Below are 71,512 nucleotides of genomic sequence, written 5' to 3'. Positions count from 1 at the left end.
ATTATGAAATGTGATAAATTATCAGTGCATGATTTACGGATGAACCTATAAATCACGGATAAAATCCGTTGAACATTTTAAGTTTTTGTACACCCCCACTAGTCTGCCTTCCCAAAAATGGCTAGCCAGTAGCTACATACGGTGCCGTGCTCATTAACTTTCCCTTCCATTATACCACTTAACTATCTCACCGTTAGATTTTGATGGGAGATGATTATTTTTCAGCCGCTAGATGTCGTAACCCTAGAAATATCTAATCTGAACACCTCATTGGAACCTCCTTCCATCTTTCTGTCTCGCATCTCTTTCTCTTATTCCTTTTTTTATTCTTCCCTCATCTTTTTCAGTATTATCAACGATGTAATTCTCTTCGTCTTCTCAAGTTAGTGGAATATCTCTTCTCTGGATGTAAAAAATAACATCCCTAAATATGAATATAATTCTTATCAATAACTTTACATTTCTGATTGAATCTTAGCTCTAACAGATATTTCATCTTTTTTTTTTTGGTCGTATAGGTCGAGGATAACATCTCCAACATGCAACATCCCCAAGAAGGTTCAACTCCATTAGTGTTAGTTTTAATGATTCTCATGAATATATTTTGTTTTAATTTTGATCAATTTGTTCTTTTGTAGAAATAAAACTTAGGGGTTTTCATGAGTATATGGAGGAACTTAGTGGTGCAACGCTTACAGGTATCGATTCTTTACTTTCTATTGTGAGTTTACTGATTTGATTTTGTTTTAGTTTTGATCGATTTGTTCTTTCAAGGAAATTCAATTTGGGGGATTTCATGATAAATGAGACCCTTGGTTTTTAGATTGAGGTTTTCTTAATGGGTTATTTTGTTTTTGGTACTTAGGTTTTGTCCAGCTTTCGAGTTTGGTCTAACATTTGTCCATCTTGGTGTTTGGTACTTGAAAATAACGTTGACTCACGTTGACCAGGTTAAATCTTGATTTCTGTTTATAAATTATTAATAATATATATATATATATAATTAAATTGTGAAATCATATTACAATTATACCCATCACTTTATTAACATTTCTATTACATCAAACTCATCTTCTCTTCTTTCTCTAAACACATCACCGCCGCAGCCACCGTCGAGCATCATCTTCTGTAACAGCACCTCTCCAACTCTAATAGCAGCAACATCACCTCAATCAAACCCTTCATTAATCTCTTCCATTTATCACTTCAATCGACAGTAACAACAATTCTTCTCACCTCAATCAAATCCCATCTCTAAGTTAATTCTACCAAATCCAAGCCCTATTCAGTACCGACCACAACACCTTTGCCAGATAACCAAGCACCTTTGCTGCATAATCACAAAACAGCCAATACCCGTACCATGTGAATCCCTTACTGCTATGTTTGTTTCTCAGTCGAGAAACTCCATCTATACTTAATTCCCAGATCGAGCAAACAATCCCAAACACCTCAGATCGAGCCCATTCCGTTCTTCACCATCAGAAAAACAAACACCAGCATCTGCATACAGCCATCACTGCTTTTATGTTTTCTTCCATCATAACTGTCGATATCTTGAATCAACAGTATCGTCTAGAACTTACGCACAGATTCGAGAAGAATAACTTAACTCCACCGAAATATTGTTGATGAATCAACATCTATTGCTTAATTAACACTACATCATACCCCCAGAAATCCCAGAAATCAATCTATCTCTATCTCGAAATCAAATTTTTTTCCTTCCCTTGTTGCGGCTCCACTTATCACACGAAAACCTTTCCTGTATTTCTTCTCTAGGCTTTGACACAACCCAATCTGTTACGACAACATCTCTCACCATTCTGCTTCACAAAGCCTCACATTGAAGCATTGTAGCTCCATATTTCACTCTTAATTTCATCAGAAGAAGCTTTATCACGCCCTAAATTCCTCTTACTCAAACCCTAGTTTCACTGTTGCTATCAGAGATATGAAATCGATCTCAAATCAAGCCTGAACCTATAAAATTCCATAAATTATTCAAGAAAATGACATCAAACTCAAAACCCCTCTTTTAACATCTCGAATTACATCTTAATCAACCGCCACTATCTCCTTTCATCAATAACAGCAGAAGCAGAAATCACCGTCTCCACTTTACCCCATGAAGATCTTCCCTGTTAGTTTTTCCTTTGAGATTTATGGAAGATCTTAAGATTCTTAAAAATTTCAATATCTTGGCTCACGATTTTAGTGAAGGGTTTAATCTTTCATCCATGGGAGTTTTATCAGTGGGAAGCGGAATAAGAAAAGAGAAGAGAAGAAAAGAAAGAGTTAGGAAATAGGTTTATCAAATCCGTTGGATCTAATGGAAATATTAGGAAAGTGAAGGCTATGATAGTAAACTCTTGTAATAATTACCATTTTTCCATTTTTTTAAAAATTATTTATTAATTCCTTTACAGAAGTCAAAATATAACTGAGTCAACGCTGGTCAACGTCTTTTCCAAGTACCAAACGCCAAGCTGGAAAAATGTTAGACCAAACTCAAAAGTTGGACAAAACCTGAGTACCAAAAACAAAATAACCCTTTCTTAATTTAGAGATTTTCATTATATAGTGAAACCCTAGGTTTTGTGTTCTTTAGGTTCTGAATAGGGATAACAAGGGCCCTCCTGTTGATGAGAATGTGTATGGAGGTGGTGATTCTGTTTTATAAGAATAAGATGTCAGGATGTGAAGGCTACTGGAGCAAAAACAGAAGTAGCATATTTGATGTTAAGGTCTACAGACTCTAACTTCTCTAAGGTTTACTAACTACCTTATAAAATTGGCAATCAATTTTGCGTAATACATGTAACTGATTTAGTATTTGTGATTTGGCTGCTTTTCTATCTGCCAAAACTTCTTTTGAACGTTTTGATATTAGTGTTATAGAAATGATGCTTGATGAGTGCTAAAAAGTGCATATTTCTATATATTTTCTTGGCATTTAACTCATCTTTTGTGCATTAATTCTCCATTTTAACCCATATTCTGTATTTTCGTTGTTTTCAAGAATAAATACTTTTCTTAATTAATTTTGCATTTTTAGGTACTAAATAAAGCATGGTTAACTCACGGAGCGAAAAAGAGCAAAGAAACGGCAAAGACTCCCGCTAGGAGGAAGCGAAGAATGATGTTTGCAAGAGCCGGATCAACGAGAACTGGGCTTAAAGAGGAAGAATTGTTCTTAAAGAAGATATGGGCTTGGCATACCCAAGGCCCAAAACCCTTACCCAAATCCATTTCCATTATCCATACCCATTTCCATGAGAGCCGTCAGATTGGATCCATCTTGTCATCCAACGGTCATCTCATCATTGTGCATCAAAATCCCAAGCTCCTGTCAAACACCATAGTACCTAACTCCATCTGAAACCGTCATCTTCGTTGTATCACTTAATCCAACGGTCGCTCAGAGCCTTCTTCTATCTTGCCGTTAGATTCAATCTGAAGTTGATAATCCAACGCCTTCCACTCGTTGTTCATCAAACTCCGCTGCACCTGACCAACACCTAAGCATCAAACCCATCGACCCAAAACAAACACCCACCTTCTTCTTCCCCAAAATTCCATTCCCCCAAAAACCTCTTCCTCCCCCGACAGTTGCAGACATCACCTCCCCAGCCGACCATCATCAGAACAACCATACCCTAGTTACTCTCCTTCTTGTTCTTAGCACCCACCACTCTTAGGTGCTACATCCAAGACAGAGATGGAACTAGGGTTTCACAGTGGAGAGAAGAAGGAAATTGGAGCAGCGTTCGAGTAGCAGAAGCAAGTTGAAGCATGGGTCAGCGCTCAATTGCAGAGGGGACAGCAAATTCAGAGGGTATGGTGAGTTTTCCCCAAATTCCTATAAACCCTAATTTTGTTAAATTTGGGGTTTTTTTTTGTAAAAACCCTAATTGGGTGTTCTGATTATAAATAGGAAATGAGGGTGTAATGTTTTGAGCATGTCTGGGTTAGCCAGCTTCACCCTTCAGAGGACTGGACTAGCCAGTGCCCTCAACTGTTAGTGTTTTGTGTAAAACCGATTTTAAGTTCATGTTCAGTTTCAATTTAATCTCATGTTTAGTTTAATTCCATGTTTATCTGTATCTTCATGTTAAGTATGTTCCAAACACTCATGCTAAGTCTTAGATGAAACCTTATTACACTGTTAGGTGGTGAAGTCTTAGTTAATACTCTTGTAGGTTTAACTTAATTAGGGAAGTTAGTTAACTTAGTGATCAAAGGCACCTGTGATTGAGTGTGCTGTAAGAAGACACTCAATGCTAGGGGTGAATTAGAGAACTTAGGGGATTAACCTTCCACCAAGTGATGAATTTAGTAAGCAACATTACTTGTGATTGAGTGTGCCTTAACCAGACACTCAATGCTAGGGGTGATTTATCTAACTAACTCATTACACACCCTCAAATGCATACCCTGGACTAAGGAAGGCATGAACCTCCCCATTTTTCCATTAGGGACAAGAATATGAACTAGAATTGCTACTATCTAGCTAGGTATAAGATGGATTCAAGACCTTAGTGTTTTACTTCTTTGTCACTGTTTTACTTAGAGAACTCACTGCTCATTGCTCACTGTTATTCATTGCCTTTGCTTCTTTGGCTCACTGCCACTGTCACTTACTGTCACTGCTTAGCTTAGATAATTAGCTTAGGAAATATTCAATCACACACCCTAGTCCCTGTGGATTCGACCCGTTCTTGCACAAACTACAACCGACACCGTGCACTTGCGGTATAACAATGTAGGCTTTCTTTTGCTCTTATTTTCTACATCTTTAAATGCCTACCAAGTTTTTGGCGCCGCTGCCGGGGACTTGGCTGCTGTTTTGTTGAAGTTTTTCTTGTATCTTAGTTTGCTGTTTTTGCATAACTTGCTGTGCATCTTACTGTTTTGCATTGCATCTTAGGTTAACTGCATCTTAGTGTAACTTGCATTAGCATATTGCATATTTCATATTAGTTTGCATCTTAGTTTGCATATCACTGCTGTATTGATCCCTCATTGCTTCTTTTTCAAGAGAAACTTACTTCTCTCTTTGAGCCAACAGGTGTTGCTGCTGCTGCTGCTTCCTGTTGCTGCTGCCAGCCTCTGCAGCTGTGCTGCTGCTGCTGGGCTTGCCACTTGCTGCTGCTGGTGCTCTTGTGCTGCTGTGGTGCTCCTGCTGGTGCCGGGCCAAGACTCCTGTGAGCTGCTGGGCTTGTTGCTGTGCTGCTAAGGCTGAAACCTGCTGAACCAAAGCTGCAGCTAGAAAGAACCCAAGCCCTGAACTGGTGAAGCTGCTGAGCCTTGATTGCTGCTGGTCTGCTCCTGCTGCTGAGCCTTGATTGCTGCTGTTGGTGCCAGAACTGCTGCCTGAAGCCTACCTGTGTTGCCTGGTGCTGCTGCTGTTTCTTGCCAGGCCAAGCCTGTTGATGTTGCTGAGTTGATCTGGTGTTGTTGTCTGCTGCTGCTGCTGTAGCTAGACCAAAACACAACTGGGCTACACAAGCCAAAGAAAATTGAACCAAGCCCAACTGGGCCTTGAGTGTTGAAGCCAAAGCTTAGGATGATCCAAAGCCCAACTGGGCTTTTGCAACCAAACTGAGCAGCTGGGCTGTGCTTAAGCAAGTAAGCCTAAACCCATTAAGAGAACCCAACCTGTGGGCTTCCATTTTCTTGTGGGCTTGTAATATTAAACCCAACATTTGGGCTTATATTTTCTTTGGGTTTGTAATCTTAATTACTTGTGGGCTTGTTTGTTTAATTGCTTGTGGGCTTGTGGTGTTAGATTGATTTGGGCCTGTAGTTGTAAATTAGAAAAACTGAACTTTTAAAAGCCCAACTGGGCCTCAGAACAAACAAGCAACAGTTGGGCTATTTCAAAAGCTACATTGGGCTTCAGTTTGCATACACATTGTGGGCTTAGTTCACCTTCCCTTGGCAAAGCAATTTCTCCCACCAATGTGGGCTTGCTCCCAACACTAAAACCAAAATTCTTGCTCCCAATACTAAAACCAAAAATTTTGCTCCCAATTAAAAACTAAATTTTTCTACCTTTTTAAAACCAAATTTGCTCCCATCAAAACCAAAAGCTCCCAAATGGGCTTTGTCTTCAAAGTCTAAAACCAAAGTTTTCAAAACCCAATAAACCAAAGTGTTTTCTTTTCCCATTAGGTCCAAATTTTCTAAAACCCATTAAAAACCAAATTTCTTTTCAAACCCGACAAAAACCAAATGTTACCCATAAACCAAATTTTTCCCAGAAATCCAAACCCATTAAAAACCAAATTTTGGGCTTTGTAACATAGTTACTTAACTTTTGAGCCCAATCATGTCTAGATCTTGGTCAACAGTTGGGGAATACAACAAATCCCTTAGAGAACTTGCGTGTGGACATACTTCACGTTATGAACCTCCCATAGACCATGATGTCAATAGTCATAGGAATTATTATGGACATTTTCAAAGTCCCGAGCCTCAATACATGAACCCTAATGACTATTCACACATGCATCATTCGCCACAACGTGAAAATGAACATTTTGCTAATACCTCCCTCACACAATCATCACTGATCGATCAATTAGAAGCTCGAATCGCAGCTTTAGAAATGCAATCACATGAGGAATCTGTCACATCTAATTTTCTTAGGCAACCTGAAATCTATGCATGTCCTGCATGTGGTAGTTTAGACCACCCTGTTGAGAACTGTCATATTTTGCATAATTTTAGGCAATCTAGAGAAAATCCAAGGTATGAAATGCCCATAAATTGTGAGAATGGTAGTCATTGGGACCATAATCAATCCTTTGAGGGTTGCGATCAATATTTTGTAAACCCTAATGACCATGCACACATGTACCATTCACCACAATTTGAACATGAAGAATTTTGTACTCCCATGAATTTAGACTCCACCACAGAAGCTTTAAGACTCAGTAAGCAAAACTTTGATAGATCTACATCACGAATTCATGCATATTTAGATCAGATTTTGCTTCACCTACAAAAGGAGGAAATTCATGAGGAAATGTATGTTGTCCCTAATGAAGTGTCTAGTCCCATTCATGTAAATGATGTTGAATATGAACCTAATTTAGAGGAACATGAATCGACTAAGGACACCACCACTGTTAATGAGGACCAATATGCATGCTACCATGATGATGATTATGATGATTATGATGATATGTTAGAAGAACATGAAAATATTGTGGAACCTGTTGGTTCAATAACATATGGCTTCTCGCCCTCGACCTTCATGAATGTTGTTTTTTCTAATACTCATTGTAATTCATATGATTTTGATATTGACATGGGATTCGTACAATTATTCTGTGAAGATGAGCATGACATAGGAATAGTTGAATCTTCTGTAGACACTAATGCTAATATGCATGAAAATATATTTGATGTGTCTGATTCTCTACCTAGGTCACATTGTGATATTTCTCCTGATTTTCCGATGCATGAGAATAAATTTGTTGATGATGTTGATGACTCTGATTGTGATCTTGCCAATTTGTTTGATGATTGTGAGCATGTTGTGACACGTGTAGAAGACTTAGGAGATGTTGACGTGATTAGTAATGATGTGCCTATCGTCCTACATAAGTCACAATCTAATGGCCTTCCACCCAACCTAGATTTGGTTTGTACCCATATTGTCAAACCAACTTTTCTGAGAGTCCCTAATCTAGGTTTGGAACTGTGTGCTTCCCAAGTCCTTTTGGACTATTTTGCATCTAAGTATAATACATTTGAGGAACCACAGTTGGAATTAGCATGTTTGCCCGTCCCTAGCACAGTTCACTTTGAGTTAGACCTTGTACATGATGAACCCCCAAAACTGCGAGATTTTGTTTCCAAAATTTTATCCGTTGAAAAATCCAGGTTTGGGGGTAGCTCATTTTGTTTCACAGCTTCACTTTCATGCCTATCATATTATTATTGTGTGAAGTTGTTGAAACCGCTACACTTTGTCTTTTGGGTTGATCCTCAACTCTTTAGACTTTTGGTGTATGGTGAATTTTTTGTATATAATCCAGTAGATAAAATTTCTTAAAACCCTTTTGTTCCTTTTGTATATATTTTTCTAATCCAATATGATCTCGGCTGACATATGTTGGATTCTTGCCTTGAATAACGGAGTTCTAATATTGCTTTCGCCGAAATCGGGTATTCTCTTTCCTTTTTCTCTACTCAACATGATCCTCTTCATATGTTGTATTATAATTTTGTTCATATTTTGAAACATTGAGGACAATGTTTAGTTTAGGTTTGGGGGTGAAAAGTAGATACTTTGATAATATGCCATAATTGAAAACAAGAACTCCTCCTTCTTTTTGAAAAAAATGAAAAAAAAATCAAAATAAAAAATTAAAATTGAAAAAAAACATAAAAATGGAGCTCATTTACCTTGAAATGTTGACTCTTGTGCAAATATGTAATTTTAGGAGTCTTAGTCTAGATATTTAGGCACCCTGATTCTAGCACAATTCACATAGTGATAAGAAATTTGCACGCGCACGATCTACCAATACATGTATAGCCTCATCCTTGAGGTGTTTATAGTTTCCAATCACTTTAGAATACTGAACGAAACTTGACTAGCTTGTTCTTTGGTTGGTTGGGATAGAAGGTGGAGGTTACATTAAGAAAACAACCATCGAATTTAACTGGGTGCATCAAAAAGGGCTACCTCTTGCAAAGTGTCATGTAATTTTTGTTTCCTTTTGTTATGTATCAAAAGTGTCCTTTAAAAAAAAATCAAAAAAAAAAAAAAAAAAAAAAAAAAAAAAAAATCAAGTATTTTTCAATTCCATCCTCTCTTGTTCCAAAAATAAAAGAGAGTAGTCAATGTAAATAAGAGTCATGTAAAGAGTCATTTTGTTGTTTTTTTTGTAATAAGCAAGGAAGGGTGTATGCCATTGATGTACAACGCGAGTAATTGTGAAATACCTCCTACTCATTCACAATTCTCGTAAAGTCCGGACAGCTAGCTAGATTTCGACCTCGGTTCTTAGCCTGAGAAACTATCTCTTGGTGATTAGTAGTCATAACATCCGATCTTTCTTTACACATGTGTAGATACACTTTACACTCTTATCACATGTCTTTATTTGTTATCAGTGCTAGGATTGTGCCTTTGATAGATAGATTGACATCTCCATTTTGCTGTGGGCTTCTACTGTCTTGCACATGTCACATTTGATGGAATCTGAGCTTATATTTTGACCTAGAACTTTGTAGGTACGTTCTAAGAAAACCTTCACGAGACTTCACTCGTCCACTAGGGACACTTAGTGGTTTAAAAGGCTTAGTGCATACACTAAATGCATTCGAGAGACCAGCGACAGTGGTATATGTAGGATTTCCTTAGTTTTGTTTTACTTGAGGACAAGTAAAATTCAGGTTTGGGGGTATTTGATGAGTGCTAAAAAGTGCATATTTCTATATATTTTTCTTGGAATTTAACTCATCTTTTGTGCATTAATTCTCCATTTTAACCCATATTCTGTATTTTCGTTGTTTTCAAGAATAAATACTTTTCTTAATTAATTTTGCATTTTTAGGTACTAAATAAAGCCTGGTTAACTCACGGAGCGAAAAAGAGCAAAGAAACAGCAAAGACTCCCGCTAGGAGGAAGCGAAGAATGATGTTTGCAAGAGCCAGATCAACGAGAACTGGGCTTGAAGAGGAAGAATTGTTCTTAAAGAAGATATGGGCTTGGCATACCCAAGGCCCAAAACCCTTACCCAAATCCATTTCCATTATCCATACCCATTTCCATGAGAGCCGTCAGATTGGATCCATCTTGTCATCCAACGGTCATCTCATCATTGTGCATCAAAATCCCAAGCTCCTGTCAAACACCATAGTACCTAACTCCATCTGGAACCGTCAGCTTCGTTGTATCACTTAATCCAACGGTCGCTCAGAGCCTTCTTCTATCTTGCCGTTAGATTCAATCTGAAGTTGATGATACAACGCCTTCCACTCGTTGTTCATCAAACTCCGCTGCACCTGACCAACACCTAAGCATCAAACCCATCGACCCAAAACAAACACCCACCTTCTTCTTCCCCAAAATTCCATTCCCCCAAAAACCTCTTCCTCCGCCGACAGTTGCAGACATCACCTCCCCAGCCGACCATCATCAGAACAACCATACCCTAGTTACTCTCCTTCTTGTTCTTAGCACCCACCACTCTTAGGTGCTACATCCAAGACAGAGATGGAACTAGGGTTTCACAGTGGAGAGAAGAAGGAAATTGGAGCAGCGTTCGAGTAGCAGAAGCAAGTTGAAGCATGGGTCAGCGCTCAATTGCAGAGGGGACAGCAAATTCAGAGGGTATGGTGAGTTTTCCCCAAATTCCTATAAACCCTAATTTTGTTAAATTTGGGGTTTTTTTTTGTAAAAACCCTAATTGGGTGTTCTGATTATAAATAGGAAATGAGGGTGTAATGTTTTGAGCATGTCTGGGTTAGCCAGCTTCACCCTTCAGAGGACTGGACTAGCCAGTGCCCTCAACTGTTAGTGTTTTGTGTAAAACCGATTTTAAGTTCATGTTCAGTTTCAATTTAATCTCATGTTTAGTTTAATTCCATGTTTATCTGTATCTTCATGTTAAGTATGTTCTAAACACTCATGCTAAGTCTTAGATGAAACCTTATTACACTGTTAGGTGGTGAAGTCTTAGTTAATACTCTTGTAGGTTTAACTTAATTAGGGAAGTTAGTTAGCTTAGTGATCAAAGGCACCTGTGATTGAGTGTGCTGTAAGAAGACACTCAATGCTAGGGGTGAATTAGAGAACTTAGGGGATTAACCTTCCACCAAGTGATGAATTTAGTAAGCAACATTACTTGTGATTGAGTGTGCCTTAACCAGACACTCAATGCTAGGGGTGATTTATCTAACTAACTCATTACACACCCTCAAATGCATACCCTGGACTAAGGAAGGCATGAACCTCCTCATTTTTCCATTAGGGACAAGAATATGAACTAGAATTGCTACTATCTAGCTAGGTATAAGATGGATTCAAGACCTTAGTGTTTTACTTCTTTGTCACTGTTTTACTTAGAGAACTCACTGATCATTGCTCACTGTTATTCATTGCCTTTGCTTCTTTGGCTCACTGCCACTGTCACTTACTGTCACTGCTTAGCTTAGATAATTAGCTTAGGAAATCTTCAATCACACACCCTAGTCCCTGTGGATTCGACCCGTTCTTGCACAAACTACAACCGACACCGTGCACTTACGGTATAACAATGTAGGCTTTCTTTTGCTCTTATTTTCTACATCTTTAAAAGCCTACCAATGCTTTTATAAGTAAATCAACTGATTTTTTGATATTAGTTAGACAAGCACTCCATCTCTGTCACACCTTTAGATGGACCAGAATAAACACTATTTTGATTTTAGGAGTACTAGTACTAAAAGTAAATCAACTGATTTTCACATTTTCTGCATATATTTTTTGTCTCCCTCTGACGTGATTTCGTAATAGTTCAATTCATCTTGAGTCGATGAATCAGATATTTGATTGGTTGGTCAAATTGAGGATTATTTCTCATTCTTGAAAGGATCAACTTAGTCAATTTATTTTCATGTCGTAATGAATGATTGACTGAAAATTGTTTTCCCATGCTTGTTGTCTACTTGAAACTTTAGCTCTTACGAAAATAAGAATGAAGTTTGCTTTAATATTCTGTTCTTACAGGGATGTGCTAAAAGGCTTGTGAAAGCTGCGCTGCAGGTAGCAGCAAACAAGAGGGAGCAATGAGATATTCGGATGTCATTCTGATGGGAGCACCAGGTGGTCGTACTAGTTTCCCTTGATACAAACCTCGTGAGCAGGGCCAGCTTGATAAAGGGTCTACTATATCCGTTATAGATGCGGGGCTACTATACTTCAAACACTCTTTCTCCTTGTGCCATACCCTGAACTGTGATATCTAAATGGAAGGATGTGCACTTGGGTTTCTAAGCGACAGAAATAAGGAAAATGAAGCCTGCTGGAAATATAGATAGAGAGCTTCAAGCTGATAAAGCTCGAATTACATGAGAACAGTTTCATACCACTTATTCAATTTTATTTTCTTGTTTCTTTTTGAGGTCCTTTATCATTTGTAGATTATTTTTAAATTTGTATTCAGAGATTCTATGTTATTATTTTATTGGATGATATTTTGGGTGATTAGTAAAAATATAATTTCGACCGATTTTAGGATTTTATTTAATTTTCATATTTTGTTTGAAATAAATTTTGCTTTCACTTCCCGATTCAGTTGAACAAAACGACCAAATCTGAATACCAAAGTCTGAATCAGTAGCCATGGAATATTCTAATTGGAATTATTATTTATTTTTATTTAAATTAGTATTTTTATTTTTATTAAAATCCTATTTTTATAGCAGAGATCAACCGTTATTGTATTTACCATTCAATAACCGTGTTACTAAATAACAAATTCTATTTGTGATTTAAAGTCACAAATTTTATTTGTCATACTTAATGACGTTTGTTATTCGTCATTTATAAAGAGTCACACAAAATAAATAACGATTCGAATAACAGATGAAAACCATGATAAATCATGTTTTATAACAGACATCATACGTCATTTATAGCCCCTTCTGGACTAGTGGATGGCCATCCGCGGCACGATCTTGAACGCGAAAGTGTCCATGGTCTCTGACTCGGGGCGCATAAGCCATCCGAGATCAGAAGGGTAAGGAAGCACGGGAGGATTTAAAAGGCGAGAGATTAAGATATCATCCAGAGGGAAAACGCGTTTACCTTCACGGAGTTCTCTTAACCTCAGGGCGCGTTTTAAGGCAGGGCCGCTTGTGAACTTAACAATAGTATACAACCTGGCGTCTGCTAAGGCGGGTAGGACGATCTCATCCTGATCAGAATACTCGGCTTCCTCGGAGCCCTCATTCCTAGGTTGCTCAGATTCGCTAGACTCCTCGGACGAAGAATTGTTGTAAGAGCTACTAGACATAGCGAGTGTATGGGTGCGTCTGGAAGAAGGAAAGAAGAAGAAAAGTTGAAAGGAAAATGAATTGACAACTCTATATATAGAAAGCCCTAAAGATAGAACGTGGCAGTTATGCACGGGAGAAAAGTAATCGTCAGAAAACCAGAAAGAGAAGCGGTTTTGCACGACGAGGAGTCGAAACGTCTCCCACAACCGTAAGTTCAGCAAAGGGAAAAGACCCACCTTGTTAATGTACTATAAAGGAGGTCGCTCAAAGAGGGTTCTTTGACTATTGGGTCATTAAACAATTGACCCAATATTCAGGGGACTAATGTTGATACATGAAAAATAAACCCCTTAATGGGTTTAGGGTGTTCCTGAAGAAGTAGCTAAACTAGGTAAAAGCATGGGGACTAAGCCCAAGTCCAACAAGAAAGTATCCACTAAAAGGGTAGGACAAGGAAGGGATTACTAAATAAGAAGAAGGTTATCTTAAGGAACGACATTAGGAGTAATTAAGGAGGTCTATTACACATGGAATGATGTCATAAAAGAAGGGGCTTTTTGGAAAGCTTATATAATAAAGGACAAGGTACAATGGAAAGATAACTCTCTCTCTTACTATTCTTAGCAAAGTGAGGTCATTTGGTTAGCTAGGACGGGTAGAACCTCAAACCTAAATTCACCCCTCAACAATCACCAAATGTATCCATACTATGGTTGCAACACGAGCACACACTATTCTCAGAAAAAAGAGGCACGCCAAGACGATATTGGATTACATCCCTAAACTGTTTTGGTCCAATAGTTTGATTGAGCCCAGCAATAGTAATCGCCTTTAAAAAATCCATCGCATGAGCCATCTTGTTGCTCTTCCAAAGAACTGCGTCTCTTGCAGACATTGCAAACCTGGTAGGTAATTCTCCCTTAAAAACATCAAAGTAACGAACTGCCAATGATCTCATGGGGTGTGGGGCAATGTCTTTGATACTGAAAGTAGAAGAAGTAAGGCGACAAGATTGCATATACATGTTGAGGGCTGACGTAAACTGATGGCTGGGAGCAGAAATGTCTGTAGAGTGTAAGATAGTACCTTGTAAGCTCTGAGTTTGCATACAAGACGCGAGATAGCAATACTGACTTGTATATGTCATGGTGTAAGCTCCCAACCCGCCATCCTTAATGGGTAGTGTAGCTAGTCGTCGCCATCCTTTTTATTATTATTATTTTTTTGTTATTTTTTTTTAGAAAAATTCTTACAAGAATATTAAAAACACAAAAACAGTTTTTACATCGAGGGTGTTGGTAGCCTAGCAACAATCTGTGCACCAACTCTCTTTTGAATAATAATACCTATTCTATGAAAAAGAGACCCTCTTACTTTATAATTGGCATCTTGACTAACGAGATAGTTCCTCAACCTTCTCAAAAAACACAAGTATCATCACCTAACTCACCAAATGTTGTAAAAGCCAACACAACGAACTCATATCCATATGCTAGGCTAGCAAGAGTATTATACTATTATTATTATTATAAAAAAGATGTTGCAAAGGATTTCATTAGAAAAACATCATAACAAGAAGTTGGTGGGCTTCCTAGCAACAAGCTGGGCGCCAACTCCTTTTTGAATGACAATGCCTAATCGGTGAAAGAGGGAACCACCTATCTTATGATTCATATCATTCCTAACCATGCAAATCCTCAATCTCTTTAGAAATGAAATCATATCTTCACCTAAAACACCTAAAGTAGAAAACGCCAATACACTAAACCCGTGACCATGTGCAATGCATTTCTCAAGATATTTATTGCATTTACGCACAACCGCAGCGTTAATGGCGTGACTAGGAGTGATATTGCGAGTTCTATCACTAGTAAATGGCGAGACCCCCGTGACATCAAAGCACACATCTTTTCCGTCTTCCCAATTGTAAATAAGGATATCGGCAGGCTTTAAGGCCTTATCATTAGAAAGGAACCCCAAGGAAGCCTCTTTACGTGCCGCAACATCAGATTTATAACATATATCAGCAAGGATATCCCTAACCAAATCGTGCCGGAATTTGGGGCCAACATCTTTAGAGCAATGTAAGGCGTGATCACCAAATATGTCCATGTCTCGATGACAGCTAGAACACAAACTTCCCGGCTCGAAAAAAGGGATACCAAAACGATACTGGAGGATGGATCGAAATTGCCTTGGCCCAACAGTTTGGTTCAACCCATTGATGGGAATAGCTTTAAGAAAGTTCATAGCATGCACACACCTATTGAACTGCCATAAGATAGAATCACGCTCAGAAAATTTGAAGCTAGTGGGTATTTTCTCCTTGAAAACACCAAAGTAAATGACTACCAATGACTTCATGAACTGGGGGGAAGCGTCGTTGATGTTGAAGTTGGAAGAAGATAGACCACATGCTTGTGTGGAGGACTGCAAAGCATGTTGATAGTTGTAGCTTGAACCAGGTGATGGATGTAGCTGTAGGATGATGTCCTGGAGGTGCTTTGTTTGGGTGTATGATGCTAAGTAACAGTATTGGTCGGTGTCTGCCATTGTATGAACCCCCATCCCCCCATACTTAATTGGTAAAGTAACTAGACGATGTTGTAAAAAACCAAACCTAACGCCATCTCCCACCACAATCTGACGAAGATATTGTAGCAGATGTTTATCAATCAAGGAAGTAGCAGCCTGCAATGCAGTGGGTATAGTGGTACGGAGTGTAAAGTAAAGCCTAGAAACACCTATGCAATTCCGCAGAAGAAGTAACTCATACTTTGGGTCGTTGAGCTTCTGAATTTTGCTCATAAGTTGAATGGATTTGTCCACTCTCCCCTAGACCAAATCACTGCAGAACTATGTATCTAAGCTGACAGGACCGCCGAGCATCTTGACCCCCACTTGAGGTTTACCAATGTTAACAGAGAAAGCCTCAAATCTTCTAGGATCGAATAAGGGCCAGAATATCTCAGTCTTCATAATATTCAGGTGCAATCCCCTACATGGCCCATCATCTTGTATAATCTGTAAGGCTTTGGCCACTTCCATGGTTTCACCTGCGATAGTACCGTCATCCAAATACCACGCGTGTAGGTCTAATGTGCAGGACGCAGCAATCTTAGTCACCAGGGGGCGTAGAGTTAATCCAAACAGAAGGGGACCAAGTGGGTCTCCCTGTTGCACACCCTGCGCAGATGAGAATATAGCGTCATTGTAACACAAAATTCGACCCATCTATAAATGCTAGGGCAATGTGTTCTAACCTCTTTAATCAATGTAGACCTGTCTGATAAATTAAAGGCGTTGGAAAAGTCTACTAGCAGCATAGTGTGAGTATTATAGCTCCCTTTCAGTTCCAACAACCTGTTAGCTGCGTGAAAAATCCCTTCACCACCACACAGAACTCTAACACGAACTGATGAGTGCCTAAGTATGATGCAACTTCCTTACAAGCAACAATAGCAGCACGTTTGGAGCACAACCTCCACCAAATGGTTCCTACTACGATGGGCCTCAAACCACCACCCGGTTTGAGGAGCGGTGTTATCGGGGAACTAGAAATATATTATCCAAGGACTGAAGGGCATCTTCCAGCCAACCAAAGATTCATGCCACCAACCATTGAAAGTAAAACCTCATCAGAAACTGCGGATGCTGCACCACTAAACGAATCCAATAGATGTTGTGCTCGAAGGCCATCTCTCCCACAAGATGTGCCTTTGGGAAAGCTTTTTATAGCAGATATTTTTGCCTTAGAATCTACAGATATAGCAGGAGTTAAGACAATATATGTAGGAATAAATCATGGTGGTGCAGTGGGGTGTTTAAGTTGTAGTTCGTGCAGCGTATATGGAGTGGAAGGTGCAATTCCATTAGAGGACAAGACGCGTATTGCTTCTGTGTAATGTCCATAGCTGAGCTTCTTCCTGCATGCTACCAGGTTGGAATCTCATTTCTTCTTCTTGCTTGGTGGCTTAAGTCTAGCATTCACCTTCGAGAGATTAAGCAGTTTCTATGTCAGATTGAAGCACCCATTTGGCTCTTTCCAGTCTACCAATGCTTGAATGATTGCGGCAATCTGAAGCTTCTTTATTGTACTTGAGAGTTCTTCAGTAGTACACTTTGGTACATAAAGATTCAAAGTGCAAACAGGCAACAATATAAGTTTTATCCAAGCCGCCAAGTATCTAGGTTTAGCCAGCACAATATCTAATGCAGCTTTTTGGGTTCGAGAAAAGAGCAGTCTACATGGTGGGGGATAATTACAACTGTAGTAATGTGGCGCTGGAAAACTGTGTTGAGTATCTCCACTGTAAGACCACAATCATCAACACCTTCTAAATTGTTGATCCCAGTATTGACATCTGCGCTTGGAGTATTAGCAAGAGGCTTCACCACCCCATGAATCAAAAAAATCAGCCCCAACACCATTGAATGGGCCAGCTATAATATCACCAGGATGTGGACATAGCTTTCTCCATGCATGATAGCGCAGACATTTATTATTATTATTGGATAAAGAGTATTACATTAACTAGTTGGAAGCCTAATAAGATAAGCTCCAACAACATACTACTACATTAATTGAACAGGTTGTTAACCTACCAACGAGCCTCATGGGTAACCTAGCCAAGAGAGTCGAAGCTGATGGGGGGGGGGGGCTGAAATTGTGTCACAACGGGGGCAAGATAACTCTACCTTCCATGTTAATTCCTGCAATATTACGTCATTGAGGGATCAAACCTGGGACCTCCTGGAGCGCATGAAACCTGTGACATCCTGTTTTATTATTTTTATTTAATAATAATATTGTTTTTATTTTGTTTTTCTCTATTTTTTTGAAGGCGCCGCAAAGGCTTTTATTAACAAAAGAATCAAATACAAGGTACAATGTTGATAGAAGGAAACCTAGCAACAAGTTGAGCCCTTACACTGTCGATAGAAGGCTTTTATTATTATTATTATTATTATTATTATTATTATTATTATCAACAAGGAACCATATGTTAAATCAACAAATCTCAGAAGAAAGGAAATCACAAAACCCCCAAAATCAATTTCTACACCCTTAATTTGTTAAGCCAGACACAAAGCACAAAACCCTGAATTGAATTTGAATACCAACACCCCTAATTCAAAAACATCAACCAGTCACAGAATAACCCAAATCTCAAAAACCCTAATTCGAATTTCAACACTTCAAAAGAAAAATTGGTACATCAAACACTTTCACAGATTAAAGAAATCACTTACAGAAAAACAATAGTTGATGCGACTTCTTAAAAACCCACAACAGCACCCGTTTCCTCAAACGCTGAAATCTCCCACGAAGAAACTTCAGAAACTTCAGAAAGGATACAGAACGCAAACACAAAACAAAGAAATTTTCTCTACAAACTGTGAAAAACGTGATTTCAGAACCCTAATTGAATCACCAACCAAGCGGAGAGTCAAATAAAACTGACATAAGATATGTTATTGCAATCACAGAAGAGAGAACTGAAGTTTGAACGAAAAAAAAAACTAATTGGAAGATTATTACATGAAACTAATTGGAAGCCTAACAAGCTAAGCTCCAACGACATACTACTACATTAATTGAACAGGTTGTTGTGCTAGCCTATCAGCGAGCCTTATGGGTAACCTAGCCTAAGGAGCCAAAGCGGATGGGGGGTTGAGATTGTGTCACAAGGGGGGGCAAACTAACTCTACCTTCTATGTTAATTTCTGCAATATTACGCCATTGGGGGCTCGAACCTGGGACCTCCTGGATAGCATGAAACTTTGATGAATGCAAGTTATTATTATTATTATTATTATTATTATATTTTTTATGAAAAGGGGCCACGAAGGCTTTTATTATAAAGTTAAATTATACAGTAAATTACAAGGATGTGGCAGGGAGACGCGCAACAAGTTGCCCTCCAATGCCTATTATTATTATTATTATTATTATTATTATTATTATTATTGTTATTATAAAAAAAGACTGCCACTGGGGATTATGTTGAAAAGAAAAGCATAGTTTATACAAGAATGGTTGGGAGACAGGCTACAATTTGAGCACCAACTTCTTTCTGGATACCCAAGCCTACCCTATGTAAATGTAAACTTCCTACTTTGTTATTAACATCATAATTGGCTGAGAAATTCTTCAATCTCTTCAAAAAAAAAACCGATAAAGTCATATCCAAGTTCTTCTAAAGTGGTAAAGGCTAAGACATAGAAGTTGTATACATGAGTTGTGCACTTGTCTAAATATTTGTTGCGCTTACGACTAAGTGCCATAGAGATATCACTCCCTGGTGTAAAATTGTGAATTCCTCCACCAGAAAAAGGAGAAACCCCAGTGACATCGAAACAGGTGTCTCGACCATTGTCCCAATTGTAAACGAGGATATCGGCAGGCTTGAAGGCACTGTCATCTGCTGATAGGAAGCCTAAAGGAGCCTCCTTCCTAGCTGCAACACCTAATCGGTAACAAATGTCCACAACAACATCTCTTACAAAATCGTGGTGAAACTTAACGCCAACCTCGCTCGCACAATGAAGAGCATGATCTCCGTAAGCATCCATCTCTCGGCCAAAACATGAGCAAACATGAACCTCAGGTAATAAAGGAATACCTAACCGGTATTGGGCAACTGCTCGGAATTGTGTCGGACCAAGTGTTTGATTAAGTCCAGGGATAGGAATGGTCTTCAGGAAGTCCATTGCGTGTACGATCTGATTACTCTGCCACAATACTATGTCCCTAGCTGTCATTGCAAACTTAGATGGTAATTCTCTCTTAACAACGTCGAAAAACTGTACTGCCAATGCTTTCATAGGATGGGGGAAGTAGAACTGATATTGAAGGAAGAGAGGCCACAAGCTTGCATATAATTGTTGAGGGAAAGTTGGTAGTTATGACTCGGTATTGATGTGTCAACGGAACTCAACATGGTGGACTGCAGGCGTTGCGTCTGAATATGAGATGCCAAATAGCAGTAATGACTTGTATCAGCCATTGTATGAACACCAAATCCACAACACCTAATAGGAAAGGTAACCATTCTTTGTTGAAATAACAGAGGTCTGATTACATAGGGTTGGATGACAATCTAACTACAAGCTGAGCCCCAACTCCTTTTTGAGTATCCATACCTATTCCATGAAATTAAAAATATCCGGTGTCACAATTTGCATTGTTGTTGGCAATGCAGTTCTTTAGTCTCATCACTGATGCAACTGTGTCCTCCCCAAGTTCACTTAAGGTTGTGAAAGCAAGGACTCCAAAGTACGTATTTGTTTCGCTTACGAAGAACGGCTTTAGCTATCGCTTGTCCCAGAATAAAAGTTTGATTGCTACTTGTGAATGGGGAAACTACCGTAACATCGAAGCATGTGTCCTTCCCGTTCTCCCAATTATAGACAAGTAAGTCGCCCGACAGCAAAGTATTGTTCCCATCTGACCGGAGTCCAAGAGCCACCTCTTTTCTGGCCGAAACATTTGCCTTGAAGCAAATGTCCATGAAAACATCGCGTGCAAGATCATGTATGAATTTCAACCCAACTTCGTTGGCACAATGAGAAGAAAGATCAAGGTTAAAAACACCCCAAGGGTAAATTATTGAGAAGAAAGATCAAGGTTACAAGAAATAGAGCTGGGCGCCAACACCCTTTTGAATAATAATGCCTAACCTATGGAAGAGTAAGATGCCTACTTTTTAGTTAGCAGCATGACTAGATCCGCAGTTACTCAACCTTTTAAGAAAAACGATGAAATCGTCACACAATTCGCCTAAAGTAGTGAAAGCAAAAACACCAAATCCGTAGTCATTGGAGATAAACAGGTTTAGGTATTTGTGATTTTTGCGTGTGATAGCAGCAATAATGCATTGACCGGGCGTAAAAGAGTGAGTTATTTCACTAGTAAATGGTGAAACACCCGTGCCATCGAAGCACACATCCTTCCCATCTACCCAGTTGTACACCAAAATATCAGCAGGCTTGCGCTCATTAGCATTGGTATACAGGAAGCCAAGCAAAACCTCTTTCCTAGCAACAACACCAGCCTTGTAGCACATTTCAGCGACACCATATCTAACCATATAATTTAAGGCCCACGTCCTTAGCACAATGCGCAACATGGTCTCCATAAACGTCCATGGGTTTAGCACAGCTAGAGCATGCACTACCATCAACAAACATATGCACGAATATGTTTTTATATTATTGGATAACGAACATTACATGAAACTAGTTGGAAGCCTAACAAGCTAAGCTCCAACGGCATACTACTATATTAATTGAACAGGTTGTCATGCTAGCCTACCAGCGATCCTCATGATGAACCAGCCAAGGAATCCGTAGCGGATAGGGGGCTGATTATGTCGCAAGGGGGCAAGCTAACTCTACCTTCTATGTCAAACAGTATAATATTACGTCATCGGGGACTCGAAACTGGGACCTCCTGGAGCGCATAAACCTTTGAGGAACGGGGATGACCAGATGAGTTAGCTACCCAGTTTTTACTAAAGCGATGGTTAATCTGCATCCAGTCCGTATGACCCGCTAATCCGCGGGTGATTCGAAACCGCAACTTTGACGAATTGGATGCGGATAACCCCTAATCCGCATCCGTCCATCCGTTGCTCACCCCTAATAGTGGGAGCAAAATGAACAAATCTCATGTTTGTTGAGTTCATAGGAATTGCTCTTAGTTAGTGTGAGTTTGGAGACGGGCCTGAGGCAGGGCGAGTGGGGCGACCACACAAGGCCCTCCCCATACTAGGGCCCATCATTAGAAAATCCGTAGAAAACCAAACAGAAAATCGCTTTCAGTCTGTCTCTCCTCTTCGTTTTAATTTTCGTCTCTGTTTCAGAAAAAACAAGAGAGAAAATCTCCAAATTTTCTCATTGAATACCTTAAGTTTGGTCGTGATTATACTAATTTGGAAACTAATGAGCAAATCATCATGTTTAAAGTAAGGAAACTGGGTTAATTTTATAATCTAGGGTTTTCTTTTTTATTTTCTCTCGTGAACTTCTCCACTCTACCTCCTCCACCGATAAACCTCTTCAAACCTCTAATTCTGAATCCATGGAGTTTTGGAGTAATAATCTCTTCTAATTTGTTTAATGTTTCTATTTGCTTGTTCTTTGATGATCTCGCTAATGTGTTTGATGCTTGATTTGTTCGTGTTTTTGTTTTTGAAAGTGTTTTTAGGTTTTTAGTGTTTTTTTTCCTATTGTTGTTTAACATGAGATGTTTGAACTCTTGGGTGAGATCTCGTGAGTAAAATGCTAGGTGGACAAATTCCATGTCTAAAAGTAAATAAATCTATTTTAGAATTTATTATGGTGATTCTTCGTGGTTATTATGGGGATATTAGCAATGGGGAATTTGTATCCAGCAAAGCATCCTCTACATCACGATACTACCTGCCATAATCATTCACGTCAGCTGTCGATGGACTCATCATACAAAGCACTCTATGGCAAGATATATATTCAACGGTACTGTGTCTTCCACCCTCATTAAATAATTTTGAAAAAAAACTTCCTTTGTACAAAAAGTCGAAAACGATGGCAAAGACAACTTCAATTATAATTCACGCAAGTCTTAATGGTGAATTAAGGTTAAACGCTTAGCATTAATGGTGCATCAACTCTTACTATCTGTCTAGTATAGAGAACTGAGAACTAGTATCATACGAATGGTAAATTGAAATATCATCACGATAGATATATAAATTACTTCTAGTCATGATCACTTGGAAAATAACTTTAATGAATTTATGCTAAATACATGTTTATGGGAATCAGATTTGTATGTATTTCTCTGATAGTCAGAGGTGTGATAGATTTCACGTTTGAATCTTATAGGTCGTAGTTATCAGCCGACAGATCTTAATTGTAGTACATTCTTTGTCGAGGTTTTATCTTCAATCCATTCATTGGCGGCTATAGTTGTGGAGATGGTTATATTGCACTTCTTACAATTATTGCCCTTCTTATAAGTTGGGATGAAATTTACACTCAACCACACAAAGCCCTATCGTGTGTGTCTGTAGACTATATACAAAAAATATCCACCTGAAGTCTTCCAAATAAAATAAAACAAGATTTTATTATAAGAACCCCCCTCTGCTTAATTAGCTGATCATATCAGCCACAAAGTAAAGCTCTTCTTCTTTCAATATGTCGCAATGAAAAAAAGCTTCCTCTGATAGTTTACTAGTCTTGGTACTATTATTGGTTTCATCTCACGGTGTTCTTCATTTTGCATACTGTTCTTCTTTTGCTTCCACTAATACAAAACAACATTTACAACTAGTAACTGTTGAACAAGAAGTAGATGCTATTTTGAAATGGAAATCTATACTTGTCAACAAAAATCATTCTCGTATATCTTCATGGAAGATGAATTCTACTGTGAGTACAACGAGTCCATGCAAGTGGTATGGGATCACTTGTAACAACGAGGGAAATGTTTCTGAACTGAATGTAACAGGTTTTGGTTTGCAAGGTACGCTCAATAATTTCAATTTCTCATATTTTCAAACCTTGTTAGTCTTGACTTGAGCCGGAATGAACTTTTTGGAAAAATTCCCTCCTAAATCATTTATCTTTCAACCCTCGTCCACCTTGATCTTTCCTTGAATAAAATTTCTGGAACTATTCCGCCAGCAATAGGTTCTCTCACAAGTGTGAAAATTTTAAGACTTTCTCGAAATCAAATCAGTGGATCCATCCCTCGAGAAATTGGCAAACTGACTTCTCTTACCCTCTTGTCTTTGTCCAGCAACAATCTCAATGGTTCAATCCCAACTTCATTGACCAATTTGACTAGTCTAGCGTTTCTTCGACAAAATAATAATCAACTTTCTAGCATCATACCTTGAGATATCGGAAGATTAAGTTCTCTTACCATCTTAGATTTGTACGACAACTATCTCACTGGTTCAATCCCCACTTCTCTAACAAATTTAACTAGCTTGAACACTCTTGACTTATCTGATAACGAACTTTCAGCCATCATTCCTCAAGATATAGGAAGGCTATGATCTCTTACTACCTTTCATGTGTGTGGAAATAATTTCATTGGTCTCATCCCTACTTCTATATGCCACATGACCAACCTCACATTTTTATCAGTTCATGCAAATCAACTTACTGGTGACATCCCTAAAGATATTGGAAAACTAAGGTCATTAGGTATCTTATATAACTGGTACAATACCATCAGATTTGGGAAACTTGATGATTTTAAAGGAACTTTATCTTGATTCAAATAACTTAGTAGGATAAATTCGTACGGAGTTGTCGAATATGTATTCACTAATTCATTTAGATTTGAGTAATAACCAGCTCTCTGGTAGGTTGTCTTCTGAAATTGGAAAATTTTCCAACCTTCAATATCTCGATCTATCGAAAAATAAACTCATTGGGTCAATACCAAAACAACTAGGGGAATGTAAAACGTTATTATCTTTATATTTGGGTACAAACAATTTTAATGGAAGCATTCCACCTCAGATCGGAAACCTGGATTCGTTACAGTTTTTGTTATATCTTAGTTATAATGATTTGAATAGAGAGATACCATCAGCTCTTGGTAGATTAAACAAGTTGGAAAGGTTAAATTTATCCCACAACAAGCTTTTCGGCTCAATTCCATCTTCATTTGATCAAATGCTCAGCTTGATCATTGTACAATGAGTTGAGCGGTCCTATTCCAAATACCAAGTCCTTTGTGGATACTCCAATTGATGCACTAAGGGACAACCAAGGGTTAAGTGATATTAATGTTAGAGGTATAAATCCATGTAACTCCTCAGTTGTGATCGGAAGAAAAGAGGCCAATAATAACAAACTTTTGCTAATAATCCTACTTCCATTGATTGATTCGTTGTTTCTTTTATTCATACTTTTTGCCATTTTGTTTCATCGACAAAGATCAGTAACAAACTCCAGGCCTACAGACCAAGCTACAACAACCAATATCGGTGGAAATTTATTTTCAATATCTAATTACGATGGAAAAATAGTGTTTGAAGACATTATTGAAGCAACCGAGAATTTTGATACTAAATATTTCATTGGTACGGGAGGATATGGGAGTTTGTATAAAGCGGAACTGTCAACAAGTCAGATTGTTGCTGTGAAGAAATTTCATTCTTTGGATGAAGATTCTGATATATTCGATCACAAGTCATTTTAAAGTGAAGTTCATGCACTGACAGAAATCCGACATCGGAATATTGTCAAGCTTTTCGGTTTCTGATCTTATCCTGAAATGCAAATCTCATTTTTGGTTTATGAGTTCATAGAAAGGGGAAGTCTGAAAAATGTTTTATGTGATGGGGAACAAGCAATGGAGTTCGACTGGATAGAGAGGGTAAGGTTCATCAAGGGAACAACGGATGCACTTGCTTACATGCACCATGACTGCATTCAGCAATAGTTCACAGGGATATAACGGCGTTACTAGGTTCGCAAGATGCTGGGAGATAGTAGATAAAGGTTATGTTTGATATGGAGGAGAAGCGGCGCTTCCGCAAATGAACGATGTGTTGCACATTTCAAAGAGAGACAAGAAGGCTCTTACCTCTCTATCAAGGAATGGATGAGTCGTTCGTTCGAGAAGAAGATATCGGAGCTGTTAATGCAAAGAAGTGGGAGATTTGTAAAATTCATTCAAGGCGGTGGACAAAGTAAAGAAGGTGCGTGGTTGCAAACTCTAAGAGGTGAGTTCGAAATCTCTTCCATGAAATAGTCATTAATATACGGATTATTTTTCAAGAGTTTTTAGTTGTTGTTAATCAACTAAGAAAAAATGGCGAAGGTCATGGGTGATAGTCGTGTGATCGAAAAAAATACTACGGTCACTTGTTTCAGAATTCGACTCTATCGTCGTAGCAATCGAGGAGTCCAAAGACGTTGAATCCATGACCGTGGATGAGCTCATGGGATATCTTCAAGCCCATGAAGAAAGAATGAGAAGATAAGTAAAGAGGGAGTGGTAGAACAAGTTCTACAAGCTAAGCTTACTTTAAAAGACAAAGGAGAGAGATCTAGTAATGCTAGAGGAAGGGACGCGGCTACTACGGCGGAAGGGAAGAGGCAAACAAATAAACAATGATCAGAGAGGCCAGAGGTCAAGTTCCACAATAGGTCGTGGTAGAGGAACAATTCATGGCGCAAACAATAATAGGCCAGGTTGACAAATCTCAAATCGAATGCTAATTTTCATAAGCTTGGTCATTATGCTTCGGATTCTTCTTTCAAATAATGTCGAGGAGGGAGCAAAACTACGCTAGTAAAGTAAATCAGATCCCAGACTTGTTGGTGGGCATGCAAAGGAGGTGACAATGATGAAAAATGTACATGGGTGCTTGATACGGGAGCAAGCAACCATATGTGCAGCACAAAGGAGAAATTCGTGGAGCTTGATGAATCAGTTTCCGGCAACGTGACGTCGGAAATGGAGCGAAAACTCCGGTGAGTGGTCTTGGAATTTTTTGATTCGATTCAAAAATGGAAACCATCAATTATTTCTAATATATTATGTCCCCAACGTAAAAATGAATATATTAAGTTTGGGGAAAACTCTTAGCAAAGGGCTAGGATGAACACGGAAACCTTAGTCTTTTCATAAGAGATGGGAGAGGAAACTAATTGCCAAAGTGCCAATGACGGGAAATAGGATGTTCTATCTGACATTCAAATGACGTCGCGAGAGATGTCGACTGCTTGTGTGAAACTCTCGTCATGGATCTGACATCTTAGATATGGACATCTAAATTTTGGAGGATTAAAGTTATTGTCCAACAAATATGGTTTGAGGTTTGCCAAGAATAGACCACCCGGATCAATTGTGCGAAGGATGTTTACTTGGAAAACATTTCAGAAATTTTTTCCTAGGAAACACTGACGAGAGCCACAAAGCCATGGAGTTGTTCACAGACGTTTGTGGACCAATAAATCCAAGCTCGTATGGTGGAAACTAACTATTTCCTCATATTGTCGACGATTTTAGTCGAAAAACATGGGTTTATTTCTTGAAACAAAAATCAGAGGTTTTCTCCAATTTCAAGAAATTTAAATCCCTTGTGGAGAAAGAAAGCGGCTTCGAAATTGTGGCTATGAGATCATACAGAGGGTGAATTTACTTCGAAGGAGTTCGGTCTTACTTGAAGACAACGGAATCGTCGGCCTCTTCGGTTCCATACACCTCGACAAAATGGAGTTTCCAAAAGGAGAAACAGGACAATTCTCAATATGGCCCGGAGTATGTTGAAGACGAAGGAGTGCCAGGGAGTTTTGGGATGAAGCGGTTGACTGTGCGGTTTACCTGATAAACCGATGTCCCACAAAAAACGTGTGGAACATGACTCTTTTAGAAGCATGGAGAAGAGTGAAACCCGTCGTCTCATATTATGAGTATTCGGAAGTATCACTATGCTCATGTGCCGAGTCAGCTGAGGACGAAGCTGGATGACAGGAGTTCCAAGTACATATTTATCGGTTATGCTCTCGATCCAAGGGATACAAGTTGTCGATTCAATCAATAGAAAGGTCATCACAAGCAGAGATGTGGAGTTCGATGAAGAAGGCATCTGGGATGTCGGTGTTCAAGAAAGGATTACAATTTCTCCTATCGTAGAAGAAGAGCAACAACAACCACCGGTATCAGAATCTCCAGCTAATACACTACCTCCATCTCCTTCAGCGTTGCACCAGAATGATCCATCATCAGCAGATGAAGCTCAAGCGAAAGGCCCATACGACGAGGAGTTTTAAATGATATCTACAGAGACAAATATCTCTCTTTTATCTCTTTGCAGATAGTGAACCAATAACTTTGACGAAGCCGTGGAAAGTGAAAAATGGAGAAAGGCGATGAAGAAGAAATTAAGGCTATTGAGAAGAATAACACCTGGAGATTGTTAAACACTTACGAAAGGACAAAGAGGAATTGGAGTAAAGTGGGTGTACAAAGCCAAGAAAACGTTAAAGGGAGGTTGAAAGATACAAGGCAAATTGGTATAGTAAAAGGATACAACCAAAGAGAGGGCATCGACTATGATAAGGTGTTTTGCTCCTGTCGCTCGTCTTGAAACTATAAGATTAATTATCTCTCTAGCTGCCCAAAATAGATGGAAAGTCCATAAAATGGACGTCAAGTCAGCCTTTCTAAATGGGCATCTGAAGAGACGGTATATGTCGAGCAGCCGCCAGGGTACGAAGTAAGTAAAAGGACAAGAAAATAAAGTCCTGAAGTTTAAAAAGGCTTTATACGGTCCTAAAAAACAAGCACCACGAGCATGGTACAACAAAATCGACAAGTACTTCCAAGAAAATAATTTAGGAAATGCCCGCATGAACATGCTCTCTATGTGAAGGTGAATGAAAAATAAGATATGTTGCTCGTTTGCCTATGTGTGGATGATTTGATATTTACCGGCAATACCAATAATGTTCGAAGAATTCAAGAAAGCAATGACGAGAGGAATTTGAGATGACGAACATCGGTCTTATGTCATACATATTGGCTCGAAGTAAAACAACGGAAAAATGGAATTTTTATCTCAAAAAGGATATGCGAAGGAAATCCTTAAGAGATTTAAAATGGAGGAGTGTAATCCGGCAATACTCCCGTGGAATGCGAAATCAAGCTATCAAAGATCGATGGAGGCGAGAAGGTCAATCCGACTCTTTACAAGAGCCTTGTTGGAAGTTTGAGATACTTAACTTGTACAAGGCAGATATTCTCAACGGGTATGACTAATCAGTCGATACATGGAAGCACCTACGGTTACCCATATGAGACTGCCAACAGAATTCTGCGATACTTAAAAGGTACACTTGATTTCCGTTTATTTTACTCCATCCATACAAGTACAAACTCGTTGGATATAGTGTAGTGATTGGCCGGAGATTTAGATGAAAGGAAAAGTACTACTGATTGTATTTTTCCTCGGATACGGGCTTCACTTGGAGTTCGAACGATCGTCCACTTTCCATTGTGAAGCTGAGTACGAGCGCAGCATCGTGGTTTGTCACGCGATATGGCTAAGGAGTTTTAATGAAGGAACTTAAAATGGAGTAGGAAGAACCGACTACAATATTTGTGGACAACAAGATCAATGGCTTTAGCAAAGAATCCAGTGTTCCACGACCGCAGCAAGCACATCGACACACGGTACCATTTTATCGAGAGTGCATATCAGAGATAAGGTACAACTGAAATATACAAAGTCTCAAGACCAAGTTGCGGGCATATTCACAAAACCTAAAGAACGGGTCTTCGTCAAATTACGAGAAATTCTTGGAGTTACTTCAAATCAAGTTAAGGGCGGCTGTTAAAATTGTAAACTTGATTTTAGTTTAGAAGTGTCTAGAATTATCTATGCCCAATGTCTATTGTATTAGTCCATAATACTAGCCCATCTAGAGACTTCATGGCTATTAGAGCCCAAGTTCTCTAGAATATTCTAGTTAGTTGTAAAGTGAATGAGTCATGAATATTCTAGACCAAACTAGAGTAGTGAAGAGTTGGTTAAGAGCCTATAAATAGGGCAATAGACATCATGGGGAAGATGTAATTGAGTGAAAACCAAAGTTAGTGGTAAGGTGAGAATTAAATGGAGTGTGTGTAAGAAGTAAGGTTTTGTACCACCAAACAAAGTTTTTGAGAGAAATAAAATTTCATTTCTCTTAAACCACAGTTGAGTGTCTGTGAGCCCATTCTCAAATCATTTTCAATACCCATTTATCCCATTAACTCCAAAATCATTTCCAACAGAAATGTGATGTTTATAGCTTTGGGGTGATTATATTAGAAGTTTTTATGGAAAAACATCCATCAGAAATCATCACGTTGCTCTCGCAAATTCTTCTTTCACCTCCAGCATCGAGTATTGTGGGGCAAAACATAAGGTTGAAAGACATCTTGGACCAATCCATTGGAGCACCAACATATATTGCGCAGAAAGAAATAATGTATATGGTGAAAGCTGCATTTTCATGCTTACGGGATGACCCGTGTACTCGACCAACTATGCAAGAGGTCGCAGTAGAGCTATCTTTGTTAGCTCAGAACATGGCAGATTTAGCAAAGCCTTTAGAAATTATTACTTTAGCCGACATTCTGTTGTTATAATAATTTGTGCGACCAAGTTTTATTTTATATTTTTCCATTTCAGTTGTTTCCTTTAAATCATTCTGTTATGAATATATATCTTTCAATCCAAAATATTTTTATTCAAGATAACTGTCAACTCATATGGTTTCCGAAGCCCCATAGATCTCAAACGAAGGTGCATGTATTGAAAATGTGATCGACTGATTCCAATGAGACTTGACAGAGGACACGGATACCATCAGAGTCTATGCCTCTAATAAACAAGTTATCCTTGGTACCCATTCTGTTTAACATAGCTTTCCATAGAAAGAAATGAATCTTTGTAGGCAATTGGTGAAGCCAGATAACTTTGAAGGGCATGATAGGATGCTTTCAATTAAAAACTTCTCGTTGAGTAACCATAAATAACAGTCTTTGACAGTGAAAACAGGGGTGGTAGATGCTTTCCACCTAACAGTTGAAGGTCCAACCGATATAGGAGGAGAATGACCAATATATTGCAGTAGGGTGCACAATTTATTTACCTATTCATTATGCAGTGTTCTCTTGAAAGTTAGGTTCCATCTTGGGTTATTTGCATTAATTGTGAGATCTTGGATGGACCCTTCCCTGTTAACAGATAACTTGAAAAGAAATGAAAAAGAGACTGCAAGAGGAACGCCATTGTTTATTGACTATTGAAGTGAACAAAGACAAATTGCTCCATATATAAATCAAAAACCTTAATGTAGATTTCATCATCTTTATAGATTTAACTAGTAATGTTACATTTCATTTCATATATATATATATATATATATATATATAGACAGATTGGTCCCAAGACTCCCAACTTTAGGTGATACACAGTGTCATGACTCTACCTTGCATCACCGATTCACAATTTGGTCATTGTTTATAAACAAACTTATATTTATTGTGGGTACAAAATACCGCACAAGTGTTATTAGCGCGAAGGAATACATTTGCTAGCAGACGAATATGCATCCAACAAATCCCTGATGACAGAAGAGATGACGTCACCAAGTCACACCAAAAGTTCGAAGATCAATGCGGTAGTTCAAATGTCAAGGCGGCAGTTATTAAGCAGGGAGAAGATTGACGCCCTCCCAGATCCGAAATTAAGAGGTTTATTAGCTGTCTTCCACTATGTAAATACACTATAAAATGATGAGAGGCCATTGTATCAAGGGAGATATCTTGGAGAGTTAAGTAAAGAATTTAGGAGAGAGAAAGTAATTCTAGTTCTCCAAGTTAGGGTTTCAACATTGTTGCTCATGTTTGTTCTAACTTTTAATGAAATGAAACTGTATGTTCTCCATGATGTCTTAGATTGATCTTCTATTCTAAATTGGGTGTTTGTTGTGGGAATTCCTACAGCTAGATTAATTGAAAAGTCTGTAAACAAACTTATATGAGTTATTTTAGCTTTCTCTACCTCCTTTACTTAATGGACCCAATCTTTCTGTAGCCACAACATCCATCTTTCTATTGCTGTAACTCTAAAGTCTTAACCTAACAAACACGGATGCAACATAAAGACAGGATGGGTAGGACATGCCAGGGAACTGAGTAGACGAGATTGATACCGGAGCACATGTACGTTGGGCCAAGTTAAGTGTTGAGAGATTTCATGATATATTCTTGTACCGAGAATCTTGAACTTCTCCAAATGTGTATGATTATCTGATTTGACAAACACGAGGTGATTAATTAATTACAACCTGGATTAGTTGTGCGGCTTGTGTGTGCAACTCTACAGTTGAGGGTTATTTTAAGAAGAGTTCCCCTCGCGGATGTAAGCTTTCCCTGATGCTGTTGCATATTTTTTTGCAATGGAGTATTACATCTTATATTAAAAAATATTCATAGGACCCACAGAGAGAAAAGATTACAATTGAAAAAGATAAAATCATAACTGATTAACTTAAAAAGAGGAAAAAAAATGAAAAGAAAAAAAGAAGATGACTTGGTTACACAAATTATTATTACTGCAGAGTGTCTCCCAGTGTAATTATTTCCAAATGCTTTGCTAAATCAGCCCTGCTCTAAACTTCCAATGATAGCTCCACGGATATTTCTTTCATAGTTGGCCAACTACATGGATCACCCCGTAAACAGGAAAATCAAACCTTCAGGATGTACATTACTTCCTTCTTCATGATATCTGATGGTTCTCCAATGCATGGGTCCAAGATGTCTATCAACCTTATGTCTGGCTCCAACTTACTCGATGATGGGGATGAAAGAAGAATTTCTGAGAGCAATATGATGATTTCAGATGGAGGTCTCCCCATAAGTACTTCTGATATGATCACCCCAAAGCTATAAACATCACATATCTCGGTAACTTTCATTGTATAGGCAGGCTCTACAAACATCATTATTAACAAATAAATGGACGTGAATTACTTACTGATTTCAGATATATGATACCTTGATAGCAGTAAATCACAAAAGTTTTAAGGTGTGAAGGATAATAGTCCCACATTGCTAATATCCCATTAATAAACATTGAATATAATCTAGGAGGGTCACTCCACCCATTGTCAATTAGTTTTTAATTGGATGCCCTTATTCTAACATGGTATCAGAGTCAGGCCCCTATGTAAGTAGGCCCAACGGCCACCTATTACAACACTGGTCCACGTGTTAGAGGCCCACAAAGAGTACCCTACACGTGAGGGGGCGTGTGAAGGATAATAGTCCCACATTGCTAATATCCCATTAATAAACATTGAATATAATCTAGAAAGGCCATTCCACTCATTGCCAATTGGCCAATTGGTTTTGAGTTGGATGCCCTGCAAGTGAAGTCCAATTTAATGAATCTGGTTTCAAAATCCCCGCCGTACCAAAATCAGAAACTCGAGCTTCATATTCAAAATCCAACAAGAGTCCCAACTTAGGGACTTCTAATGGGGATATTGACGATCATTTGAACCATCACAACCCCCAAACTTAGGGTAATCATTACTCTCTGTAAGACCTTTAACTATGGCTTGAATTTACGGGTCTATAAAGTCTTTAAAATATCCGAAAGCTTCTTCTAGTTCTTAAGTCTGGTCATCTATCTAACCTAAGATAATTGTCTCATCAAATTCATCTCGAGAATCGCCATATAAAGTTTCATCCCAATTATCATGAACTAGATCCTGAACTAAAGGGTTAGTCATATTCAATTCCTCTAAATTATCAGATTGTTGTCTAGTAACATTAAATACATTTAGTTCAGTGGTAATATTACCAAAGGATATGTTCATAAGTCCGGTCCTACAGTTGATGATAGCGTTAGCTGTCACTAAGAATGAGCGACCTAAAATCACTAGTATTTGTGCACTAGAGTCTTGAACAGGCTGAGTATCTATAACAACGAAATCCACTGGATAAATAAACTAATCAATCTCAATCAAAACATCCTCTACCACACCACGAGGTATTTCAAAATATCGCAACAATCAATGCAAATATTTTCTTTTACTCTCAATGCAGGATACAGGAATTTCTTCCCTGTTTTACGTGAAATCTTCCTTTTCTTTCATCCTTCACTTTGACACCTAATGCTTACACACTCAAATTCGTTGCAAACTCATTAAAGATTGTGTGTCAGGACTTCTATGAATACATGCCAAGCGTATAGAAACACGGGAAGGAGAGAAGCAAAACCGAGACTCTGTTTCTTCAAATACCCAACTATCTGCTCAAATTTAGTTGAATCAAACAAATATACCAGGCTTGTTTAGTCAACTAGAGTTCACCTGTACCAAACCCAGGGATTGAATCAGTCCAAAAGCTGTCCAAAAATCGAAACCTAATTTTGTTCTTTATTTCTCGCCAAAAACCAGAATTCAAATGTTGAAGATGAAGTTTCCTGAACCAAACCTCGGGTGCCTTTAACAGCTTGGGTGCCCCTTACTGATTGAGGTGCCCCTTATCCAAATTATGGGTGCCTTTAGTAATTTCCCAGGATGCCTTTAACAACTTTTCGAACCGATTTTTTCCAAAATGCTTATTGGCCAAAAATAACACACACAAAAACACCATAATAAGTACAAAAATGAGCCCTAACAATATATAGAATCGAGACAAATCGGACACAAAAATGTGTCCATTGGTACAAATGCAGTGATTAGAATGAGGGGGAGAGAGGTATCCCGGAAGATAAAATGGGTCAAATGCCCAAAAAAACATAAGGTGCGGTTGTAAAAGACAAGTAAAATTATGGTTGGGTAAAATGAAAACTATATCTCACAGACACGTATACCCTTCACCTCTTTTTTTTCTTCTTTTTATCCATTTCTCTCTCTAGGTTACTTTTTTTTCTTTTCGATTTAAAATTAATCACGAAAAAATTCACAACTTATGAAATATAAGTCATATTTTAATAAAACTTATAATTTTAGAAATGGTATGAGCATATCTACTAAACAAGACCTATTATTGATACTAAATTCGAAAAAAATCAAATTTTTTTTGCTGTGATGAGACTGGTTGGATTCTGACTTAAACTAAGATATAAGAAATTATTCAAAAAATAGGTAGGATGAAACTGGATGCATCCTAAATAAAATGAGAAAAAATAAATTATTCAAAAATTGCTAGGGTGAAACCGGTATCATCTTGTTTTAGATTTCCATAAATTTGTTTTTATTCATATTTAACTGGCATGAAACTAGTTTCATCCTGTTTTATATTCGGTTGAAATTTGTATTCATCTATTTTAAAGCTAAAATGAAGCTGGTTTCATCCGGGTTTAATTTGTGATGTGCATGGTTCCATCCATGTTTATACAAGGATAAAATTGGTTTCATCAAGTTTAAACTAGGATAAATTTCAAGGTTTAGTATACGGTGTACTTGATTTTATAAAGAAAACTTGTGTCAATCCCATTGAATATCATCTGCACCTCAGTAACTTAACTAACTTACTAATTGAGTATGAAATTTTCGGATCGTACTTGATTCAATGTCGCGAAGTACACGTTTAGTGGATCTTTATCCTAATTTTTCACCTAAAAAAAACACCGAACAACTACCAACTTTTCTTTTACTTTATTCAAATAATATTACACACTATTTTATTTTTCCCAAGTACAATCATTATTGTAGTATTGTGGATGACATGCATTAGTTAGTTAGCATCTATCAACTAATTGACACGTCTTATATTCACAAATCATTTTCCTTTTTTCTATAGCTAGTAGTACTTAGGGCATTTCCTAATGCTTTATGAATTATATATTCATGGATCGTACAAGTCTCCGAGCACTGTAGGGTACTGACCAGTAGACTTGTGAATGCAATAGAAATATAGAACATGTTAGTTAAATTCTAATAAATATACGGAGAGGGCACTTTAGTCCGCTGTTATAAATTTTTCTGGGTAAAATAACCAAATAGAATATTAGAACAGTATCTTTTATATCTGCTCAAATTTAGTTGAATCAAACTCATATACCAGGCCTGTTTAGTCAACTAAAGTTCACCTGTACTAAACCTAAGGATTGAATCAGTCCAAAAGCTGTCCAAAAATCGAAACCTAATTTTGTTCTTTATATCTCGCCAAAAACCAGAATTCAAATGTTCAAGATGAAGTGTCCTGAACCAAACCTCGGGTGCCTTTAACAGCTTGGGTGCCCCTTATTGATTGAGATGCCCCTTATCCAAATTATGGGTGCCTTTAGTAATTCCCCAGGATGCCTTTAACAACTTTTCGAACCGATTTTTCCAAAATGCTTATTGGACAAAAATAACATACACAAAAACACCGTAATAAGTACAAAAATGAGCCCTAACAATATATATAATCGAGACAAATCGGACACAAAAATGTATCCATTGGTACAAATGCAGTGATTAGAATGAGGGGGAGAGAGGTATCCCGGAAGATAAAATGGGTCAAATGCCCAAAAAAACATAAGGTGCGGTAGTAAAAGACAAGTAAAATTATGGTTGGGTAAAATGAAAACTATATCTCACAGACATATATACCCTTCACCTCTTTTTTTTCTTCTTTTTATCCATTTCTCTCTCTAGGTTACTTTTTTTTCTTTTCAATTTAAAATTAATCACGAAAAAATTCACAACTTATGAAATATAAGTCATATTTTAATAAAACTTATAATTTTGGAAATGGTATGAGCATATCTACTAAACAAGACCTATTGTTGATACTAAATTCGAAAAAAAAATCAAATTTTTTTTGTTGTGATGAGACTGGTTGGATTCTGACTTAAACTAAGATATAAGAAATTATTCAAAAAATAGGTAGGATGAAACTGGATGCATCCTGAATAAAATGAGAAAAAATAAATTATTCAAAAATTGCTAGGGTGAAACCGGTACCATCTTGTTTTAGATTTCCATAAATTTGTTTTTATTCATATTTAACTGGCATGAAACTAGTTTCATCCTGTTTTATATTCGGTTGAAATTTGTATTCATCTATTTTAAAGCTAAAATGAAGCTGGTTTCATCCGGGTTTAATTTGTGTTGTGCATGGTTCCATCCATGTTTATACAAGGATAAAATTGGTTTCATCAAGTTTAAACTAGGATAAATTTCAAGGTTTAGTATACGGTGTACTTGATTTTATAAAGAAAACTTGTGTCAATCCCATTGAATATCATCTGCACCTCAGTACCTTAATTAACTTACTAATTGAGTATGAAATTTTGGGATCGTACTTGATTCAATGTAGCGAACTACACGTTTAGCGGATCTTTATCCTAATTTTTCACCTAAAAAAAACACCGAACAGCTACCAACTCTTCTTTTACTTTATTCAAATAATATTACACACTATTTTATTTTTCCCAAGTACAATCATTATTTTAGTATTGTGGCTGACATGCATTAGTTAGTTAGCATCTATCAACTAATTGACACGTCTTATATTCACAAATCATTTTCCTTTTTTCTATAGCTAGTAGTACTTAGGGCATTTCCTAATGCTTTATGAATTATATATTCATGGATCGTACAAGTCTCCGAGCACTGTAGGGTACTGACCAGCAGACTTGTGAATGCAATAGAAATATAGAACACGTTAGTTAAATTCTAATAAATATACGGAGAGGGCGCTTTAGTCCGCTGTTATAAATTTTTCTGGGTAAAATAACCAAATAGAATATTAGAACAGTATCTTTTAAATCCTAGAATATTAGAAGCGTATCTTTTTTTTACATGTCTATTTGACACACCAAAAATAGTATATGAGTTTTTTAGTCAATTTTGTGATCCCACAAAATAAGGTTTCCTTCGTCCAAACAAACTTTTTTAGGGAAAAGAATTTTCTATGTGCAGTTTTAACATCTATCTTAATTTATTTCGTAATTACTTATCTGCCTTCCGTCCCAACAATGTTGATATGGCTGAGTTGGTCCAATCCTCCCAATGTCAAAGGTTTTATTTTGTTTTCAATTATTTTGTTATTTACTTTTTTGTAATGCTAATAAAGACGTGTATAAAATATAAATCAACTAAATTCTAAGAGAAAAGCCATTAGGTATGTAGATTCATTTGATAAGAAAGAAAAAACCAGACAAGAGATCAAATTTATACATCAATATTTTCTAGTGGTATAACTGAATCTGCAACATCCAAAGAGACAAGACTTTGAGTATGAATTGTTGTTGTGCAATCTCTTTCAAATCCCTTTATTTCAAACAGCTTCCAAGTTCCAAAACTTACATTGTAAATATATGGTTTTCTTGTACCCCAGCAGTGATATGCTATGAATTCTCCTTTCATCTTGATGTATTCAAATTCGGTGAAGTACGAGTAGAAATACCACTTTTGCTCGTGATAGGGACTAATCACTGAGTGTTTCTTATCCCAATGTTTGGTATTGTTGTTAAACACCCATATGACCACTTCAGTTCTTGACGAAGGATCGAATAGGCTCAATTCTCCTTCCAAATCGAAAAGTTGAAACTCATTTCCTGGGTATCTTCTTTGCGTTGGAGTATAATTACATGGCACAGCAGATTCCATGGTACTAAACTCCTCGGCTTCAATATTGAATGATAATATTGCGTCTGATAGGCTAGGGAGAACACAGTTGTTCCGGATGAAATAAGCTAACCAATCCACCATCCAGTAAAACGTCCCGTTGATAAATACAGGCGGTCTTTTTGTACTTGGAGGGTAAGAGCCGCTACCAACACTTCTTCTATGCTTAGTTCTTAAATTAAGAATCTGAAAGTCGAATTTTCGTGCAGTATAGCGACATACAACCACTTCGTACTCCTTTTTACATGGATGGAAGTAAAATCCACAGACATATAAAAGACGACTTGGCGACGTGACGGTTACTTGTTCTTTTGTGATCGGGTTCCAAATACAGAATTGCCATAAATGCCTGGCTTGGCTTGTGAATAAAAGAAACCCATCATATGAACCCCAGAGATCAGTTGGGCGTTCCTCGCCATATGAACTAAGATCGAAGCTTTTAGCCTCAACGTACTCAGCTTTATCATCAAAAAGAAAAAGCTCTATGCAATTGTCAATGGGTTGCGAAAGAGATCGCACAACAATGGTTGGAGTAGCTCGGGCTTGGTCTAGGTGTGCGCGCATAAAGTACGGATCCGTGGTTAAATCATATAACAAGTCAGTTGAGCTAGTATGGTGCCTCAACTGGAAGAGGGACTTTGCGGGAAGTCTAAGGAGTATGTTGGTGATGATATGAAAAGGAAGATCAGGGATATGATGTCCCTCGTGAACAGATTCATTGTCAACTTTTGATAACTTGGATTCCTTATTATTTCTCGTAAATAAAACACGACACTTACCCCATAGAATTGGATCCCAAGAGATGCATGGATGTTTACCCATTGATCAGATACTTCTGAAAAAAGAGAAAAATTAATTAAGATGATCAGAGAGGGGTTTTTAAGATTTTATATGGTTACTCGTTTATGTGAACTTAAGTACCCGTTCAGGAAATACGATTAATATTTATACGTAGGGTATAGCCGAGTTATAGAAACCAAACCAGGAACAAGAATAGTAGGCCACCACATCTAAAGACTTGGGACCTTTATGAAAGTCCCAATTAGAACCATGTTAGGACACGACATCTAAAGACTTGGGACGTTTCACATGGTTTGGTATGGGCCCGATTCCATCAAGCCCTATATACTCGATGATGATTCAACTAAACTCGAGAGTTTTCTTCAAAAAAAAAAAAAAAAACTTAGATCCTGAAAAGTCTCGTCTTCGGTTCCTCCGAAAAGAAAAAACCCAAATTAAATCTTTTCTCGCCACTTCAATCATCAACTGATAGCAGGAAATCTCATTAAACCTTATCAATTTGTGTGTGCTCGATGTGTAATTGGTCTGTTTTATCTTTAAAACTCAAGTTTGTTAAATTTCGGAGTTAGGGTTTCTGAAATGTACGATGATAAGGTGATAGTCTAAATGGGTTATTTGAAGAACCATGATAAGGTGTCCAAATTTCTTATTTGATCTTCATATTCTTTATTTAACAGTGACTAGGATTCCATCTATAGAGAACCAATTGATGGGGTTTATTTTCCTTGTTTTTGCTCAAATTTGTTGTTTTTTTTTTACTCAAATTTGTTCAAATCTGTTGTTACCACTTTATATATTTCATCACTTACTTGCATTCCTCCTCTTTACTCATTGACAAGGAATAATACATCAAGCTTCTTTAAAGGTTAATTTCATCATCTGTTCTGTTTTCTATGTAAAAGTCCGATGTAGAACTCATGTTATCTGATTTGGTTATGAATAAACTGATGAATATGTGCAAAGTGTTTGGTGAAATGCATCAACAAAATGGAATTATTTTATGAGCACCTGCATTTTAAATTACAAAGCATTTTTTTTTTATTCTTCTCAGTTTTGTAATCATCTTTACACAAGTAGGACAACTTAGCTGATATTAGTCAGTGATCTTGTGAAAGACAACATTACAGTTTTGAGAACTCTTAGTGTTAGAACATGAGTAGTAATCGACTGGTTATGCCTCTCAAATTCGAGTTCATAGCCACTTAATCTAGCACCACCACCATGACACTACAATACCAATACCACGGCAACCACCTTTACCATAATACAACAGCACCACCACCACCACCATATCAGTAACCACCTGTCCAAAACATCAACACCACCACTGCAGAAATGTTATTAACTTAGAAACTTAGACGCCATCTTTTTGTATGTGGCGGTGGTGATGTGGGGGTGATGCAGTAATGCTGCCGTTGGTGGTATTAAGGAATTTAAGCTCATTGATGTTATGTCCCTTTGAACTGCCTAAGAGAACAATCTTGGATGTTTGTAGATTATGTCTCTTATTCATAGCTAGCAGCTGATTGAAACTTAGGTGCCCATCTTTTGGTATACTGATGTAGCACAACTATGATCGTAGGTGATGCTTACAAGCTTTGGCACCAATTCCTGCTGAAAACTTGCTTTGTGATTTTGTTGAGGCACTTGTTCTTTCGGATATACCCATGATGACTATAAGACATAGCTTCATTGTTTTCACCTGACTCATCTCTTTGTTTCATGTTTTAGTATTGCGTCTGCCAATGATTTATGATCTTAGCTAACGGTTACAAAGCCAGTGTTTCAAGTATCAGCCTCATTTGCTTCATAATCTTAACAATGTACATTAATGGATTGCATGTTCTTGTTTTCCAGATTGCTTCCTAAGGACTCACTCGCCAACTGTGAGGTTTCATTGGCTGATCTTTGAGGCAATGCGGATCAAGTGTGCAAGAAGTTCAGACTTAGAGTTGAGGATGTTAAAAGAAAGAATGTTCTTACCAATTTCTGGGTAAGTAACAATCTACAATTCCGTCTCTTATTAATGATTTATTTTGATACATATATTTATAATTGTTTGATTCAGGGAATGGATTTTACCACAGACAAGTTGAGACCTCTTGTAAGAAAGTGGCAGACATTGATTGAAATGCGTATTGATGTCAAGACAACAGACAACATCACCTCGAGGACATTCTGCATTAGATTCACCAAGCAGCGAGACAAACAAGATAGAATTTGCTAACTTTTTAATTTTCTCGACTCTTTTGTTTACAGCAAGCTAAAGTGTTATCTGTTACTTAGAGAGTTGGGATTGTTGCTCGCTGCTCATGCTTTGTTCTGATTTGCTTACGACTATAATCGGGTAATAACAAATCAACAGTCATTACTTTCAGATTGTTTGAAATAGTTGTTAAGGGTTTAAGAAAAGAAATCCCTGGAAAAATACTTGAAAAATGGTAGAAGATTCTCCTGTCCATGAGATTGAAAATGACAGTGCAGATGACAATTATGAGGAGGAGGAGGAGGTTGTAAAAGCTTTGGAGGTGGAAGTAAAGCAAATGGCTTTTCAGACCCTCATGCCTGGGATATTAGGTCCAGCTGGCTCTGCAAACCAAGGTTAAAATTCATGCCAATTTTGTTGCTTGTTGTTTATTTGTGATTTTTCTTCAGTTTAGAGCACTGAACAATGTGACCTGAGCATGGGTATTATGCGTTCTGCCTTCTTTTGATCCATTCCAGGTGTTCTAAGAAACGCGCATTATATATTGTGTCCAATTCTCATTGCACCTTGACTGCACTGAAATTTTTGCATATGGCGCAGAGAGTTTGGAGTCAGTAAAGTAACATTACTAGCAGAAGATGATCCCGAAACTGCAAGGAAGATATTGCAGCTTAAAGCCAAGGTTTCTAGGAACGTTGCTGCTCTGCCCATCGTTTTAAAGAGAGTGAATGACTGTATTTCGAAGATAGACAATCTTGGTATGTATGATGCTAACCTTTTTCCTGGTTTTAAAAGGAAAAAGATGTAATGGTTCAATCTGCTTGTGGAAGTTGTTCTTGTGCTTCTCATTCTCTTGTGAAATGGTCACCTTTAGTGTAAAAACGTAAGAACGCCAACGTTGTTCTGTTCTGTATTCGATTGTTCTTTTTCTATTCTAACATGCTCTAGGCAGGATACAAAGTTAATGTCGTTGAAAATCCCAACTCCTGTATCTTTTGGTCTATAGAAAGAAGAAACCGACTTTAACTTGTACAAACTATAGAGCAATCTTGTCGACTCAGTGCCTGAATTTTACACTGGTCAGAATCAAATTTCAGTCTTTTTGTTCTATGCTTTTGCAATGTCTGATTTGTGTCTCAGTCCGAAGCGTGTAACTTGACAAATTCCAAGTTCAAAAATTAGAGTTGTCAACTAACTAGAGCATTAGAGTAAATTAGTTCACAAAGTTAGTTCAAAAAGTTCAGGAAATTGGTGCGCCTGGAGAAAACAACAGGAGAGTTTCAGTATTGAGACATAGAATGGACTTATTGTACTTTCCGTACCAAGTATACAATAGGTCTTGCTGATACCAAGGATTTTGTTTCGGTGAATCAAGCTTTGTCACTTATAGTCGGTTTGGCGATTATTATGCTAGAAGGATACTTGGAGTGTTGGGAAATGCATGACTAACCATACCAAAATATGATTGTTGTCGCATAATTTAGCCGAATCATTTCGACGCGGGCCATAGCCGTGTAAAAAGTAGAATTAAGAACATTAGAAAACAATGGTTGCATATTGCTGAAACAAAGATGTGGCTGCAAATTGAACTTGTTGTTGTAGAGATAAAATGTTAAGATTGTAACTATGATGAAGTGAGATGGGCAGTGGTTGTACACATACAGGTATGGGTATCCGATATGGAGACGTTCCCGATACTCCATTTTCCAAAAATCTAAGATGCAGGAACATGGCCTATAGGTTGTACTCCCTTTGTTTCTAAGATTTTGATTTGAGGATTTTTATGTACTGCCCATTAAGTCAACCAGGAATTGGCGAAGACGATGGAATTGTGTCTTCACATTACCAAAAATTTGTGGCTAAATAAATAAATTAGGCTTTTCATGGTAATTCAAAATGGTAAATTAGAATATATTTGTATGCATGTAATTAGGTCGATGCCCGCGGGACTGAAAGAAAGTAGGAGGATTTCCAGAAGGATGGGTGGCTCAAGGAAGATAGACATTGAGAAGTGAAGGAAGCTAAGTATGGAAAGTACAGCTTCCGCTTGGAGTGTCAGGAGACTGATGAAAATATGTGACGAGTTCTGGTCTGTCCACAATCTCGAGGACGATTGATGATTTTGGGAATGCAGAATCAGAAATTACGAGCGAGTGGGAAGCAAGAATGACTGCCCAGAGGGTTTTCAATAACGTCGCTAAGCCTGGAGCCAAGTAAGTGGGCATGAATTTCCATTAAATTTATGTATTGCTTTATAGTTGTTTCTTGATTAGAACCCAGTAATAAACACATCGGTTAAACGAATACTTTAAATTGTGAAATAAGGATGTATTGCACCACTACACTCGGGCCTTTTAGGATTAGATGCACACCTGTACAGGAAGGAGAATTGGCGGTCAATGTCATTGGCTCAAGGAGTTGGTTTGTGTTGACCTATACTAGCTGGGATATCCTTGTTTTTTTTTACTGTGTTGAACTTCTCTGTCGTGTTTCAGGTACATTCTAGAGGAGGATCTGCTTAGGTTCTTAAGAAGAGAAGATATGCAGACAATATTTCCTTTCTTTGAGGGAGTTGTTGAAACTGGACAAGTCAAAAAATCTGCTTTCAGGAACTTGGTGGTAAGATTAATTGCTCCATATTTTGCTGTATTATTTTAGCGTCTATAGTGGCAACATACATTTTGTAGTATGGATTTCTGTAATTAGGGATTCACTATGAAAATGCCGGGAAGCTAAAGATGTAGAGAAGTACAAGAGTTCCATCTCTTAGCATACTCATGGTACATATAAAAAACTTAGTGTATCACTTGAAAAGGTTTTGCTTTTGAGCTGAATAAAGCTGAAATGAGCTATTTTTGGCATCGCAGAAGCATTCTGCTGTATTTTGTTAAAACCGAACACAACCTTCCGAGTGACGAATTTACCAAATAATCCGACTCTTGGCTGTGTTTTTTCTTGCCAGAACTGTCGACACGGGATATTGGTTGGTCTGTTAACCATTTCCAGGCTTCTAATGTGGTAGGTTTTATTTCTTCAGGTGCATGCTTATATTGAGCGAATAAGGTCTCTTGCTCATTCTCTCAATGACACTAAAACAGCAGTGCAGCAGCTTCACAAGTTAGCTAGTGCAATTGTGTCAGTGGTTATACTCGTGGTTTTCGTTCTAGTGATGGGACTGGCGACATCAAAAGTTATCCTCTTGATCACATCCCAGTTACTACTCGTGGGTTTCATGATCCAGAACACGTGCAAGACCATCTTTGAAGCTATCATCTTTGTCTTTGTAATGCATCCATTTGATGTAGGTGACCATTGTAAAATTGACGGTGTTCAGGTAAAATCAGCATAGAAGCAAAAGTTATTGAACATAATTGTGTCTGAAAAGTATAATTTGATTCCTTCGGAGTCACATCAAGTTGAAGTTGGTATTTTGTGCTAAAATTAATTGATTGAAAACTCTTTGACGCAGTAGCAATGTTTAACAATACGTTGGTGTTTTTTTGCGTCTGCATTTTCAATTATAGAAATCAATAGATGATTTGTTTTACAGGTTTGGAAACTTCGAAACATAACTGCACTCGCATCGCGTGTGCGTATTTACTTGTTATAAATAAAGAAAAAAGTTTAGTTAACCAAATGAGCATCCAACAACTTATACAATATCTAAACTCCATTGAAGATAAAGATAAAATCCTCCTAGTAAACCAAGATTCAAAAGGATTTAGTTCAACCTTGCAGAAACCTATTCTTAAATCTAACCCAATTACAACTAAAACATTGTAAAATATAAACTTAAAAGACGAGTTGTTCAATTACTACCTAGCAGGATTTTAAGCATCCCAAAATTGTATCTTAGCAATCTTAGTCACCTGATCCACCCCACATTTTAACACGTTCCGATGCTTGTTCAACATGCAATGTAAGTTTTTTCGGCATCAGATGAAATATAATACTATCCAATACCATGGTGACATTTTACTACAAAGATTCTTTGAACTCAACCTATTTTAAGGATTTTTTATTTTTTTTGTATTGTTGTCAACTATTTTATAAGCTTCTTAAGAAAAAAAATAAGAATGCTCACCTCCTTGGTCCAGTTGGTTTTGCAAATGATTATCAAGAGAACCAAAGTTTGTAAAGCAGTTCCACAAAGCATTCCAGCCCAAATACCCTCTTGTTAAGTCAGTTGTTGAACTTTCTCACAAGGATTTCAATAATCGAAGTACTTTTTCATCAACCAATTTAAAAACAGTAGAAAAAAATAGTGCAAAATGATTAAATCAAATTATCTGCACTCTTAAATTTGCCTTGTAACCCAGCGGAAGTCCAAATATGTAATAACAAGCTAGGTTAATATATGCCACCAAAGCTTGCCATCCACCTCCAACCGCAACACCTGAAACAAAGTTTAGATGGAATCAAAAGGCTCAAAATCTATTGAAGTTCAATTATGTGCATGTACTGAAATAAAAGCTTAATTAATTATAATACATACCTGATATAACTGGTTGGATGCTATTAAGCACCATGGTTATACCAAGAAGGTAAGCAAGGCGAGCAACAACTTGTTGAAGTTCTTTACTGCTTGTGAATATGATAGGGAAATGATCCCTGCTAATTAAGATAACAAACATGAAGAACAACCCAATAATGAGAGACTCGAGAACTACAACCATGACCGAATACTTGGCAGCTCTAGGGTGTCCACAACCAAGTTCATTTGAGACCCGAACGCTGAAAATAAGTTGATAAAGACAATCATATCAGCATGTACAAGAACAAAAAAACATGAAGAAAGTGGCTGAGATAGTTTAACCATATACGTTTTACCTTACAACAACATTTATTCCAATGAACAACATACCTTCCCATCCATTAATGTTCATGCTGAAATAAAAATAAGAATCACTAGATAAATAACCATCTAGAAATCGGAAACAACATGCCTCTTCAGTTACTAATGCTTTAGAATGATATCTTGAGGGCTCACCAGATAAAAATTGACCCAACTGCGATCACCGCATCTCCAAGATGTCCAGTGAGGACAACTAAAACCATCATATACCAAATCTCTAGGCAAAGCATCACATCAGAAGCTAAAGAGAGTCGAACAAAAGCCCATATCTCCTTAAATGCCAACCAAGACAATCCTTTCCATCCATCTGTACACCATTTTACCACGTATACTACTTGAGCCAAAGACACAATCCAACCCGAGATGTTATATGCCACAACAGCACCAACAGTACCCCAACCAAATACGTAGATGAAGAGCCAGAGTAGAAAAATGTGAAAAATCAAAGCCCAGAATCCAATCCAAGCAAGAACTCCGACCTTGCTCTGGGATTGAAGGAACTTTTGGGATGGAAAATTGATGGCAAGTGAAAACATCTGAGGAATGATTTGGACCGCAAATTGCCTGGCCATTTCTGAGATATCATCTCGTTGTCCAAGAAGCTTTAGGACTGGAGTCGCGAATAAGTAAATGGGAGTGAGGATAATGCAACTCACAAGTAAGATTATCCAAGAGCGTTGCATGTAAATTCCAAGCATGTATGTTTGCCCAGCACTAAAGGCTTGCCCACATAGTGTCTCAAGTGCACTTCCCATTCCAAGCTGTATAGAATAAATGTTAATTACACAAGAGTGATTGTATTAAAATTCTTGCACCTAGTGTAAGTAGTTAATATAATGATCCCAGAGTTCCATCAAAATTTCTTATAAAGTCACATTTACGCCTCTACGAAGATATATTAAAAAATGGATCAGTGGAAAACTAGGTAAAATAAAATGAATACTTCTTCCGTTCCAAAATAGTAGACTGGTTTTATGTACAAATTATACATGAAACAACCTATTCTTTTTGAAACAGAGATAAATCTCAGAAAGTGAATCGGAAAACTGGAACAAGTCAAATTAAAGCTCGTTAGCCACACCGAGTAATTCGTGTGTTTAAGTGAAGTATTAAAAGCACATTATACATGACTGGAGGACTCCTCAAGAGATAATTAATTGCCATTTATAGAACCCGTCGTTTAACGGGTTGACCTACCGCGCTAATAATTTTAACCGATCTTATTATTGTTATTAAAATAAAAAGATAATATTCAGAAAAATGAGTTTTTTTTTAAATATTTTTTCTTATAAACTGATATAAATCTTTATATTTTTAGCACGGCCATTTCTATTTTTCGCAAAAAAAGTGCATTTTAATTTAATTTAAATCTTAGAAAACTATTATGTTTTGCGTGTATGGTATATACTCTGCTCATGAATGGTAATTGTTAAAACTTGGAAAAGAATGCTTTGAAAGTTGTCATGTAGTAGTGTATATATAGTACTGACATCACATGGTGTTTTGGTACTCAGTTTTATTACTCCCTCCGTTCAACTTTATTTACCTAAATTGTGTTTTTTTAACAAATTTGTACCAAAAAATTGGTATATTTCCTATTAAAATTTTATAATTATCAAGAAAGAAACAAAAATTAGGATATGAAAACTAGTATATTGAACAATCAATTTGAAAGATCGATTGTGTATGTGGAAGTAATTTGAATTTCTTTCAAGTTTATGGAAAATCCAAATTAAACAAGTAAATTTGGACGGAGGGAGTACGATATACGTCAGTCTCTCGAGGAAAAACAAGAAAGAAAAAAAACATAGCGAGCAAGAGCTTATCATCATCTTTACTCGCAAAATGAAAAAAACAGCTTAGTTTATTTTCACCATAAACCACACACTTAATTAAAAATTCCCAGGTAAATTGTCAAAAATATAATCCAATAAACTCGTATCAACAATAGTGACCTACTTAAATCTGAGGAGAAATTTCTTGCACTCGAGGTCTAACAAATAAATTTTGTTAGAACCGAACTCTGTTAAAACTGAAAACCACTTAATTTGAATGTTGTTTCGAATTAAAGGAGCATCTTTAGTGACGGACCCAAGGAATAGGCCATTAGCTTCAAGCTGGCAGATCATGCAATTAGTTAGAAACTATAGTAGATAAAGATCCCAACAAAGCTATTCGGATTATGGACCGACCTTCTATTTCTTGTGGAACCAACTCTTGAACACACACTTGGCTTAGGTTAAATATACTTTGGACTCTTAAATATTACTGCTGCTGTTCATTTTAATGCTTTTAGTCTGATATACTGTAATAAAAATTAGAACAATTTTCTGGGACCATGGTTTTTGTGTGGGGACCGTGAGTTTTAGTATTACATTTAAAAGTAAACTGAAACCATCCCTTATTATTATTTTAATTATTTCTATTTTTCTATATTTTAATTTAATTTAATTTTTAACATATTTTTTGTATTATTATGATTGATAGTTTTATTATTATGATTGATACTTTTTTATTGTTATGACAATAGTTTTAAACAGTAACATATTGTCTTTAATTTTTTTTTGGCCCTTCATGTAATTTAAATTTTACTCCTCCTGTCCATTTTTATCTGTCTTAATTTCTACTTTCGTCTGTCCATTTTTATCTGTCCGCTCTGTTTATAGACATACTTTTCCTCTAAACTACCAAATATTTCGAACCATTAATTGGGGGATAAAAAAAGGAATTGGGGGATAGAGGAAAAAGACAAAAACTGGATCAAAATATCAAATTGGGGCCACCCCTTATCTAAGTATTTTTTTAAATCCTAATCTACCTCTCACTAATCAGGTTTACTGGTTAATAATAATTAGTAAAAATCTTAAGTATTTGTTAATTATTAGTGTGTATTTTTATTAGAATTTGTGAGTGAGGTGAGAGTATAAGGAGAAAAAAATATTTGAGAGGGAATTTTTTTGTGAAAATGGAGGATGATTGTGAAGAGAGAATTGCTGCTAAGAGGTTGAAAATTTGATTTTTTTTCTTTGAATCCACCATTGTTGCAGCTGAAAAAACTCGGTGTCGGCATGGTCTTCAACCAAAAAACCATGCCGGCATTTGCTGGAAATTTTCATAAATTGTTTGCCACTATCCGGGGGTTCGGCATTTGCTGGAAATTTGATCCTCAAAACCTATTTTTTTTGTTCTAATCAATCCACTTCCGGCACAGTTATCTAATTTTCGAGCATGCCGGCACCACTTCCGGCATAGTATGTTGCTTAAATTTCTATGCCGGCACATGATGAAAAGTATCCAGAAAATTGATTTTTTTTTCGCTTGACTACCGACATTGATAGGATGTTCTCGAGTATGCCGGCACCATTTTCCGGCATGGTCTTCATCAATTCCGGCATGGTATTCATCACTTCCGGTATTGTAAAAAAAAATCCGTTTTGAATTTTTTCTGGTTTTAATCAGTCCACTGCCGGCACTGTTAGTTAATTCTCGAGCATGCTGGCACCGGTTTCCGGCATAGTATGTTGCATTAATTTCTATGCCGGCACATGGTGTAAAGTACCCATAAAGATGATTTTTTTTCACTTGACTACCGGCATTGATAGATTTCATTCGAGCATGCCGGTATTTAGTTACGACATTGAATGTTAGTTACTAAGAATGCCGACACCGTTTTCCGGCATGGTGTTCATCAATTCCGGCATGGTCTTCATCACTTTCAGCATGTTCTTCATCACTTCCGAATTAAAAAAAAAATCGTTTCCAAAGTGAGGAGCCGGCAGAGAAGGAGAAGAGAATTTGATAGGGGGTGGGGGAGTTTAGAATTTGAAAGGGAATGGGGAATATTTGGGTTTCAAAGCTCTTACCCTAAAAGAGATTAATAAAAAGTGGAGATAGAAATGGGGGATATGATTTTGTTTTTTGATTTTTATTTTGAAGGGAGGATATTTTAGTATTTTCATACCCCAAAAACACCCCTTAACAGACACAGTGGGTTGGGGGAAGTAATCAATACCCCAATTCCTTTTTTATCCCCCAATTAATGGTTCAATATTTCCTTTCTTTTTTATAATTATAAAATCATTTTAAATATAAACCTAATTAGAAATCATAAATATCATCACCATATATAAGGAAAAAATCCATTCAATAATTTTTTATATTAATTGCCATTCAGTTTTTAAACAAAAACATTTATGGGTGGTTAATTCCTAATACTTCTATTTATTCTTACATCGCCTTTTCTTTACAATATGGCTATATACGTGCGGCGACGGAATCAGGATTTTGTGTTCGGGTGGGCTAAAAAAATTTTCCCATCTCTAGATCACCGCTAAAGAATTTTTTTTGATGTATTTCTCTTGAGAACATTCAAAATGGATAATAAGCTTGGAAGAAGATGTGACTAGAGTAAAACTGGATTTTTTTTATTTTTATTTTTATTTTTTTGACTTGAAAAGGACACCATATATTGAAAAAATCAACTTCATACCCAGCAGGTAAAAAACAGAAAAGAAAAGAATACAGGGAGATGCTCAATTATAGCACCCAGCAGGTAAAAAACCGAAAAGAAAAAAAAATACAGGGAGGGGCTTAATTATAGCATAGCTCTTAAAACATCGAAAAAGGTACACATGAAAAGAAAATGAAAGTTAAAAGCTAATTTAGTACATTATAGCTTCCCAATTATAGGAAATTGTGTATTCAATTGGATTCTTCTGAAAAATTTTGTGCCTAAAGTTATATTTAAAACCTTAACTGTGTTAATAATCTCCTCCAACGTTTTGTATTTCCCGTTAAAAAGCCTTCTGTTCCTCTCCACGTTATAAGGATCATTTTAGAGAATTGCATGAACAAGCATTACTTTAGTTATTTGAGGTATGTTCGATCTGATCTGATTTTTTATTTCCCCAATACATGCTTAAATTAAATATTCAATGGGACAACAACTATGTCTCGTAAATTGACTAAATCATGTCCTTTATCATACATCTTCAACCTTAATCTCCTTTTCCTGATTACTTTGATAATGCAATAGTATCGTTCGTTTATATTGGCTTCTACTGATGCAGGCATTGTTGAGATATGTCTGTGGAATTTGGTTTGGTTGAATTCTTGAAGAAAACAATGGGGAAGTGTTATTTACTTTTCCACAAGGTCGGGGGAGCAAGGATGAAGGACGTGTCCTTTGGCATTATCATGTGCTAGCTTTAGACGGGATGGTGATCTTATGAGTTAGGTTTTACCCTCCACTTTGAGTTATATTCCGTAATTGGTTCATCAAAAGAGTCCACAACAAACCAGATGAGTGAATGGTTCCAAGTCATTCATTTGCCCAACATACAAATCCGTGATGAAATCTTCGGAAATAATGTTGATTTTCCGTGTTGTAGTGTAGGCTATGTGAATCAAATTTTATCATGTGAATTTATGATTCCGGTCGCAACTTAGGTTACAAAATGGATGCATTGAAATAGGAAATACAATATTGCCTGAACATGATATATGTAGAATATCATATTTGTGAAAATTTAAGAGATTATGACAATAAAAAGTTTCTTTAGAGTTAATAAATTAAATTTTTGATTTTTAAAAAATGTCTCTTTAAAATGGTTTCAAATTTCAATATTTATCATAATATACCTTTAAATGGCTTTTTTTCTCTACATAATTAAGATAAGATTCATGCGACCTGATCTCGGAAAAAGGAACTTAAACTCTGTTGATCTAAGTTTTGTATGGTGCCAGCCTTGGCCAACAACAGTGTAACTAAGGAGTAAGGGGTGTTCTCGTAACGTTTTCTTATGGAAACGAAACAAAACAAACAAATAAAAATTCATCAAAGTTGTGAGGTTTTCGTATGAGCGGGTACCATGAAATGTTATAGGAGAAGTTTTTGATTGTGGAAGAATTTGGTTCGAGCGGCGCTCGCATCGCGCGTGCAATTTAACTAGTGTTTAATAGTCATTATTACCCGATATTCATGCTTTAATTAAGAAAAAAAGGAAAAAGTCATGTACGTTTAATTTGGATTGGATAGCCAATAGGTTGTCATGCCATGATAATCTCTTCTGTCCATGGTCATCCTATATACTTTTGATAAATAATAAAATTTTTTTTAATCTATCTGTGATATGTATACATCGCGTTTTCCGTCCCATGCCGTGTTTATAACCTGTGATTCCGCCGAGAAAATCTTTGTTGTCTACTGGGGATGCTGCCTGTTCGCGGTGAAAGAAAAATCTGTTTTCGGGTGAGACCGGTTCAACCTGTTCCGGCACTGTGCCCTGTGCTGATCCGGTTTTGGGCCATGCGCGACCAAGTCTGTTCTGGTCTCCGCTATGCACTGCGGGAGCCAAATGCCAGAGGTATGTAACTATAATTACTATGTTTTTTTCAAAAAAAAATTGAACATCTATTGGGCTTATTTATTTGTTTTTAGAACATTCTTTTGTCTTAGATAAGTCCATTTTATATAAAGAGTCAATTTGAATCTTGAATATGATATTGGTTATAGTTGAATGATGTATTTTGTTCAATTGGTTGTACCAGCTTGATTCCAATGTATTTATTTGAGGTTTAGAAGTACTTGGACCATTATTGCGTACTTGATATTTGTCTCCCCAAATTTGAATTTTCTGTGGGATGTAATCCACTGACTCGACTATTAAAGAGTCGGTATTTTCAAAAGATACATTGCAAATAAAATCACATGTATTACAATTTTTGTAGAAGAACTCACAAAAGATGATATGAGTCAAAAAAATTCCATTTCTCTACTTCATCTATGATATTAACGAACCAATATATCTTGAAGTATGACAACAAGAGAACTACCTTTAGTAATATATTTAACCTAAAGTAAGTGGTTGACATGTATGGTAAGATTCTGTCGGACTATTGAGATAAAGAAATTTCTCAAATTAAGCTATATGTAGCAAAATTGAAAACGGAAAGAACCCTGATGTAATGAGGGTTAGACGTACCGACTCATATAAAGCATGTGAAAAAGAGACATCATCACACAAAGGTATATTTTTTTCCCCAGTAGTAATGACACCAAAGTATAGGTATGAACTGAATATGGGGTGAAGCTAAAATGTAACTCTAGCTCCCATCATAAATGAAAGAGTTGGTATATACACATTACATTTTAGTTGGGGTGAAGCTAAAATGTAACCGAATAAGGACACACCACTTATTAAATCTCTCAAGATTCAATGTCTAACTGATAGTGGTTTTCTCCCACTAATTTAAGGAATATACACTAGTTTTTGAACTAGTTCTTTATGTGCGACTACGATATTGGATCATCGAGCGAAGCAACACTCAAGTTTTGTTTCCAACATAGAACAAAGATTAAAAGTCACAAAAGCTTTGTATGTACCGAGAGCTAATCACCTTGTTAAATTCCAAAGAAACCCATAAAAATGGATATCATGTAAAACCTGACCGTGATGATAATGTAATTGGAAGGAAACATACTTTAGAGAGACTAATGAGTCAATTTAGTGAAATGTAAACCACTATATTATTAATTTGGATTATTGAATGCATATTGACTCCGAAAATGAAATGTTGGGAATTGACTCATACAAACTTTGACATAACCATAAAGGAACTTTGGTTGTGACATGATGTTTCGTTTTGAAATGACTCATACGTACATCGTTGTTTTTGAGTGGAAGAGACATCGGTAAAAAGATTGACAGAATGTGAAGTAACGACATATCTCTCAATAAGTATTTTCTAAAGTACCAGATGCACAACCCCCTCCTCCCTCCCATTATGCTTTTAAGTAAGAGAGCATATCACTCATTTTACAAAGTCTCCAGTAAAACAGGATCGAGACCATCCTAAGATACAAATGGTAAACATTCCATTTTACAAAGATAACAAGGTCAAATTTAGAAAAATATTCATGCAGAATGCGGACCATTAAAGTGACTTATGGCTTTGGTGAATGTTTTGACATTTTGGACTAGTTATAGTTCCCGAAAAATTTGCGTTTAAAAAGTTCTAGCACATATTACGCAATACAAAGTGCAAAGGCTCACCACCGTTATTAATGATAGAGAATTTACATCAAAAGGACTTGATGAATATTGCATGTTTAATATGATCAATATAGAACATCTTATATCCAATGGTATCGCAGAGGCTGCCATCAAAGGCTACAGATGGTTCCTAAGGAATAGATTATGCGTACCAACCTGCTTTGGGGATATGCATTATTACACCCATCTTACCTAATTCGTTTTTAGAACCCAATATTAGTCAATCTTTTCTGCGTACCAGTTGGTAACTGGATTTAAGCCTGACATTCGTGTTCTTACCACTACAAAATTAATGACTTTTAGTCACGCCCCAATTGCCATGGATTTGAATATCCGTGGCTATTTGTTACATTTTTCCACGCTAAACAGGTTACCGTGGCAAATAGATCACTCATTTGCTACAACATGATATCAACTTGCCACGGGCCTAGCTTTACACATTACAGTAAAACCTCTATAAAATAATACTCTATAACAAAATAAATTCCATAAATGAATAAATAATTCTGGTCCCAATTTGGTTTAATCTTTGTAAAATTTACCTCTATATAAGAATATTTTTTTATGGTCCCAATAATATTCTGAAACAGAGATTTTACTGTAAAAACCTGTCGGATGACCTCTACTCAAGACAAAGTGGGTCGTGGGTGTAGCGGGCCTTTTGCTTCAGGTCAACAAATAGTGTCGTAGCAATTGTTTGACGTGGAATTATCTTAAAACCTAAAGTCGTGGCTAGTAAACCTGCAGAAGACCACGATCCCCACCTGATGAGATAACTCCCCAGTTCCTCCCACCTCCCTCAACTCTCCTCTTTCCTCGATTATGGGTGTTATAAAAACAATCGATTCTTTGAAACCGTATACACAAAGAAGATTATACTTTAGGTAAGTTGGGATTTGTAAAATTAGATCTTCTTGTTTTGATTTTCTGAAACTAGGGTTTTTTAAGTACTAATTATTTATGTAGGATTCAACCTAATTGCAGGTCGATTTCAATTATTTCGCACTGATTTAAAATTTATCTTCTTTAATTTGGATTGTATATATTGGGTCAGATTTGGAAAAAGAAAATTCATCAATTTTATTATTCTCTGCAGGACATCATCGATTTTACAAGCTGATAAGAAATTTAATTTCTTGTTCCTTGATTTCCTGCTGCGATTTTCATACATTTTGAGTTTCTTTTAGATGAAAGTTCATTTTTTGTCATGAAATTCCAGCTAATGTTCTTGCCTTATAACATCAAATATACTAGGTTTTTGTTTAGCACTTTGTTTGTACCCTAAATATTCTACACCAAAAATGGGCTTACTTAAGACTAGAAAGCTCCTCTCTATAACTAAATATGGTTCAGTGGGCCTAATATGCTCGTCTCACAAGCACTCTACATAGAAGCCCATGTGCATAGAAACAAGCTAAGGAAGAGCCCCATCACGTCATCATGTCATGTCGATAGCGTGGGCCAATCAGAAGGTGACACGTCAGCATCAAGGTGACATGTCAGTGACACGTCAGCACCAATTTTCCACGTCAGCGATGCCTGCCACGTCGCGGAGAGACCCAACCAGAACATGCCACGTCAGCAGTTCGCCACGTCAGCGATGCCTACCATGTCAGCGGTACCGTTACAGTTAATAACGCCGTTAGAATATGGTCAGAATATTTCGTTGCTTGCGTCAGCACGACGTCATCAACGTCGGCGTCTTCATCTCTCACAGCGTCGTCACCGGAAATGCAACAGCAGGTTAGCACCGGCGGCCACGACCGGCGGCAACGACGGGCGGCCCCTGCCGGCGGCGAGACATTCGTAATTCGGTGTGAAGCGAGGCGACTTAATTGTATAGTCCCAATCTATTGCTTTGCGACGTAAATTAAACCCATAGCCCCGATTCAGCGCATTGCGGAGTATCTTAGCTGAATAGCCCCGGATATTTGCACCCAGCTCGTTTAAGCTTGCGGATATTTACCACCACCGAGTTGAACTGAGCCGGATCGCTGGTCTAGCCGAGTTGAGCCATTGGCTCACTAATATTTCAGCCCATGCTGATTTGCCTTGTGGATTTATACACCCACTATGGGCTTGAGCATATCTATCCTCTTGGGCCAATCCTTTACACCTTTTGGTTTAGCCAATTCCGTAACTCATGAAGAGGATTCTGGAAGCATGCAGGATCAGTCAATACAAGTTATGACAGGGAGTCATGCAGAGCCAGTTATGGCAGGTGATACCTACCACAAAGTGAAACTGAAATTCGCACCATATAAATACAGGGTTTCATAACCCAAGAGGGAGGCAATCTTTCCCCATTAAATCTCCTGTGAAAAATATCTTGCTAGCTTAAGCATCGGAGGGTTTTTTGCAAGTACCCCCACCCCCGTTACTCAATCCATTTGCAGTTTGAAGCAGCGATTCGATTCTCAGCAAAATCATAAAGAAATTCGTGTTTGCGGTAGAAGTAATTTTACCATACAAACACACTTTATTTCTAATTCAAGTGTAATTTCAAAACCCAGTATGCATGTATTTGTAGGGTAGTCAAATAATATTTTTGGTTATTCCCGTAGAATGTTGTTTTTCAGTAAGAGATGTGCATCTGGATGTGTATTAAGTCTCCATTCTTATGAACCTAGTTGTTTGAGGGTAGGTTGTTGGCTTAAGTATCATGAGTTTATGAAAATTGGTTTTCTGTTTGGTATTCTCACTCTACAAAGAAAGAAAATACCATGGACAAGTGCACTATTTGCGGGGCTTCAAGGTGGAAGATAGTGAGACCTAATACTCCTTCTAAGATACTGCGCCACATCCCATTAAAGCCTAGGCTTCAGCGTTTGTTTATGTCTTCCAAAAATTCTGAGGACATGAGATGGCATAAAGAACGGAAAGTTGATACTTATGATCCAAGTAGTCCAGTGAACCATATTGATGTGTACTTGAGACCTTTGATTGAAGAACTTAAAGAGCTATAGGAAGGAGGAGTTGATACTTAAAGAGATTCTTTAGATCCAAATTTAGATTTTTGTTTTAAGATTCCAGTTGATGTCATTGTTTCCTTGTTCATGTGATAAGTCATTGTTGCATTCTACGAATCACAGAATAGTTTTCATCTTGGATGCATATTTGGTGAAAAAATGTCAGATTTGGTCACTAAGTATATCTATCGTTGTTCGGTTTGTTGGGGGTGAATACCAGGCATCTACAATAAAGGCACAATGTGTTTATGAGATTATAAGAAAAAGATAAGCTAGAAAGACCAAAGTAGGATTTTTCTTTGATGAGCTGTTGAAGTTGTGTGTTAATAGGATCAGAATACATGAGCACAACACAGCTGCAACCTCTTCTTATTTCAATTTTCAAATGATGAAGGTTAGGCAGATCAGGGTCATTCATGGTGTTCAGCATATCATAGCATCTTCATATCAGATCTATCTTTTTTCCACTGAATATGCAAAAATCTAACTTTCTGATGCTCTTTGTTGTGTAGGACGTACGGGGAAGCTATACCAGTGAAGGAACTTGCTGAGCGTGTCTCTAGTTACGTCCACCTTTGCACACTTTACTGGTGGATGAGGTGCATGCCCTTTTATTGTCAAAGAAGTATCCTGTTTGCCCATTACTTTCCAGTTCACACATTTCATGTCTTTCATGATAACCAAACAAATCTTTGCAGACCTTTCAGGTGTGGAGTTATCCTTGGAGGTTATGATAGAGACGGTCCACAGTTATACATGGTCGAACCATCTAGTATTTCCCACGTGAGTAAATTCAAATTTGCACCGATTTCATTCTCCCCCCTGTATTGTATGACCTACAGATCCGCATGCGAGATGTCTGTTCAATGGATACGATGAAATGAAGCACCATGCTATTTTTAAATGCATAGCTTGTTGTCTCATATAATTATCTTTTTAGAATGTCTCTGGGTTTATGCTATGCCTTCAATTTTGTTTCAGAGGTATTAAGGAGCTGCAATCTGAAAGGGTAGGCAGGCTGCTAAGACGTAAGTATCATATACCATCTTCTAACATTTTTGATTTGAAGAAAAGTTTCAGCACATACTGATTGTTTAACAGGGAGATTGAAAAGTTGAACCTTTCTGAGATGTCATGTAGGGAGGGGATTGTTGAAGTTGCTAAGATGTGAGTATTATTGTGGATTCGATTAGTTTGCATGAGCTAAAGTCCATTATTACCATATGACCTCCTCACCCACTCCGTTCCTGCAGTATCTACAACGTGCATGATGAAGAGAATGATAAGTGTCACATTATGGTAAAACTCCCGTGCCCTACCTTTTGGGAGAAGGGGCAATATATATTATTATTATCCTTAATTAATGAGAATATTCCGAGTCCTATAAATATGGTAGAATATAATCTATTAATAACATTAAAAAGTTTACCTGGAAACGGAACAGGCTTTGTCCCTTAACCGTTGAACGAAACGTCCATTATGAAAGGCTCTCCCAGCCACATCTGGATGGAACTTTTCCAATGGATACGTGGCTTTAACATCTCTACCTTCGTTACTAGAACTTACACTGCAGCCTACAAGTTTCTGAGAATCGATTCCATCAACACAATCTGCAAGAAAGATTTTCTGATCAAGATACGTACAACAAAAAACGTAAATTAAACTGGTCATTCTAAAGTGTTAACCTTGGAGGTCCAGTTCCATCAGCTTAAGGTAACCTCCTGGTTGCAATAGTTCTCCAGAGATTCTGCCAGGCTCCGTTAAATCTCTTTCAATCACAAGCACGCGGCGTCCATCCTGCATCCGTACGCATTTTTTTAGTTTCCCGGTGAACAAATTTAAATACAGCCTACAGTATCCTGGAGTACCAGCATACTGACCTTCCCGAGGGCGTAAGCAAGAGCAGAACCAGCAATACCTGCACCAACAATAATAACATCGACGGCCCCGTCATGGATGATCATTTCATTAGAAGCTGCAGCATTAGCAACAATGTTCTTACTATTTCCATTAAATAAGAAAAGGAACCCTAAGAGTGTAGCAAGGATTGCTCCTCCTAAAATCATGAAATGAATCATTGTTTTCCTTGTTAATTAGAAGAGGATATGCAACAATATCTAAGACCGGACTGTGTTTAAATAAGAGAAGATTGGGAACTGCCGGACAATTAAGGAGATGTTTGGTAACATGCCACAACCAACAATGTTAACAACTCCAGTAAAAATGCCACACTATCAAATCTTCATGGAAATACACTGTCAAATTCCTTAGAATGTAGTACACAATGGGTGTTATCTTGTTTGGGTGCGAATAGATGTGCACATGGGAGATCTTTAAAAACCATACTCTTACCGTACTTCTTCGTTGTTTAGTCATATGTATACATACATGTGGGCGTGGAGCCCTATACCATAGAACAATGCACGGTCTCAAAAAATTCACGAAACAAAAACTCTGAATGAACCACCGAAAAAACCCTCTAAAAACCGTCATTCTCACATTTTCTGACATGGTGGGGCCCAAAAGTGACCCCTACTAATCCGGACGCCTTCATGTGACAGGACGGGTTTTATATGGTTTCAATGGAGGAAGTTTGCCTAATTTGAACTTTTATTTTCCCATTCTTTGGTTCCTAATTGTATTGTGATGTTCTAGTTGAAGAACAATGCCTACAACCAGATCTTCATCTTCCCACACCCCAATAATTCAACCCATAGATGACATGAAGACACAAATTCTCCATCTTGTTCTTAATTTACAGTCTTCTCAGAATTCAACTGTACCATCATCTCCAGGTGGTAAGATTCCTTGCCCCTTTAAAAATTATGATGGTTGTCACGGTGGTAGAGGGGGTAGGGGATATGCTAGGAGTGCAATATATCGTCACTTAACCGATGCTCACTTCCCTATATATCTGCAGGGAGAGAATGCGTAATAATCCTGATTGTTTTGGCGCTTGGGAGGAAAGTTTGAATGATATGCAATCATGGTTGTGCATTAAATGCATGCATACATATGCATGGAAAAACCCTTGCCAGAATCATCTTCCTGGTGACGTTATTGCAGGTCCATACAATGGTTTTGGGGATGATTTTCAGATATATGGCGTCGATAAACCACAACAAACAACTGCCTCTTCAGATAATAATATGCCTTCTGACGCTGTTGTGGATTCTGGTGGCCTCACTGTCGACATGCTTAATTTGGTTTTCCAAACTCATACTACAACCATTATGAGTATATCGCCTAAATATCGACTGAACTTTTCTAGAACCCTCAAAACTACGTTGGACAATGTCATCTCTAATCCTAACAATCTTTTTGCATGGTTACAATTACTTCATCTTCCAACCCACACTTTGAACCTTTACATACCTAATTGTTCTATGGAGGAAAGGTCTGGTATGAGAAAGAACTTGCAGACTGCTGCAACTAACCGAGCTTTCAACAAATGGAAAGAGCCAAAAGGATGTGTCAATTTGGTTGAGAAGGTGCTTGAACTTTCAAATCAAAATAGCAAGTACAGGCAGTCTAGTAAGACGAAGAAGAAGAAGGATAGTGCTAACATTTCTGCTTGAAGGAAAAATCTTAGCTATGGCCAGTACACTGCTGCCATTTGGGTTTTCTCCTCAAATGGTATTGCACCTCATAACCCCGATACTTTGTACCAGCTTCAGCAAAAGCACCCATCTGGTCCTCCTTCGTATATACCTGATGAAGCTATTCCATCACCACCCATATATGTTGATGCAAAAGCAGTTCAGGATGCTATCAAAAGCTTCCCTAAAAGAACCTCATGTTGCAGAGATGGGTTGAGAGATCAACATCTTCTTGATGCATTGAGTGACAACGCTCCTGCTGTTGCAGATAAGTTACTGCAATCAATTGCGGGGATGGTCAACTTGTGGTTATCTGGTGCTTGTCCTCCTATTCTAGGAGAATATGTAGCCAGTGCCCGTCTAACTCCTCTGCTCAATCCAGACGGAGGTGTAAGAACCATCGTAGTTGGTATAATATGGAGGAGGTTATGCTCCAAACTTGTATCTACTTCAGTTTGCAAGAATATTATACCCTATTTGGGTGCTTATCAATTTGGAGTTAGTGTTCCGTGTGGTGGTGAAGCCATTTTACATGCTGCAAACATACTTCTTGAGTTGAAAGGTACGTGCAATTCTTTAACTATGATGCTGGTAGAATTTTCCAATGCCTTTAATCTCGTAGATAGATCTATATTGTTGATTCATGAAGTAAGAGCTCACTTCCCTAGCATCTCCAAGTGGGTAGAATTTTTCTATTATAGGCCAGTCAGATTGTATTTGTTAGAGCACTGCTCGGTCGAACTCGCAAGCATTGCTATCTCAAGCTTGTTTGTCAAGTTTAGTTGTCAAAACTATAAGTCTTGATTTCTAATCTACTTATAGCTAAGTCTCGGATTAGGATAGTAAGTGTAGTTGCATTAGACTTCACGGCGTTCATCGATTGAAGACGAAGAACTACTAAGCGGATCTTGTGGAACTTCATCAACAAAAGATATGTGGATACTTGAACTCATCTATCACTCAAAAGTCTATCTACTCTATCTCCTATTTGAGACAAAAGTCGTATACCTATATAAACTTCGATTATACACATTTGATATTTTCGAGCTGAGTTTAACTCGCTTAAATATTTCTCGAAATATGTGTTGATAAGCTTTCTCTTTAACCAAGTTCATCTTATATTGTTGACGAAAGTCAAAAGATGGTCATGTGAAAATCGCCTTGTAACATCTTACATGATTTGTGTGCGACAGTCATTTGATGTAGACTCGGAATGTTTGTATTGATCTTTCGATCTATGTTGTGTTTGGCGCTAGGCGAGGCGAGGCGCCAAGCCCGTCGCCTAGCGCCTAGACGCCCTAGGCGATCACTAATACATTTTATGCTCTTTGGACTTCCATGATATATTTCTATACCGCTGAATTGTAAATAAAGTAAAAGAACACAATCCCCTTGAAGTTTCAGAAGCAATACCTCTTAGACCATCTTCCCTTAAACCATTTTCCCCTAAAACTAAATCAATCACGGTATTCCCTTAAAAAGTGTTTCTATGTTTTTTATTGCCGATGGCGATTGATTGACTTTTAACTGAATATATATGAAGTTTCCATACTTAGATCATTGATTGTCGATGGTGATTGTCAATCACGTTATTCCCGTGAAAATATATCTCACTATATTGAAGTTTCTATTTTTTAACTACTGGAGGTAAAGTTTCCATAATTTCAATCACTAACCGAGGTAAAAGTTGAAAGTAGCAATATTATCATCATAATATTAATGATGTTTCCATATATTTCTTGGTTGTTTTACATAAGGGAAGCATTACACTATATATAGTTTTTTCAAAGAATAAAGGAAGATCAATTTATTGCACAAAATGTGCAAGACCGTTAGCTAAAAATCCTCCGTCTTGAGTAGATTGATAAGCTTTCCAAACTTGGTTGTAGCTGACATCTTTTGCATATATATTCTTCCCTTATTTGTTGCTGACTGCGATATGTTTGGCAGGATATCATGAGTTGTCAAATCTTCTAGCTGTTGGACAGCTAGATCACCAATACATTCAAGATCTTTAACAAAATTTGGCGCCTTTAGCGCTTATGCTAGAGCCTAACACTTCCTCTAGGCGCTAAAAGTGCCAAACGCGCTCGCCTAAGGCGCCAGCGAGGAAAATAGTGTAGATTTGGATTCCTCGGGCGCTGGACCCACGCTTAGTGCGCCTAGGTGAGCTAGGCGAGCGCATTTTACAACATAGCATTCGATCACTTGAAAATTTCTTTGAAGCTAATAGTTTGTGTGAGACAACTATTATCGTCTTCTAAGAATGTCTCAATGATTGAAATGGGAGTTTAGAACAACTAACCATGGTTGGAAATATCACAGTATGCGTACCTGTATGCTAAACTGTTGCAAGTTATTCCAACTCCGGGAACTTAATATCCATACCGGTATGCGTACTGGCGTGAGTTTCAAGTTCCGGAAGTTCAACTGAGTTTGGAAGGTATCCATACCCGTTCGCATACTGGCGAACCCAAATTAAGTCCGACCACTTAGGTATGCGTACCCGTTGGCATACTTGAGTAGGTTATGTTCTAAAATCGATTTGTTCATGAACTAATACATTTATATAATAAGGAATGTAATCTTTTGCAAACCGTGACTATAATGTTCATGAATTTGACGAGTTCATGAACATTGAGAGGCTAAGGAAGATAGACATTGAGAGGCTAAGGAAGCTAAGCATGGAAAGTACAGCTCCAGCTTGGAGTGTCAGAAGACTGATGCACTATGTGACGAGTTCGGGTCTGTCCACAATCTCGAGAACGATTGATGATTTTGGGAATGCAGAATCAGAAATTACGAGTGAGTGGGAAGCTAGAATGACTGCCCAGAGGGTTTTCAGGAACGTTGCCTAGCCTGGTGCCAAGTAAGTATTTACTAATTTCTGCATGAAATTCCATTAAATTTATGTGTTGCTTTATACTTTTCTCTTGATTCAAATCTGATAAAAAAAAACACATCGGTTAAATGCATTCATTAAATTGTGAAGTAAGGATGTATTGCACCACTATACTCAGGCCTTTTAGGATTGAATGTACACCTGCGCAGGAAGGTGAATTGGTGGTCGTCAATGTCATGGCTAAAAGAGTTGGTTTGTATTGACTTATACAGGCTGGGATGTTCTAGTCTCTTTTTAATGTGATGAACTTTTCTGTCGTGTTTCAGGTACATTTTAGAGGAAGATCTGCTTGGGTTCTTAAGAAAAGAAGATATGCATACAATATTTACTTTCTTTGAGGGAGTTATCTCAGCAGCATTCTGCCGTATTTTGTGAAAACCCACCACCTTCCTAGTGATGCAATCTCCAAATAATCCGATTCAGCACTATGTGTTTTTTCTTGTCAAAACTGTCGACACGGGATATTTGGTTGGTCCGTTAACCATTTTAAAGCCTGAAAATGTTCAGGAATTAGTTATAACCCTGGTTTTTAATGTGGTAGGTTTTTTCTTCAGCTGCATGCTTATATTGAGCGAAGATCTCTTGCTCGTTCTCTTAATGACACTAAAACAGCGGCGCAGCGGCTCCACAAGTTAGCTAGTGCAATTGTGTCAGTTTTGAGCTGAAGAGGATCTTTGAAGCCCTCAGAATCAAGTACCAGCTTCTTCCACAACAAATTCATGTCACCCAATACACCACAACCAGCGGGGATCCGACAGCGCAATTTCAATAGAGTTACCAACACAAATGTGAGTTCTCATATATATAGGTAACCATTCTTCTATTGTAATACCAGGTCGAAGATTAACACTAGAAATTAGTCCCAATAACAATGTCAAAAGTATGAAATGTGGGTTATAAATCATTTCTCTTTACTCGGAAATTTCAATATTGTTGCAAGTACATTAGTCCTTATTGTGCAAGAAGTGAAACACAAACCACAACACTACATATTTCGGAACAGACGACGAAAAATATATTTAGAAACGAAGCCGAACAGGAATACATATGCACTATTTAGGCATAGACATCGGGGTTTTCGACGAGGTAATCTTGCATTATTTTGTACAATCCTTTTGAACATTCTCTTATTACCTTGAGCTCGTCTTCGTTCAACACTGCACCAGCCTTAGGGTAATAAGAGCTTTTCGATTTACATATACAACCACCAACAGGATCAACCTCAAACTTGATCTCGTTACTGATATGATCAACCGCGTCTCCAAATGCGTCGGATTCAATCACTGTGTAGTTGCACTCGAAGTTGTCTTTGTCTTTGGAGTCTAGTCTGTTCATCACATATTTCACAAGACTTCCTGCATTTCAGTTAACAGAGTTTACTTAGGCCCATAATAAGATTCAAATACTGTCACGCCTTAAAGTTCGAGTAATTGGTAAATTTCTTTTATGAACATTTAAGTGAGTTTACCTTCGCAGAAGTTAACTTGTTGAATGCTTCCAGAGTCTCCATCACCAGAGACAAAGTCGACGCTCTTGACAGCATGAGGCATGATCTTTGGCATCAAATTATGAGCATCTAGGAACATTGCGTGGAACATTCTGTGTGCATCGACAAGGCAATGCAGTGTCTCTTCGAAGGTAATGCAAGCCATTATGTCTGTTAAGGTGGATAAAGAAGAGACTGAAACATAGATGTGGGTTGGTGCAAGAGAGTTAAGTATTGAGGGTGTGCTTAGATTATACTGTAATAACTTGACTTTTCGATTTTACATGGATTTCAATTTTGTAGTGCTGTGTATGTGAATGCGCCTGCAATTTTTGAATTCTGGATATGAGACTCTAGAACTTGGACATGTTCAGAGGTCTGCAATCACAAAGTAGATTTGGGCAATTTTTTTTTTTTATTTTTTGTTGTGTCCAGTTTCCGCTACAACATATATGTGTTATTTAGACACTATTCTCACAAAGTGGGACTAAAATGCTGTCATTTGCCATCCTGGAAAGGTGTTTCTGGGTATCTTTAGGCTTTAGTGGTGGTGCTATGTATAGTATGTAGTAAGCTGAAAACATCTGTCAATCCCTTCTATGTCGTAATACAGTTTTTATTTATTTCATTTTTGGGATATTTAGACTTTGTGACCAGCTTTGAGTTTGGATGTTGGGAAAATTTTACTTAGATCTCATGACCAGAGTTGACCATCGCAGTCGGTTATATTGTGGAAATGATTGAAATATCCTTAACAATCACTTAATTTAGCAGCTACACCAAACCGATCTTGTTTCCGTGGTCGGCTGAAATTTCTAAAATCTTAGCGGCCCCCTTCTTCTCATTCATTCTTTCGGTCTTCTTCTTCCACTTTTTGTGCAACAAAATAAAAGAATCCTAGCATCAAGATCGAGTAATGAGTCATATGATATGTTTTATTAAGAAGAAGCTTTAATCTCCTAGGACCTAAAGTCTAAATATCCCTTCATTTTTTTTATATGACCAGCGCGGGACTTGGACCTCTAACGTTACATAAGCATAATCGGTTCAGACCAGTGTTTTTCTGTTTGTTTTGCTAAGAATTCAGACCACAGTCCACTACTACTAATATGGTGAGACCTTGATACCCCCAAGATGTTACATGGCCTTCGTACATCCTTCACGTTATCTGACATGGATATCACTCAGGGACATAAGCCCATGAAACCCGCCAACGTGTTCTTTATGGAAACCTTCACGCTTCACCAGAATCCTAAAAGAAAAGCACCGGCAATGCCGAGATGTGAAAAGTGGTAAATGAAGTAATAATTTCTGATCAACATGCAAATATTCAGATTCTGTCTAAAGTAGGCTCACTTTTCTGTTATCCACGGGCTCCTGGTATCCATGTCCCTTTCCAATTTCATGTCATGATATTCACTTATACTTTGACCACGGACACGGTAATTTCCCAATCACCTAATACACCACATCTCACAAACCTTAGCTCATTTGTGATGCAAGTGATCGATTTGAAGAAACGAGCGAGCTTCCCATATCTCCACAACAGTAACAAGGCAAAACTTTGAAAAACAGAGTGAGTCACGTGTTCAACACGCTGTCCTTAAGACATTAGCGCCCGGCTACCCTCAAGAGTGATGCTATAACCCTCACAGGACGGATATCTCCAGGATAAAACACCCTACTATACCTACTACTAGCATATGTAATAGATGCTCAACTTGAGCTTGACAACTCCGAAAAAACCGTTAAGGAAAATGGCGAAGTTAAAGAAATCACTGTAAAATATTTTCCCTTGGGGGGTCTCTCTAAAAAATAGAGAATTCCCTTTCCCATAGATTTTACAAAAGTAGTGAATTTCTTTATATAATGGAATAATACCACTTAAAAAGATGAACTCCCCGATGGGGGACTAAAAAACTTATATAGTCTCTTAAAACAACTAAAAATTGGAAACTCAACGGTGTGGGACTAATAAGTTTTTCATTCATAAAAGAAAACAGTAAATTATAATTTTTATTAAAACTTTAAAAATAATATTTTATAAATGGTTTTTCAACAATCCCCCACATGAATGAAAACTTAATAAAACACGAAAACACAGATAGATCTTGGTAAATCAACAACACAATCTCACGACCGAACTAACTAAACAGACAGACAGATCGTGCATATTGAAATCATACTAGCCATTCCAACGTCGTCTCCCTCACACAACAGTGTGTTGACCCCACGGTCATACTATTGTTGATGGTGGTTTTTAGTTCAGGGTTAAAATTGTAAGCCTTGCAGTTAATATGCCGTCACTCTGCAAAGAAAATGAGCCATATAAAGGTGATGAGTGATTCAACCTCTTCACTGGCGCATTTATTGAGCAATTCAATATTTTCATATGAAATTTATCCAGAATGGTGCATGTAGCAACAATCCCAGAGATTCTGTAAATTTCGGCACCTTGCCTTGCCTTTATTATAAGTTTCTTTGAATGATTTATGTGCTTTGTTCCCCGGACGAACCCTTAATATTGATATGGCATGACAATTTGTGTTCACTCGCAGCAGAGTAACACGAATTTCCAAGTATCAAGGTTAAGGTCCTTGCAGAAAGTACTCAATCATAAAGCATACTACTCTCTATCAATAAACTTAAAGAACTCCGTGTCAACACATAGAATTCAATAAATTTTGTGATAATTCACAAGATTCGAATATTACCCTGACTAATTTGCAAAAATTAGGGTTTTGCGACTTTGCAATATATTAGACCATGTTGGTCGAAATTAAGCTTATGTGAACTAAGAAATTAATCCGTCATGGATTAGTAGGTGCAAAATCCTACCCAAAATCATAAAGGAACCGCGGAATAGGAGCAGAAGCAAAGGGAGGTGTGACCATGCTTTAGGCACGCCTCATGTTGCCCAACCGACCCTATTTGCCTTCGACCAATCAGGTCGCCTTAAACCCGCCACACGCTGGCTGGGCCCATACTTGCCGGCCCTATTTCCCATCGACCAATCAGGTCGCTCTAAATGCGCCACACGCATTTGGGATGAGGACGTTCCCATAGTGCTTCTCGGTCCTCTTTCCATCGACCAATCAGGTCGCTATAAATGCGCCACACGCATTTGGAATGAGGCCGCGCCCATAGTGCTTTCCGGCCCTCTTTCCATCGACCAATCAGGTCGCTTTAAATCCGCCACACACATACCAGAAGTGTGGCCACGCCCATGCTTGGCCGGCCTCTCTTATATTAACCAATCAAGTTGCTCAAAACTTGCCATAGTGTTAAAAGAGGAAAACTAAGCCATTGTTTTTCCAAAAACCGCGCCAATATGCCAAACGTGCCATGTTGCACCAATAGGCTGAACGGCATGCCAACATGCCACTCCGCCACGCCAAACGTGCAGCATGCCAAAACATGCCAACGTGCTGTAAATAGCGCCCTACGTGCTAACCTACCTCCTGTTCGTGGCCAACGCCATGATGTGCTTAAATTAGGTTTTTCTAGTCAGAAGCACGACTCTGATTCAGGCGCATTAACGAAAACCCTAATTTCCAGTTGTGGCTCAAGTTACGCCACTTTGGGCCCCACAACATGCCAGGAGCCATGCAGGACCCAGGAAATCCTAGGAATGGCGTCATATCATAGTCACTCATAGCAATTCTTGCTCCTGTGGTTGTTCCCATATTATGGCCTTAGTATAGTTCCTTTGGCATGACTATGCCGTTGTTTACGCAAAAAGCGTTACCATGTCGCGGCCGCATGCCACACGCACTAATTAGGGTTTCGGCATGCCAAACCCTAATTTAGGCGAAGTTGCTACACCAACCAAGCCAAATCATGCTTCCCAGAGCATTGGGATTGATGTGTCAAATAGAACTAATGTTCCCAAACCATATTTGGGTCTAACACCAATATGACAAAATCTAGTGGCCATGGCTACGCCATGCGCTACTTGCACCACCGTGCTACTGGCATGCACAAACTATGCTAACCACGCCATTGTGTCATTATCAGGCGCCAACAGAATGTGGCCATAATCGATGGCCACCCTTTCTCATGGGTCAGAATCTTAACCGTCCAAATTAGCCACATAATTGACAGGCATGTGGCAAGTCTTAGGCGACCAGCCAAGACAAGCCTAATAGCATCACATGCTATTCTCCTGCGGCAAGTCTCCTGACTTTGACTTGCCACACATAGCAACCTGCTACACGTTTTCCACGAAAACACTTGAGACATCAAACATGTCACAAACTGGGGGATACTCATCAGGGTATTGGTATGGCGGTTTACAGCATGCGGCGTGCAACACGCCCATTATAATAAAGTGTCAGAAAGCAGGGAAGTTAGTGGCGGCAAGAAGTAGTGGGTGTAAACTAACTCGTCTCCTTCATAATGGGAACGTGGTTCTCTGGCATTTACACACGACCCCACTTCTCCATCACTCAATCATTCCCACTTTCTACGAGATTAGGGTGCATTCAATATGACTTGTATAAATAGGTTCTACCTATTTCAACCAAACAACAATAGTTTGGTTAACAATAACATAGTATCCAAAAAATACCAAAGAACTGATAGCTTACATTCCACAAGTCCAGTTCCACATTCTGATACAACTTATAAAATAGCCACACCTTCAGAATTAACCATTCTGGTCTCAACACCTTCCTCGCTTCCCTCTCTAAGACCAACCCTTCTCCTTCACTTTGCGACCAAAGCAATCCTGGAATGGCCATTTCTTGGTTTAGGCCAGGATTATACAGATTGATTTCTCGAATATAATGTACTCCCGCGCAGTGCATTTGTTTAAGGTTTAGTCTCGTTTCTCATCCACACACCTAAATTGACCAAAACCAGCAGAAACAGTTTTTACCCATAAAAAATTGGCGACCACATTGGGAGATTAATCTCTCGGTTGTAATATCAAATTAAATTTTCAATTTCATTTCCATCCCAATTGGTCTTAGGCTTAATCCAATCATTAACTAAAACTCATTTCAGTCAAAGAATCTTTCCAGATGTATTTGGGTCATTTGAACCTTGCAGAAGCAATACGGTAGAAGTAAATGGTCCTCTCACGAATCAATGATCTCTCAAGCGTCAATTCCTCCCTCAAAGAGATATTCATGCCAAAGCCTGCAATAATTCCCGTCACAACAACTACGGGAGAAGCCAGACTCAAAATATCCACGCTTCCCGTTGCTTATCAGAAGAGTTATAGAGTTACTGGAAATTTGGGTACGAGAGGGAGTAGTCCAACTACCCCGGTAGGGCGTCCACCAACTGATCAGGAGATTCTAGATTCAATATATTTCCACTGTTACAGGTTTATTCATCATCCTACCAACGAATTCAACGCTTTGAAGCGCATTGTCCAGGAAAAATTGATTCAGGGGAATTACGTCGGGGACTGGAGGTTCTCCGCCTTGTCTCGGATCGACATAGAGATGTTACAGAGACAATAAAGGATGACCTGGGACTTCTCACAGTCAGGATTGCGTCACACAATAAACTCGGATTTGCAACCTGAAAATCCAGTTTTGTGGAGAGACCCCTAAGAGAATAGAGTATGTAGACGTATTGGATGAGAGAAAAAGGGGAATGGCCAACACCAATGTACCATCCGCAAGCGCATTCAACACGTCCCATGGCGTTACATCCTCTACTACCAACACCAGCAGCACCGGAAGCATCCCCTCTGACGTGACGCCTATTATTACCAGAGACAGAGCCGCCGCTACTCCTAATATTTCTTCAAGCATGACACCTCCAATCATCACCAGGACTGCCACCACTTCTTCGTCAGGACGAGAGACCGGAGGAGCCAGAGGAAACCAACCTCCCATTACCATTATCAATTTAATGGAGAGACAGGAAGTTCTTGCCAAAACTCAGACGGACATGGCCATAACTCAGAAGGGGCCGCTTCAACGTTTCGCTCCAGAAGCCGCTCCGCTTCAACGTTTGACTCCAGGAACCGCTTCGCTTCAACGTTTCTCTCCAGGAGCCGCTCCGCTTCAACGTTCTCTCCATAAGTCGCTACTCCTCCCTGCGAAGGATCGCGCTGTATCCGCCACACTCCTCCCTGCCAAGAATCGTGTCGTAGCCGCCACACTCCTTCCTACAAAGGATCGTGATCACAGCCAACCAAGGTTCCTAGTTGTAGCCACTTTTTGATCCATCTCACTAAAGCTCGTGGTCTTGGATAGTTTACTCGCCTACGCATCCAGCCAATCCATTTACTTCCATGGACTCCCATGCAATTCCATCCAACCTATTTTGGGTTCCCACGACAATGTAGTCTCTTTTGCTGCCAAGAACTATTGCTTTTCGTTTGTTGATATCAGCCAGAGCTTTATTATAGCAAAAACCACTACAAAGGTAATCCATACTATCCATATTTTAGTTTCACGTGGAAGAACTAATATAGTCACCAGTACGGATGCAATATGATATCCTTATCATGTTCAACTCACCGACCA

General features: G+C 37.9%; 6 protein-coding genes and 1 long non-coding RNA gene across 19 annotated transcripts; 4 read left to right on the top strand and 3 right to left on the bottom strand.

The window, feature by feature from the left end:
- Window positions 1–297: 297 nt before the first annotated feature.
- LOC113360913 lies at window positions 298–12,128 on the top strand. 2 transcript variants are annotated; one of them, XR_003364864.1, is made up of 4 exons: window positions 298–382; window positions 519–558; window positions 639–698; window positions 11,736–12,128. It is a non-coding gene; the product is annotated as an uncharacterized LOC113360913 (long non-coding RNA). The 2 variants fall into 2 exon arrangements; XR_003364865.1 differs by lacking the exon at window positions 298–382 and adding an exon at window positions 393–408.
- Window positions 12,129–27,882: 15,754 nt separating this feature from the next.
- Window positions 27,883–30,158, top strand: LOC113358990 (receptor-like serine/threonine-protein kinase At4g25390). Its single transcript, XM_026602693.1, has 2 exons — window positions 27,883–28,086; window positions 29,802–30,158. Exons 1-2 carry the CDS (start codon window positions 27,883–27,885, stop codon window positions 30,156–30,158), a joined length of 561 nt encoding a protein of 186 aa, XP_026458478.1.
- Window positions 30,159–37,696: 7,538 nt separating this feature from the next.
- On the bottom strand, window positions 37,697–38,974 carry LOC113358989. Its single transcript, XM_026602692.1, has one exon. It carries the CDS (start codon window positions 38,972–38,974, stop codon window positions 37,697–37,699), a length of 1,278 nt encoding a protein of 425 aa, XP_026458477.1.
- Window positions 38,975–39,321: 347 nt separating this feature from the next.
- LOC113355279 (mechanosensitive ion channel protein 4-like) lies at window positions 39,322–44,656 on the top strand. 11 transcript variants are annotated; one of them, XR_003362333.1, is made up of 8 exons: window positions 39,322–39,586; window positions 39,793–39,818; window positions 40,811–40,946; window positions 41,022–41,554; window positions 41,678–41,917; window positions 43,093–43,372; window positions 43,655–43,778; window positions 44,197–44,656. XR_003362333.1 is itself a non-coding variant. In XM_026598106.1 (7 exons), the coding sequence occupies exons 5-7, from the start codon at window positions 43,326–43,328 to the stop codon at window positions 44,506–44,508; spliced, it is 483 nt and encodes a 160-aa protein (XP_026453891.1). In that variant the 5' UTR covers window positions 39,322–39,547; window positions 40,811–40,946; window positions 41,022–41,554; window positions 41,678–41,917; window positions 43,093–43,325; the 3' UTR covers window positions 44,509–44,656. The 11 variants fall into 11 exon arrangements, 4 of the variants coding, with proteins under 4 accessions (XP_026453891.1, XP_026453890.1, XP_026453889.1 ...); XR_003362328.1 differs by having other exon boundaries at window positions 39,322–39,818; XR_003362331.1 differs by having other exon boundaries at window positions 39,322–40,946; window positions 41,022–41,300; window positions 41,438–41,554; window positions 41,760–41,917.
- Window positions 44,657–45,020: 364 nt separating this feature from the next.
- On the bottom strand, window positions 45,021–47,178 carry LOC113358988 (protein DETOXIFICATION 35-like). The gene is made up of 7 exons (XM_026602691.1): window positions 47,134–47,178; window positions 46,150–46,775; window positions 45,990–46,046; window positions 45,655–45,893; window positions 45,451–45,555; window positions 45,244–45,332; window positions 45,021–45,071 (listed from the first exon to the last, which is right to left on the bottom strand). The coding sequence occupies exons 1-7, from the start codon at window positions 47,176–47,178 to the stop codon at window positions 45,021–45,023; spliced, it is 1,212 nt and encodes a 403-aa protein (XP_026458476.1).
- A 7,649-nt stretch (window positions 47,179–54,827) lies between these two features.
- On the top strand, window positions 54,828–58,311 carry LOC113360912 (proteasome subunit alpha type-3-like). 2 transcript variants are annotated; one of them, XM_026604337.1, is made up of 5 exons: window positions 54,828–54,952; window positions 57,550–57,636; window positions 57,736–57,820; window positions 58,019–58,065; window positions 58,178–58,311. In XM_026604337.1, the coding sequence occupies exons 1-4, from the start codon at window positions 54,891–54,893 to the stop codon at window positions 58,025–58,027; spliced, it is 243 nt and encodes an 80-aa protein (XP_026460122.1). In that variant the 5' UTR covers window positions 54,828–54,890; the 3' UTR covers window positions 58,028–58,065; window positions 58,178–58,311. The 2 variants fall into 2 exon arrangements, with proteins under 2 accessions (XP_026460122.1, XP_026460121.1); XM_026604336.1 differs by having other exon boundaries at window positions 58,139–58,311.
- A 5,263-nt stretch (window positions 58,312–63,574) lies between these two features.
- LOC113358987 (major allergen Pru av 1-like) lies at window positions 63,575–65,190 on the bottom strand. Its single transcript, XM_026602690.1, has 3 exons — window positions 65,007–65,190; window positions 64,673–64,893; window positions 63,575–63,580 (listed from the first exon to the last, which is right to left on the bottom strand). The coding sequence occupies exons 1-3, from the start codon at window positions 65,188–65,190 to the stop codon at window positions 63,575–63,577; spliced, it is 411 nt and encodes a 136-aa protein (XP_026458475.1).
- Window positions 65,191–71,512: the final 6,322 nt, after the last annotated feature.

Source organism: Papaver somniferum, chromosome 3 (genome assembly GCF_003573695.1).
Source record: "Papaver somniferum cultivar HN1 chromosome 3, ASM357369v1, whole genome shotgun sequence".
NCBI lineage: Eukaryota > Viridiplantae > Streptophyta > Magnoliopsida > Ranunculales > Papaveraceae > Papaver > Papaver somniferum.
Note: the sequence above shows the minus strand (reverse complement) of the source record. Positions and strands in the feature narration are given on the sequence as shown.

Coding starts and splice junctions, on each gene's coding strand:
- LOC113358990 (XM_026602693.1), top strand. CDS start 27,883: ATGGAGAAAGGCGATGAAGAAGAAATTAAGGCTATTGAGAAGAATAAC. Junction 28,087..29,801: donor AGGGCATCGACTATGATAAG/GTGTTTTGCTCC, acceptor CATTTCCAACAG/AAATGTGATGTTTATAGCTT.
- LOC113358989 (XM_026602692.1), bottom strand. CDS start 38,974: ATGGGTAAACATCCATGCATCTCTTGGGATCCAATTCTATGGGGTAAG.
- LOC113355279 (XM_026598106.1), top strand. CDS start 43,326: ATGACTGCCCAGAGGGTTTTCAATAACGTCGCTAAGCCTGGAGCCAA. Junction 43,373..43,654: donor GTCGCTAAGCCTGGAGCCAA/GTAAGTGGGCAT, acceptor GTCGTGTTTCAG/GTACATTCTAGAGGAGGATC. Junction 43,779..44,196: donor CTGCTTTCAGGAACTTGGTG/GTAAGATTAATT, acceptor TTATTTCTTCAG/GTGCATGCTTATATTGAGCG.
- LOC113358988 (XM_026602691.1), bottom strand. CDS start 47,178: ATGGCAATTAATTATCTCTTGAGGAGTCCTCCAGTCATGTATAAT. Junction 45,556..45,654: donor CATCCAACCAGTTATATCAG/GTATGTATTATA, acceptor ACTTTGTTTCAG/GTGTTGCGGTTGGAGGTGGA. Junction 45,333..45,450: donor CAAGGCAAATTTAAGAGTGC/AGATAATTTGAT, acceptor TGACTTAACAAG/AGGGTATTTGGGCTGGAATG.
- LOC113360912 (XM_026604337.1), top strand. CDS start 54,891: ATGGGTGTTATAAAAACAATCGATTCTTTGAAACCGTATACACAAAGA. Junction 54,953..57,549: donor CAAAGAAGATTATACTTTAG/GTAAGTTGGGAT, acceptor TTTGTTGTGTAG/GACGTACGGGGAAGCTATAC. Junction 57,637..57,735: donor ACACTTTACTGGTGGATGAG/GTGCATGCCCTT, acceptor AAATCTTTGCAG/ACCTTTCAGGTGTGGAGTTA.
- LOC113358987 (XM_026602690.1), bottom strand. CDS start 65,190: ATGGCTTGCATTACCTTCGAAGAGACACTGCATTGCCTTGTCGATGCA. Junction 64,894..65,006: donor ACAAGTTAACTTCTGCGAAG/GTAAACTCACTT, acceptor ACTGAAATGCAG/GAAGTCTTGTGAAATATGTG.